This window comes from Lactuca sativa, chromosome 5 (assembly GCF_002870075.4).
Source record: "Lactuca sativa cultivar Salinas chromosome 5, Lsat_Salinas_v11, whole genome shotgun sequence".
Lineage (NCBI taxonomy): Eukaryota > Viridiplantae > Streptophyta > Magnoliopsida > Asterales > Asteraceae > Lactuca > Lactuca sativa.
Window position 1 is genome coordinate 133,568,313 of NC_056627.2, and position 72,089 is coordinate 133,640,401.

General features: G+C 34.4%; 1 protein-coding gene across 3 annotated transcripts; it reads left to right on the top strand.

The window, feature by feature from the left end:
• Positions 1–11,115: 11,115 nt before the first annotated feature.
• Positions 11,116–47,978, top strand: LOC111915569 (pyruvate, phosphate dikinase, chloroplastic). 3 transcript variants are annotated; one of them, XM_052764300.1, is made up of 21 exons: positions 11,116–11,233; positions 11,559–11,839; positions 36,833–36,889; positions 37,839–38,072; positions 38,356–38,493; positions 38,578–38,740; positions 40,037–40,272; positions 41,014–41,142; positions 41,230–41,409; positions 42,624–42,761; positions 42,860–43,024; positions 43,660–43,821; positions 43,932–44,021; positions 44,368–44,506; positions 44,604–44,781; positions 45,537–45,666; positions 45,751–45,879; positions 46,448–46,585; positions 46,952–47,029; positions 47,218–47,309; positions 47,771–47,978. In XM_052764300.1, the coding sequence occupies exons 2-21, from the start codon at positions 11,579–11,581 to the stop codon at positions 47,814–47,816; spliced, it is 2,883 nt and encodes a 960-aa protein (XP_052620260.1). In that variant the 5' UTR covers positions 11,116–11,233; positions 11,559–11,578; the 3' UTR covers positions 47,817–47,978. The 3 variants fall into 3 exon arrangements, with proteins under 3 accessions (XP_052620260.1, XP_023766986.1, XP_023766988.1); XM_023911218.3 differs by lacking the exon at positions 11,116–11,233 and adding an exon at positions 11,259–11,433; XM_023911220.3 differs by lacking the exons at positions 11,116–11,233; positions 11,559–11,839 and adding an exon at positions 36,439–36,559.
• The last annotated feature ends 24,111 nt before the right edge of the window (positions 47,979–72,089 follow it).

Sequence of the window (72,089 nt, forward strand, 5' to 3'; positions counted from 1 at the left end):
TTATTGATTTTCATTTAGTTTAATATCACTGCAATTTTAGTTTTTAGTTTAATTTAAAACCCCCTTCTTTTATATTTATGTATTGACTAGATGTGCCTAATGCAAAAAGGCATTGACCATTAGGCTGTGTCCCTGAGGATTCGACCCTGCTTCCCTGTGCCATATTTTAAGTGCAACCAGTAGTGATAAATTTATTTGTTTAATACGTGTGTGACAGCGTGTTATCAAACTGTAATGCCCCATTTCTGGTATGTGATTTAAATATAATATTTTTCCTTTCTTGAGAGGTACTCGGTGAGTCAGAAGCCCGACTCGTCGAGTAGAGTCGGAACTTGCGCGTGTTTTTAGTTGGCGACTCGATGAGTCCATATTCCGGACTCGGCGAGTCTGCTTGTCTGGATGAAACCCTAAATCCCAGAGTTTGTACCCTATTTAAACGTCATTATAGCCTCCCACCCCAACCTCCAGCACCTTTAGAGCATTCCTTTGTAAAACCCTAGTTCCCTTTTGTTGAGCTTAAGTGTTTTATGATAGTTGGGAGTTGTAGAAGAGAAGGAAGGAAAGAAGGTCCATAGAAGAGGAATGAGATCCAAGAGCTAGCTTCCATCTGTTTCTCATTCAGGTAATAAAGTTATTACCTTGTGTATTCCTCCATTAAACCCCCTTTTATGCTTGTTATGTCTCTTTTGGAGCCTTATATGATTCAAACTCGAGATATGAGCTCTCCTTTGGATAGACACCATAGATCTGGATGTTATTAAGCTCTAGGAACTCAATGTAGCTAACTTTATGTGGAAATAGCCTTGTTCCAAACCCTAAGTGCTTAGTATTGGATGATGTGACATCCCCAAAATCTCGGCCAGAAAAGACCGGTTTCATTTATGTTTTTTAAACATTTTCAGAGTAAATCCTTTTGATTTTAAAAGAGATGCGGAATTTGTTCCCAAAAACAAAACATGATGAAATAGATTTTTATCAAAACATTTCATGAAGAAATATAATTTCATTTCATAATCAAAAACCGGGATGTCATGTTCCGATACAGACCATAAAGCATAAACGATAACATTACAAGTCATTCAACAAATATATACATATACAGACTTGTAAACAAAACAACTTGATGATTATCCATCTTATACCCTCGCGCCACTTCCTATAATACAAAGAAACTGAGTGGGTCAGGCTTAGGAGCCTGGTGAGCATATAGGGTTTTCAAACCACAATAAATAATTATATTTAATTCCACCAACCAACAATAACCCAATTACCCATTCCCGTTATTCTCACTTTACGTCCCTAAAACAACTAACACAAGGGACCTAGTCTTAGAATATTTCATCGGGGCGACAACACATGCATTCGGGGGTTTCCCGGCAATATATGTCAAATAAGGCAACCATGGGGGGATGGAGTACAGCGAATGAACACCCAAGTTCATTAACACCTACAGGTGGCGAGTCTGCTAGTGTTCTACAAGACTGTCTAGAAAAGTTTGTGGTCGTCATCTAAACTCCGCTAGATGACTGAATCAAAACAACATCGAGGCCTCTCATCTGTTTATCACACATCAACTATCTACCCATGTTCTACCCAACATATTAGTAGATAAAAATATACATTTTTATACATAGTTTAAAACCAGTATAGCATGTTCAATCAATACATATTCCACATAACAGATGAGGCACACACACATAACACGTATTTTATAGAGAATAAATCAGATCTATGAGATAGAAGAAAGTGAATATACATTCACACAAATAACAACAAAATATATACACATAGCACGTATTTTATAAAATACTTCATATCTATGTGTAAGACGAAAGTGACTATACACTCACATCCCGTGTTCTTAAATACATTCAATGACTACTTGTATAATATCGTGTATTGAAAGGGACTATACACTCACTTGATCAGAAGATGATCAAACAGCACTACGACTTGCAGAAGCAGTATACTTCGATAGATCTGGAAGATCTTCAGAAAAAATCGGACTCCTCGCGGGCAGAGCTTCGGCTCGGGAATAACGCTCTTTGGGATCCTCGGGGCTTCGGATCTTGCTTCGGGGCTCGGGAATGATACCGGGGCTTCGGGATATGATTAGCACGCAAATCGAGGCAAAAACTAGAGAGAAGAAAGAGTTTGAACAAGAGAAAATGGTTGATCTCAGTTTCTATTTATAGGTTGTTGGGTCTAGGATTACGCTGGGCGTAACTTGGTTACGTTGGGCGTACTTCGACGTCACTGCATGCGTCATTTGGTGGCACTCGAGTATTGGTCAGGCAACTTGCACCCTTCTAAGTACGCTGGGCGTACTCAAATTACGCTCGGCATAATTTGACGCGTCAAACTTCTAAATTGCGTAACTATCGCATACGAGCTCCGTTTTCGACGTTCTTTATATCCACGCATAACCATACTCTTCAACTTTCATTTAGACTCCATCGGTTAATTTTGAATTTTATTTTTATTATTTATTTTTTGTAGGCCCGGACAGGAAAACTTCGTTATAAATTCTTAACTTCTTCGTCCGACGTCCGTTTTCGCCTAACTTTTCATCGTTTCGCTACTAACAACGAGATATTCGATTCTCGTTTAAATTGTTTCGACTAAAAACCGCTTGATCTCAAATCCAGTATTCGGGCTGGATACTGCCAAGTCGAAACTTCAGAAAATCATAACTTCCTCATACGAAGTCAGATTTGGGTGTTCTATATATATTCGGAATCCTCGTTTCGGCCACTACAACCTTATGCAAAGATATCGGGCTTATCTCATACTTTAATTTTGATGTTTATTTTATTCTTAATTCATTAAATTATAATAATTAAGAAAATAAACACATAATTAAAAAATAATACATTTTTTTATTATTTCAAATTGGGTTACATAGGTTAACCTAGACTATAACATCAAGGATAATGCCTAGCCTGGAAACGCGGGCGTTACAATTCTCTCCCCCTTAGGATGATTCCATCCCCGGAATCACACATCAATAAACAAATGCGGATAGCGACTCAACATGTCACTCTCCGTTTCCCAAGTGAGATTTGGCACATTCGTATGTTTCCAACGGACAAGCACTAATTCGACCATCTTGCGTCGAAGCTTCTTAGTCTTTCGGTCAACAATTGCCTCTGGTTCTTCAATTAACCTCTTGTTTTCATCAATTCTCAATTTAGAAATTGGAATTATATCAGAAACCTCTCCCGTGAACTTCCTCAAATAACACACATGGAAAGTGTTATGAGTACCACTCAGTTCTTCTGGTAGTTCTAGCTTGTAAGCTTGGTTCCCAATCCTCTGAAGAACTTTAAACGGTCCAATAAACCTCAGACTTAACTTTCCCCTTTTACCAAACCTTATAAGTCCCTTCCACGACGAGACTTTAAGTAAAACCGAATCTCCAACTTCAAAAGTCATCGGTCTTCGCTTCTTGTCAGCATAGCTCTTTTGACGATCCTGAGCGGCTAACATTCTTTCTCTAATTATTTTCAACTTTTCAGCGGTTTGATGGACCATCTCGGGACCCATAAACTGCTTTTCCCCAGCCTCAAGCCAACAAGACGGCATACGACACTTCTATCCATACAAAGCTTGATGAGGTGCAATCTTTATGCTCGAGTGGAAACTATTATTGTAGGAAAATTCTACCAGTGGTAAATGTTCATCCCAATTACCCTTGAATTCTAGGGTACATGCTCTAAGCATATCTTCAAGCGTTTGTATTGTTCTTTCACTCTGACCATCAGTCTGTGGATGTTAACTTGTACTTAAACACAACTTAGTACCCATTTCCTCTTGTAGACTTTTCCAAAACCTCGAGGTGAAACGGCTGTCACGATCCAATACAATCGTTCACGGAACACCGTGAAGCCTCACAATTTCCTTCACGTAAGAATTTGCAAGCTTTTCCATAGACCATTTCTCATTGGCTGCTTTGAAATGCGCACTCTTAGTGAATCGATCAACGACCACCCAAATCATGTCATGACCATTTTACGTTCTGGGCAGTTTAGTGACAAAATCCATCGCAATGTCTTCCCATTTACCCATAGGCACTGGTAAAGGTTCTAAACTCCCATATGGTTTCTGATGTTGTGTCTTGACTCTCACACAAGTCACACACTCGGCCACATACTTTGCAATATCAAGCTTCATCGTTGGCCACCAGTAGTAGGGTTTCAGGTCCCTATACATTTTAGTGTTGCCGGGATGAATTGAGTACATGGTTTTGTGACCTTCTTCCATCAGAAGATCTCTTATTCCTCCGGACTTAGGTATCCAAATCCAACCTTGGAACACCTTTAGTCCATGACAGTTTGTATTAAACACCAATGTTTTGCCCAAACGTTCCTCTTATCGGTCATTCTTCTCAGAAGCTTCCCCTTGAGCATTCTTTATACTTTCCACAATTGTCGAGACAACTTATATTCTCAACGCTCTTGGCCTTTTTCTTTCAAGATTGACTTTCCGACTGAGAGCATCAGCAACAACATTAGCTTTACCAGGGTGGTAAAGTATCTCACAGTCGTAGTCCTTAAGTAATTCTAGCCAGCGTCATTGCCTCATATTCAATTCTTTCTGACGAAAGAGATATTGGAGACTCTTATGATCAGTGAAAAGTTTGCACTTCGTGCCATAGAGGTAATGCCTCCATATTTTTAGAGCGAAAACTACCGCTGCCAACTCCAAATCATGAGTCGGGTAATTCTTTTCATGCTCCTTCAGCTATCGAGACGCATATGCTATCACCTTTTCTCTTTGGGTCAAAACACAACCCAATCCAACCCCAGACGCATCGCTATAAAAAGCGAAGTCTTCAACTCCATTGGGTAGAGATAGAATCGGTGCCTCACATAGCCTCTTCTTTAGCTTCTCGAATGCTTCTTTATGCTTATCACTCCAAGCATAAGTAGCTCCTTTGTGGGTCAAAGCTATTAATAGACTAGCGATCGAAGAAAATCCCTGGATAAACCTTCGGTAATATCCTGCTAATCCTAAAAAGCTCGGATCTCCGTGGGACTTTTCGGTTGCTCCAACTTTGTTACAGCTTCAATCTTTGCCGAATCAACCATTATCCCTTCTTAGTTGACCACGTGACCCAAGAATTGGACTTCTCGAATCCAAAAATAACATTTGGAGAACTTCGCATATAGCTTCTCCTTCTTCAAGACTTCCAACACTTCTCATAAGTGTCTACCATGCTCCTCTTGGCTTTTTGAGTAAATCAGAATGTCATTTATGAACACTATCACAGATTTATCTAGAAACAGATTACAAGCCCTATTCATCAAATCCATGAACGCTGCTGGAGCATTGGTTAGTCTAAACGACATAACCAAGAACTCGTAGTCTCCATATTTAGTTCTGAATGCAGTCTTCTCGATATCTTGCTCTCTTACTTTTAGCTGATGATATCCTGACCTTAGGTCGATCTTTGAAAAATAACTTGAGCCTTGAAGTTGATCGAACAGTTCATCAAGCCTTGGCAATGGATATCTATTCTTTATTGTTGCCTTATTTAGCTCCCTGTAATCGATGCACATTCTCATACTTCCATCTTTCTTCTTTACGAATAACACCGGAGCTCCCCAGGGTGATGAACTAGGTCTAATGAAACCTTTGTCCAATAACTCCTGAAGTTGCATCATCAGCTCCTTCATCTCCGTCGGTGCTAATCGGTAAGGTGCTTTTGCAATTGGCGTGGTTCCTGGTAACAAGTCAATACGGAATTCAACTTGTCGATCAGGCGGTAATCCAGGAAGATTTTCGGGAAATACTTCCGGATAATCACACACCACTGGAATATTCTGCATCACTTTCTTTTCCTTCTTAGCATCGATCATGAATGCTAAATATGATGTACATCCCTTGGTCAAACACTTTCTGGCTTTCATTAGGGAAATGATTCCAGAATTCACTCTGCGTTTATCTCCATACACCATAAACGATTCCTTCCCAGGCGGGTTTACTTTTACTATCTTCTTCTTGCACAATATTTCGGCATCATTGGCGCTAAGCCAATCCATTCCCAAAACAATGTCGAAACCATTAAGTTCGATAGGCAATAATTCCTCGTGAAACTTATTCCCATTAAGGTTGATTAAGATTTTTTTCATACGATGGCTAACAGGTACAAACTTGCCACTAGCAACTTCGACTAATAAAGCATTATCTAGTCTATCAACAGGCAAAGCTAGTTTTCTACCAAACTCATGCGAAATAAAGGAGTAGTTGGCTCCAGAATCAAACAAAATTTGAGCAGGTAGTTCGTTAACAAGAAAGGTACCTAAAGCGACATCAGCTTCATCTTTTGCAGCCTCAAGTGTCATCTGGAAGGCTCTCGCCTTCGGCTTTGGTGGAATGTTGGGCTTCGCTGCCTCCTTCTTCTTCGGACAGTCTTTCAAAATGTGCCCCTGTTTATTACAACCAAAACACATCCTTTTGTTGGACCGACACTCATTGGCAAAATGCCCAATTTTTCCACACTTGTAGTAGGTTACTTCCTCACTACATTTTCCAAAATGCTTTTTATTGCACTTCTCACACCATTTTGCTTCACTTCCTTTTCCTCCAAACTTTTTCGAATCAGACTTCGAAAATTTTCTTTTCTTGTTGGAACCTGAAGTTCCTTCAAATTTTCCATTTTCGCCAACTTCAACCTTGTCAGCGGTTCTTCCCTTGATCATGTTCTCAACAGACTTGGCAACCCAAATAGCTGCCTCTAGAGTAGGTGTCTGACGCACTGGCACCGTGTACTCCCATGGGAGTCCCTTCGTGTACCGGTCAACCTTTGTCAGCTCATCTAGAACGATGCGCAAATCAAACTCCATATTTTCTGTAAAGTTATTAGTGTATTCATCAACTGACATGCTGCCTTTCGTCAATGTCACAAACTTATTCTCCAATTCCAATAGATTTTGAGCCGAGCAGAACTTGCGCTTGAACTGCACCAAGAACTCTGCCCATGTCAATTGCAGTGGCTCATTAGGGATTAAAGTCCTCCCTAGAGTGTTCCACCAATGAACGGCTCCACCTCGGAACTGACGCACTGCATAGATAGTCTGTAACTTGCCTCTGCAGCCACAAGTCATGAAGGCTAACTCCATTTTGGAGATCCAATCCATCACTCCGATCGGGTCCTCTTTTCCAGTGAAGGTCGATGGTTTGCAAGTTAGAAAGTCCTTGTACTTGCATCCCATTCCATCATTCCTTCCATCATGGTTGTTTTGCCTAACTATCGGTGGGTTGGCTTGACCAACAGATCCACTGAAGTTTCCACCTTCCGAGTGCCCTTCATTTAATTCGGGCTCTTCCACTTGAATTGACAGTTCTTCACGATTCTGTTGAAGCAACCGCCTAGTCTCCTCCATTTGCCAATCCAACATCGTTTGAATCATCAATTGTACACCAGTCATTGTTATCGGCTCAGGTGTTGCTGCTACGACAGGTATTTGCTCAATCACTGGTGGTTGATTCCTGTTTTCATCAACATTTCCAACTCCACTTCTTGTTCTCACCATTTTTGATCTACACACCGAATAAGGTGAAATTAGATCCTCATTCACGATAGATATTCAAATCATCCTTATCACTCCGAAACGTTTACATGCTAGTTCTAATATCGTAGACGTATGCTTAGAATCCTACACACATAAGGTTTCCAGATCCAGTCGGCAACAGACCATAGATTAGAACAAATAATATCATATATGACAAACATATAACATTTAGCACATAAAAGCATTTTAGGCAATTTTCCTAAAATAAACTAGTGCTCGTGTCTAAAATATCACAGACACTCATCTCAAAATTTCACTTAGCATTTCAAGTTTAAGTTTAGAAATCCTACAAATTCCTAGTTCGCTTAAACTAATGCCCTGATACCAACTGTGACATCCCCAAAATCTCGGCCAGAAAAGACCGGTTTCATTTATGTTTTTTAAACATTTTCAGAGTAAATCCTTTTGATTTTAAAAGAGATGCGGAATTTGTTCCCAAAAACAAAACATGATGAAATAGATTTTTATCAAAACATTTCATGAAGAAATATAATTTCATTTCATAATCAAAAACCGGGATGTCATGTTCCGATACAGACCATAAAGCATAAACGATAACATTACAAGTCATTCAACAAATATATACATATACAGACTTGTAAACAAAACAACTTGATGATTATCCATCTTATACCCTCGCGCCACTTCCTATAATACAAAGAAACTGAGTGGGTCAGGCTTAGGAGCCTGGTGAGCATATAGGGTTTTCAAACCACAATAAATAATTATATTTAATTCCACCAACCAACAATAACCCAATTACCCATTCCCGTTATTCTCACTTTACGTCCCTAAAACAACTAACACAAGGGACCTAGTCTTAGAATATTTCATCGGGGCGACAACACATGCATTCGGGGGTTTCCCGGCAATATATGTCAAATAAGGCAACCATGGGGGGATGGAGTACAGCGAATGAACACCCAAGTTCATTAACACCTACAGGTGGCGAGTCTGCTAGTGTTCTACAAGACTGTCTAGAAAAGTTTGTGGTCGTCATCTAAACTCCGCTAGATGACTGAATCAAAACAACATCGAGGCCTCTCATCTGTTTATCACACATCAACTATCTACCCATGTTCTACCCAACATATTAGTAGATAAAAATATACATTTTTATACATAGTTTAAAACCAGTATAGCATGTTCAATCAATACATATTCCACATAACAGATGAGGCACACACACATAACACGTATTTTATAGAGAATAAATCAGATCTATGAGATAGAAGAAAGTGAATATACATTCACACAAATAACAACAAAATATATACACATAGCACGTATTTTATAAAATACTTCATATCTATGTGTAAGATGAAAGTGACTATACACTCACATCCCGTGTTCTTAAATACATTCAATGACTACTTGTATAATATCGTGTATTGAAAGGGACTATACACTCACTTGATCAGAAGATGATCAAACAGCACTACGACTTGCAGAAGCAGTATACTTCGATAGATCTGGAAGATCTTTAGAAAAAATCGGACTCCTCGCGGGCAGAGCTTCCGCTCGGGAATAACGCTCTTTGGGATCCTCGGGGCTTCGGATCTTGCTTCGGGGCTCGGGAATGATACAGTATGCAGTATATCAGTTTATGCTAGTAGTCATGATTATGCCATGCTATGTTCAGTCAGTTTTCAGACTTCGGTCCGATACAGAGGGCAAGGCCCTGGATAGTTCCGGACTTCGGTCCGATGTAGTTTCCGAACTTCAGTCCGATGCAGAGGGCAAGGCCCTGGTTAGTTCTGGACTTCGGTCCGATGCAGTTTCCGGACTTCGGTTCGATGCAGATGGCAAGCCCTGGTCAGTTTCTGGACTTCGGTCTGGTGCAGTTTCCGGACTTCGGTCCGATGCAGTTTTCGGATTTCAGTCCGATGCAGTGGGCAAGGCCCAGTATGTGCTTTTTATGTTATTATATGGTATGTGGTAGTTTGGGGGAGCTCACTAAGCTTCGTGCTTACAGTTTTCAGTTTTTGTTTTAGGTACTTCTGCTAGCAAGGGGAAGAGCTCGGGATGATGGCATGGCACACACCACGGTCACAGTTTTATCCTGGGAGTTTTATTCAGACATTTTGATATGATACTGATTTCAGTTTGATTTGATGCATTTATTATGGTATTTTGAGACACGCAATGCATGGTTTTGTTATATAACATTTGATGTTGTGGCTTTCAGTAATGTTGAAACAAAAATTTTTTGGTTGTATTTTTAGGATGTTTCAAATTTGCCATTGCTTTTTTTCTTTTTTAGTTTTTTTATTATTTAAAAAATTTCTGATTAAAAGAAAATTTTAAAAATAAAATTTTCCTTTTTTATTTTATTTTTATAATTTTTTATAACAGAAAAAATACAAACTCTCTCGCTCTCTCTCTCTCTCTCTCTTTCTCTCTCTTCTTTCTCTCTCTGTCTATCTCTCTCTCTCTCTCTCTCTCTCTCTCTCTCACTCACTCTCGAGCTGAATACTTGGTGCTCTAAATGGTAAGAAATCAACCACCTCCCCCATCATGTCCATCTCTTTCTCTTTCTGTCATCTGTTAATAACCTTAAACGTGCAGAACTCAGCCGACGCCGCCCAACATATCAGGACCGTCGTTGCCCATATTCAACTGACCATCGACGATAACCTATTATCCTCATATACGCCGATTTGAAACTCATTGACTATCTCAACAAATCAGTTGTGTTAGAACCCTAACAACGCCACGATGGAGATTCGCCTTTCTTGATCTGAATATGGCGGTGACCCTAGGGTTTGGTGTGGCTCAGGCGACCTCAACCTTCATCTCTGTCCTTACCCGACGGTAGTGCAGATCTTGTTTCGGCTAAGAGATAGCGACTGTAGTGGGTGGACGATGACTAGGGTTCCATTAATGGTGGTTCCGTCAATGGTGGTTCACAACAGTGGAAGAGGAGGTGACAGGTTGGCGAAAACGAGAATGAAGGTTATTGGGTGGAGTTTTACATCAAGCAGGTGGCAATGACGGGCGTTTGGTAGTATGGAATGGTATCGAGAACAAGAGTAGGAGGAAGAAGATAAGTTGGATGAGTTAATTTTTAGGGGAGAATAGAGAGAGAGAGAGAGAGAGAGAGAGAGTGTGTGTGTGTGTGTGTATGTGTGTGTGTGTGTGAGAGAGTTTGCATTTTATTTTTTATTTTTTTCTGTTATAAAAAATTGTAATAATAAAATAAAAAAGGAAAATTTTCTTTCGTATTTTTCTTTTAATCAGAAAAAATCTTTAAATAATAAAAAAAACTGAAAAAAAAAAGCAAGGGCAAATTCGTCATTATGAAAAAGTTCATAGCAAATTCGACCAAACTCGCAACAAAATCAAAAGTTTGGACCTCTGGTGTTAGTCCAAACTTTTTTGGACCAAAATGTAAATTTTAAGCAAACCACAGAGATCATTCGTGCAGTTTAGTCATTTAAATATAATTTTAAAAAATTTATACGAATTTAAAAGGCTTTACGTTTATTAGTCCTTTTCAATTTGCAGAGTAATATGGTACACTCATTCCCAATCCTTTGGAACGGTCGATCATGTTTCATGGCGGCACTTTTCCTTCACCGGGACAAATTGAGTGGCTCCATTCATCTACTGTTGTCGTCTTCCATGAAAACGAAGGCTTCAACATGATCTCACAGGTAAACCCTTTGAATCCTACGATGGTCAAACCTACAAATTTCAATTATTTCCATTAACCGCCCAAATGCCCATAATGTCTCGTAATTTGGTCCACTCATTGATTCATATCTTCACCGAATAATCGAAAAAAACCCGACTTCGATCCGACAATCTCCCTTCTTTCTCTCTCGTTGCTACTTGCCACTGATCCATTCTGCAGGTATCATGATCGCGTTTTCTGACTAACTGTTTTGACTTCATTTGTTGATTATTTGCTTTATCAAGAACTCGATCTGGGTTATCTACCGATGTTGCGTAATTATAAGTACATCTAAATCTGAGCAGGGGAAGGGGAAGGGAAGAAGATGACTTCATTGTTTGTGAAAGGACTGCTCCTGAAGTCCACCGCCGATGAAGAATACTCGCCAACGAATTTAAAACAACGGCGGAGATGTGAAAACGGTGTTCTTCGTGTATTAGATCACCACCATCAACGTCCTTTTCTCCGGTGGATTCGCCATGGGAACATGAGCATAGCGCGAAGAGCAGAGTCACAGGTCGGTGGATCAGTTCCACTGCGGGCAGTTCTCAATCCGGTGTCTCCGCCGGTGATGACGACCAAAAAGGTATGTATGAATTTACGCTTTAATTATCGGTTTCGAATTTGCAAATTTGAAGTGTTTGAATGCATGTTTGTGGCATCTTTGGTTTTTATGGGTCTTATGCTTTGGGATCATAATTTCGATATATACCATGTTGAATTGAATCGACATGTTGAACGTAGTTATGTTAGCTCAGTTATTGCCCCAAATTGGAAATACAGGGTACACTTGTTAGAGACTGTTTTATAAAAACTATATATATATATATATATATATATATATATATATATATATATATATATATATATATATATATATATATAAATATTTATAAATGACAAAATGAGTCCATGCCACCAATTATTTATAAATTTACTAGGTATGTTTACTATAATTGTTGGTTGATATTAATAAAACAACTTAAATACTATAAAAGTAATAATTATTAATCATGTAAATAAATATTTTTTTCACATAATTTGTACATCTAATCATTTAAAGTATCTAACTTGATCCGGTTTTCGATAAAATATGTAACTTGATTTTATGAGATTATATCATTTTTGAGCCACATTTATTATTGATATATTAAGGACAAATGTAAAATTAAGAAACAATAAAGTGTCACATAACATAATATTAATTTGGATGTGTATTAGAGTGACACACGATAAAAAAAGATTAAAATTATTTTTTTTATTAATATATAAAGATTCCAAATTTATTATATTAAATCATAAAACATTTTTAAGACAAAAATAAATGCAATATTGATCTAACAGGTTTCATTATTGTATAAATATAATATATAATATTTATAATTAAAAAAGGTTAGGTAATTAATCACCTATAAGACACACAAGTTTGATGTTTTTACGGTTTAAGTCTCATTTTTCAATATCATTTTTCAAGAAAAGCCCAAAACTTTCCCTAACTTTTTTCTATGAGACTCGTTTATCTGGTTTGCAAGTAAACTTTTGATAATACGTAATTTCTTTTTCCAAAAAAAAAACACACAAACATTTATCTGACTAGACAAAAGGTTCAGAAAAACGTTTTCTTTTTCTAATATGGTATCATTATATAGCTATATATAATAACAAACATATATTTTTTTATGTAAACTTAATGATGCATACATATTTATAAATGTATATATACACATAAAATATGACACCATATAATTCAGTTACTATGCTTTTATATAATTGGCAAAAATCGAGAAAATATAACTCAATAAAGATATATGATTACCACCACATATTGCTACATGAAGACTTAGACTTTAATTGAGATATTTCTTGCCATGATGGGGATCATGGAGCAGCTTTTTTCCATGTTTTTTTTTTCTAAGGTGGTTGTAGGTCGTGTAGTTGGAGTACAATCTTGAGGCTGCCAAACAACTTGTGTAATTTCATTCGTTAAATGTTTAAATACGCATCATTCTCCCAAAATAAATATTAAATTACTAAGATATCCTTTAAATCAAACAATTCAAGGGTATTAATGTATTACACAAGTTAAAATAGTTTTAAAACAACTTTATCATAGCCCATAAGGTACTTATAGGATTGATGGTGCCACTTAAAACATGATCCAAGTTAAGAACTTAACAACATATTTCAATAGACATGTTAATGCAAGTATGCAACTAGCATAGACAAAATATATTGTCACCACCACTCTATTTGGTGTTGGGTGTAGAAGAATCTTGTCACCCACGACAAGATCCTTCTTATGAGAGGTGTAACGGATGTTCCATTGATGTGAACAATGACTTCTTTAGTGTGGCACAACTTTGAACCTAACTCAACGTCAACGTATCTTAGAAACAGGCTGGTATGTGACTTTATGAAGTAAAGATCAACGTTGACTTTACATGTCTTTGGTGTTATATATAGTTATATAATGACACCAAGCGAGAATTAATATTTTTAAACCTTTAGTCATTCTCGCAAACTCGGGAGCATGAAAGAGTTATTTTGTGAAAAAAAAAAAAAAAAAAAAAAACTATGTATTCCTGGAAGTTTAACTGCAAACAACCTAAATAGAAAAACTTAAGAAAGGTTTAAAGTTTTTGGAAAAAAATTGAAAATATAGGTTTAAACGGTAAAAAAAACATTCAACGCATAGGTATTTTACTTAATTATCCCAAATTAGGTGTAAGACTCATGTATTATATGAATTAATTAAAAAAATTAAATATAAAGTCCTAAATATTTAAGAACTTTGGAATTATAAAAAAATAAGAAAAATAATGATTATTAAATTTTTTTTATCTTTTAAATTTAAATAAATAAACAAAATAAGCTAATGAGCTTTAATTTGTGAATTTTGAAATAAGAATGTAAGTCCATTAATGAAATTGATATTTATTTATTATTATTATTATATTTATTGTAATTATTATATTAAAGTATTATGTGGAATTTATTAAAATAGAAAAAACTCATAAAATGACATGTAGAAAAAATAATTAATTCAAAATAACCACAAAATGACATTTGACAAATTGAATGATAGTATGAAATTTGACAAAAAAAAAATCATTTATTGAAGTAGATACATTTGATAATTGATATTTAATATTTTTGCTGATTTCTAATGTATCCCCGGATCTTTTTAATAGTGTGATTTATTTTATTATGTATTTTTTTTAATAAAGTAAGCTAAATGAAAGGAAGCAATGTATAAATTGTAAATATGATAAAGGATGTATAACATAAATTTAAATTCAAATTGAGTTAGTGATGGGGCATGGCGCATGCTATCAAAGTTTAGAATGTGCCATGGACCGACTCGATCAATCATAGGACTTCACTACGCTAGGGAATTTCTTGGGCCGATTCTTATATTTATGGATCTCCCAATTTTTACCCTTAATGGATGCTCTAGAAAGAAAATGTAAACTTATGTGTAAAGACAATAGGTGTAGGTAATATCTAGAACTTTAATAGACCATAAAAATCTATAAACTTTTTGGGTTTAGATTTTATCTACATGGGTACATCTCTGCTTGGGTACTTGTTCCGTTGTTCATAAATCATAATCTATCAAAAGTAGGGTTAACCTATTTCGCTAATAAGGAGTTCCAAGGTCTTGGATTCTCTATTTCAAACATATACTAAATAAACTATTGTGAGAAACTATAAACTATAAAATTACTATTGTGAGAAACTATAAACTATAAAATTTTACTCCGTTTAAAACGATTGTTACTAGGACCATTTAGATCTTGCAAAAAATAATTTCAAAGAAAGTGATAGTAGAAAGGTTACTCATTTTGAAGCCACAGAGATGTTTTACAACTAGCGGTGAACAAAAACCGAACCGATAAAAGAAAAACAGCAAAAACCAAAATAAATCGTAACCGAAAAACCGAAACCGACACAAAAACTGATGGTGCAGATTTTAAATTTTTTTGGAAAACCGAATTTATTGGTGTCATGCGGTGTTTATCTAGAAACCGGACCACCAAAACCGAACCGCGCCGCAAGCTTATTAACAATAAAATAAATCACTAATTTATATTATACAATTATACATATTATTTAAAAAACTAATAAATTCTAATTTATACATATATTATATATTGAACTTGACGGTAATTAGTAATTAGGTATTAGATTTAATATGTGAATTTGTCACTTTGTGTTTGTGACTTAAAAATTATGTATAAAGTGTAAACACTATGTGGGCTACAACTTGCAAGCTTATAACTTCTAAACACAAATTGAATAAAAAAAAATAAGTTTGGACATATGGGTTGCAAATGAAGTGATTAAGTAAACAACATTAAAAAACTCAAAATTACAGCTTCTAAATGTGATGAAACTAATTGACACCATGTCATACAATCATAAATCTTCACATGAACATCATGGTTAAAAAAATCATATCGGTGAACATAAAAAACCTCACTATATGTTTTACTCGGTTTAAAACCAACACAAAATCGGTACAAACCGAAACCGCACTCAAAAACCGCAAAACCGAACCATTGAAAAACCGCACTCATCGGTTTCTAGAATTCAAAAACCGCACCTTGTGGTTTGCGGTTCGGTTTGGCCCTAAAGTTGCACCATGCTCACCCCTACTTACAACAAAAGATCATCTGCTATAAAGACTCCAAAGAAGGATGATCTTCCTTAAGGTAGCGTTTGGTGAGAGGGACAGAACAAATACATTTTAGATGGCGTTTGGTATGATTGGAACAAGGACAATGTAGAACTTTGACTACGTCAAATGGAACTAAATCACTGACTTTTAGTCCCACCTAAAACCGTAGAACACGGTGGAACAAATGTTACAATAACATAAAACCCCCTGGGTTATTCTTATCTGCCGTCCTCACCTCCTCAATCATCTTCTCAGTTGACATTCTGATGAACCACACTCCTCCTCTTCCTCTCTCTACGCTTCTCTTCCTCACCAATATGTTTTTCTTCCTCTCCTATTCTCTGCTATTTCCTATTTTCGTCATGCTCTGCTATTATTATTTTTTTGTGATTTGGTCTCGTTGTTGTTGATTTGCACCGCACTTGGTAAGAATTTCTTTCAATATGAATTGTTGATCTGTTGCTTCTGCTTTTCATAAAATAGTTTAAATAATTTATTTTTGATTTCCATCCTAATCGGTGTCGATCTGCTCCCTAGGGCTTCAATGTTATTATCATTATTGTAATTAACAATGGAAGAAGACGCTAACCAATGGGGATTAAGATATGTCAAATTCCACCGTAGTTTATTTAACAATTATATCTATAAAAAGATATTAAGAAGAAAATGTAAAAAAGATTAGATAAATTTTAAGGACAATATGGTAATTTAATCATCTTGTTCTATTGTGTTCTTGTTACGCCAAACACTATATTAAAAATCAATTTAAGTTCTGTTCAGCCCACTTTTGTACTGTCCAGTCCAGTTTTATACTGTCCAGTCCAGTCAAACTTTGTCCCATTACTAAACGCTATCTAAAGAGCTAAAGATCGTAAACCAACCATAAAAAATTAAAAAAAAATTAACATGATACGAGTTGGCAACGGTTGATGTCAAGAGGCATCTTGACTAATTTTGGTAAGATTTTGAGGAGATTTATAAAACATGAATTATATAAATGTAAGGGAAAATGTCACATTTCCATGTAAGATTTTGAGGAGATTTATAAAACATGAATGATATAAATGTAAGGAAAAATGTCACATTTCCTAGCAAGTTGCTTAAGAAAATGACATACCCTTAAATTCAAATTGATGGTATGACAATTAGGCTTAAAGAAACTTTACATAGGATTGAATCACAAAACTATTTGACGAAGATGAGCTTGAGTTGAAAGCTTCGAATACATTAGAAATTCATCAACGATACACAATAAAATGGAAATATAATATAACCTAATCTAAATATGGCAAAAACACATGTGTGCATATATGTATGTGCTATACTATCAACATGTTAATATAATTATAAGATATACGTGGAGTCATAGTAACTTCCCAAATGAGCCCTTATAGAGAAAAAGATGACTCCAACATATGTAGATACTTATATGATTGTTTTTTTTATAGATATGTGGTACAATAACACTCTCTCCAAGAGATGGAATTGGAACATACAACATATATATCTACATCTATTTGGAAATCATATCTGATTAGATGGAACTGGAAATTTTGTATTCCTCTTTTGACTACAATAATATCTTTAAACGTGGAGTGATAATTTTATTCGGATGCTTTAAGCATGCCACTTTTGTATCCATAAATGGATCTTTCAGATTTTGAGTTTTCAACAAGTAGCATTGTTGCCTAATATATATTGCTAGTATCAGTCTGAAAGCTTCGAATGGGGAACTTTCAGATTTCGTGTCACAATGGTAATCATAGGAGGCATCATATCAACCTACTTTTTAATTTGTCTAATAGTTGTGCCTCATGGGTTGTTTTGTTGTCCAAGTGGGTGAATTCCTTTTTAGCATGGGGAACATTCAAACAGTGTGAGTTGACAACTTAGGCAACCAATCTAGAATGTAATCAACTGCACTAAAGAATTGAATATATATATATATATATATATATATATATATATATATATATATATATATATATATTGTGAAAGCAGTTCATCTGGCCTTGGCTGGTATATTCCATCTTCTTTTCCGAGAGCTTGATATTGTACATTTGTATCAAGGAATGAAATTTCAATAAAAAAAATTCTATGTGATACTTTTCGTCCTATGAAAATAGTAGGATTTCAACAATGTAGACAAATGTCAAGAATATGTTAGAAAATTTTGATCATTTCCATTTGGAAAGCAAATGGGGTATTTTTAGCCCAAAGCAATAACCTTACATTGTTAATGTTTATTAAGGTTATGAGATTTTGTTTTTAGGTTGCCATCAAAATTAATTCCTATTAGCTAAAATCCTTATTAGAGATCAAACTTGGACATAGTTTTAGCATCAACAAGGAATTAGAACAAAAACTTTTTTTTATTGAACTAGTAATTTATCGTAGTTAAAAATGGTTTGGAGGATGATAATTTATAACCAATCTTAATTTTCTATATTCTTGTTCATTATGTTTATTCACATAGAATAATTTACATCCCCATAGATATGTGGATGATTCAATGATACCATGGTCAACTAATTTAGTATAATCTTAAACAAAAAAGTGATAATGGTTTAGATTCGTTCATATGTACCTTCCTTTGTTGGGGTTAATATCTTCATTTTTCTTAAACGAGAGATAAACATAAAATGGAAGATTTAACAATAAAGGTGAGACGTGCTTTCCTAGGAATTATGCTTGAGAGTACATATACGATGGTTGTATGATCTTATGTTTGAGTATATGTGAGGGTTGCAACAATGCAAATGTGTAGGACATAACCATATGAATTAAAAAAGCTTTAAAAAGGAAATGTGTTAATGGGTATCTTATATCTTGTAACTTGAGAAGAAGATCAAACCCGACAAAAAGGTATTTGGATTTGGAGATTGACCCAAAACCAATGCTGAAATACATACCTAAGAAAAAATGAATAGTTATTAGGATATTTATGTTATCAATTACAAAAGTCTAGTTATTAGCAGAAAACGCTTCTAGTAAGTTTGTTTCCAAAAGCTTTTTTGGGGATCTTAGGGTCTAGGATGGATACTGAAGAATTGGTATCGAAGAAACCTATAACAGGTATAGGTTTCACATAAATATTAGTTAGAATATGGACTTTAGTTAAGGGCATTGGTTGATTTAGTTGGACTATGAGTACTGATGTAATATTTTAGTGAGGTTTGGGAAATTTGGGAATGGGAGGATGAGAGGGTTTGGATTTGGTGTTATATGGTCGATTGGGTAGCGATCACTATGATGGATAGGACTTATTATAAACATTCTTTAATTAATGTAATAATTTGAATTGAATCTGGATATGCAAAAGAGCAAATTATGACATCTTTGGTTGGGTTCATCATCTAGTAAGTAAAGGGACTCAAGGTCAAAGATATCAATTGGTTCAATTTAATTGAGGGTTTGGAATAAAGCTTGAGACCTTTTTTGTTTGAGAAATCTTTTGAAAAGTGAAGTGTTTGTCAAAATTGCAACCATGGATTCATTTTTTTCTTGAGTTATGAGTTTCGATGGGGAAACCTTTGATTTGGAACATAGGCTTCAAACATAGAGAATATCTTTGAAGGGGAACTACTTTTGTATGAGGATAATCACAAGATGATATATTTGACACTTTATCATTAAGTGTTTGTCATTACATGTCAGACTAAGTTATTTACTAAACATTTTAAGTATTTATATTGGGAGGTGATACACAATCAAAATAAGCATTAGTTCCGTACGTTTCATCTAGTTCCTCAACATAGATTTTGAAGATTTTTTTTTGTCAAGAACGAATTTTCAAATGTATAAACAAGATCAAGATGTTCATTATCATGTTAGAAATACTTAAGCAGTAGATGAAGCTTCATGGGGGACATTTACTTGCTAATGATAATTATTATTTTCAAGAAATAAATAATTTCTAATTAATTATAAGAGTGTATTGAATATTTATTAAAATCAATTTCTAACAAATAATCAATTGTATCAGGTTGTTGTTAGTGTAACCCTTTAGGATTATATATTATCTAGCAATATCATTTTATAATAACTCTTGGACATATAGATATTTCAATTACTAGGCGTATACTCACACGCTGCGAAGGATTAAAGATAATATGTTAAAAAATTATATATAATATAGAAACATATACATTTGGATATAATTTTAATATGAAAGTAATTTTAACATGATCATTACAACACATATTACCTAACAATAATAATATTTTCATCAAAAACTCCAACAAAAAAACATAATCTCATGTTCAACACGATAATATTACCAACATGAACCACAGTTTAATAATGTCTATGAACTACTACGGTGAAAATAAAGCATATATAATAGTACATATATCATATGTGAATATCGTATTATTGTGGATCCCTTTTAGTAAATCTCATTTGGTGTAGAAAAATATAATAAAGAGGATTCCACACGGTGTAATAAAAAAAGTAACCATGTTTTTTAATAGAGAAAGTAACTATGTTTTTTTTTCATATCAAGAGTATAAACAAAATTTGTGTATCCCGCTTATATAAATTTGTATCTTCCTCTTTCTCATTCAATATGTATACATGCACCACAACGTAGAGATTTGAGTGTTTTTAAATCATATTTTTTTTTCTCAATTAATGCACCGGAATCTAGCAATCTCATATATATATATATATATATATATATATATATATATATATATATATATATATATATATATATATATATATATATTAACCAAACAAATATAATAATTATCACTTAGTGACTATAAGAAAACTCTTCACTTGTTATTAATTATTTTGAAGTTGAAATGATAAGTACACATAACTAATCACACACACACACACACACATATATATATATATATATATATATATATATATATATATATATATATATATATATATATATATATATATAAAAGTTATAAAAGTCTTGGGTTGTAACTACTGATTTGCACTGAGAGTTTTAATTAAATATGTTGCAAAGAAAATGGTCTCTATTATAGTAAATATGTAGATTATACTTTAGGGTGATGTCATAACTTATGTAATACGAATGAACCTTCATTATTGGTGTGGCAAGATGTATAGTTTTATTTGCAATAAGGTGCGGTTATTATGGAAAGATAAGCCTGTCCTTGAAGTATAAGATAATGCTTTCATTTTACTTGTAAGGCACCAAAGTCTTAAGTTCTCTTTTTAACACAAAAAACTAATTATCTCTTGTTCTTTATGTTCTTATTTCTTGATATTAATCTCTTTACTATATTATAGTTTTTGACTTTCATGTGTCTCCACTATCTTCTTACACATAGTTCTTATATCACATATGTGTTCATCATCTTCTTATATCACATATGTGTTCATCATCTTCTTCCTTATCTTTTATAGATTTGTCACGCTCCCCCGCCTTTTGTCCAAACTATATTAATATCCAATTTAAATCACTCAAATTATAATTAACAATCAAATTTGTTTAATTAAAACTTAATTGTGACAACAGAAAATTAATTTAGTTACATATATTAATTAGAGTAAATTACATAAATTGTGCTAAGGTTTGGAGTAAATTATAGGTTTCACACCTATATCCTTTGTTTCACTCTGACGCTCCCTCAGGTTTGATTTGACTTTGCTTAAATTTTGACTCTGAATCGAGTTAAATTAACTATTTTACCATTACTAATATCTTTGGATAGTTTTTATTATTATTTAATCTATTAAATGACATTCACCTTGTGCCCTTACCGCCTTACCCCTCTTCATCTCTCTCATGTGAACATATTACCTCCCCTTCGTTTCAATTTTCTTTTGAAGGTAATCTGAAAATCGATTTCTATGGAGATTTATATGGTCTTCTTATTTCTCCTTTTCTTTCGACGATTACCATAATTGTCTCGTACCTCCCTTTCTTGTGTGTCTTATTTTTTACCCAACACCATGACACTGCCGCCTCTGATAAGCTCTCTCTCTCCCTCTCATGCTCACTCTTAAATCAAGGTAAGCATTTTCAGGTCCTCTCACCAAATTATGAGTTAAGTGGTTGTGGGTATTATTCCTCCTATGTGTATTTTTGTGTGTTGGTCTACTTCTCTCTCATGTTGATCTTAGTGTATATTTCCAATCAAGGTTGTTGCTACTATGGTTTTTACTATGCATATTTGGTCGATACGTTCTGACATTATTGTTTTTAATTCTATTTTTTTATCAATGTTGTGAAAATTTCGATTAAGTCTCAATTAATCTTCGATTAGTCCCTAGGTCCTACCTGCCTAACTAGAAGGCGTCAAACGATTAATCTTTGCCTACAAAATGAATGCAACAGTAGCAAACAATGAAATTTTAACATTTGAAATAGTTCTATCATAATAGAAACTATTTGATGAATAATTAGTAATGTATTAATCATATTAACATATTTTTTTTATTATATTAGTGGTATTTATGAACTTTATTATGATATTACTCATATTTAATTTTTAAAATTCAACGAATTAACAATTTAGGGTCTCCATTCAATCCCTCAATTAATCCCCATCTAGCCGATTTATCTCTTAACCACAATCTATCGAGTAGCTAACTTCAAACGTTTTTTAAAGCCTTGGTTTTGATTATATAAACAAAATTTTATTAGTCAATTGGTTGCCGCAATTCGGTCTTCCTCTATTCTTTAATTTTCCGCCTAAACTCTGGCCTACCACCACTAGAGCACCATATCATCACAATACCACACATACACATAGAAAGAACAAATGGAACGAAAACATGAGATCGAAAATAGACAAATAGATAGGAAAGAGATCACGTGTTGGGTTGTTTCTTCATTTTTTGGGTTTAGAGATTTTTAGATATGTTTCTTGATCGATTTTCGTTCTTATAAAATCTAATCGATTTCAACGATTTTGGTTTTCATGTTTAGAAATAGATCACTTTTGGTCTTCATTTGTGTTTTAGGTTTTGGCTTGCATTTGTATTTCAAATTTTGGTTTTTCATTTGATTTGGTTCTATGCTTTTACACCACGACCACATTATTTCCACCTTTCTCCATCATCCTTTTCTTTCGGTCCTTCACCCATCACCACACTCTACAATCCTTCCACCCCTTTTCTATTTCCCTCTTTTTTTTTTCTTTCATGACCTCTTCATCATCTTCTCAACTAACACCACCACCCAATGTGTTCATGAAAGAAAAAAAGGGAGGGAAATAGAAGAGAGGTGGAAGGATTGTAGAGTGTGGTGGTGGGATCTAATGATTGTATCCATTGTTTATATATATATATATATATATATATATATATATATATATATATATATATATATATATATATAGAGAGAGAGAGAGAGAGAGAGAGAGAGGTTCCGTTGAGATTAAAATAAAATAGAGATCTTGAGATTCAACCTCAGCCACATATTTCACATTTGCTGCTCTAACCTCCGGCGCGGTAGGCCTGGTATAATCATAAATGATTATACAGCACTGTCCAATTCTTTTTTCTCCTCCACCATAACCGCCACAGCCACCACCATTACCATTATCTCTGACACCAGCCAACCCCACCACTGTCACCTCCGTTACTTATATCACCACCACCTCTTCTCCCACCAACTGTCATAATCATTTATGATTACTCAATCTGTGAACATACATATATGTATAATCATTTATGATTAGGCATACCCCGTTGCCGCCGGTACGTTAGAGCACTAGAGCGGTAAATGAGAAATATGTGGCTGATGTTGAATCTCAAGATCTCTATTTTTTTTTTAATCTCAAGTTATCCGTCTCCTATATATATATATATATATATATATATATATATATATATATATATATATATATATATATATATATGTGTGTGTGTGTGTGTGTGTGTGATAAGCGTAATATAATATTTTTAGGCATGGAAGGAACGAAACTCATAACAAAACGTCAAAACAAAGAATATGGAAGGCCCAAATTAATAAAAAAAAAACATTTAGGTACGAAGTACGCAAGCTATCCAAACCATCGGGACTATTTATGTAATTTACTCTTGTAATTACGATACAAACCCCATAGAATACTAATTTTCAATATCGATATCGGTAATGATTTTATTCTATGTACATATTAGAATGACAACAAATTTATATTTTTTTTCTTATACATTGTACATATTCAATGTATGCAATATATTTTATTCGTTAATATTGTTACTACCAATAAAAAAAATATACATATAGTACTATTATATTAAAAAATTGTTAAATATGTTATTATATATGCAACAAAATTACATAAATATGTTAAGAGTACAAATATACATATATCACAAATGGGTTTCAAAAATGGTAGATATGGTAAAAGTAGGAGTGGTTGGTCAGATGAATAAGACGATGAGATGGGAAAGGATAATGAATGAAGGGTTGGGTAGGGTCAAGTGGGCCCATCTGGAAGTACATATATAATACAATTAATTAAAAAATATATTGAAAAGGGCATAATAGTCGTTTTAGTTTAGACAGGGACTAAACGTGTAAAATAACATATTATAGGGACAGTCCGGGTTAAAAAATAATTTAAAGACTAAACATGCAAATTATTCCAAACCATAAGGACCATTCATGTAATTTACTCTAATTTTATCATTGGCTAGGAATAAGAACAAATATTTTTTCTATTGAAGTGGGAATCAATCGCCAGCCAAAAAAATGGTTTAAAGATTGATAATTAATAAACAATCTTAATTTTCTATGTGCTTATTCTTTACATTTGTTGCATAGAATGATTCACATCCCCATGTAGCTAGATGTGGTTGATTCATTGATACCCTTTTCAACTAATTTGTGACACTCTTAATTAGAAATTTGATAATGGTATGAATTCATTCATGTGGGGCTTCTTTTGGTGGTGTTATTATCTTCATTTTTCAATTCTATGTGTCAATGTAGCAAACCCTTGATATAAGCTTGTTCAGTGACACTCTTAGCTTTTCTTGTGATCCATTTTGTTTCTACAAGTTACCTTTTCTCATGCATGACCTTGGATGCTTCGTCTAAGAAGTATGTGCAATTAAAAACATCATACCATCATTGGTCATTCTTTTAGACCAAAGAAGGAGCGTTTGTTAACTTTTCTCTCATGGATAGTTAGGAATATATTTTGGTTTTGGGATGATTCTTAGAAGAAAATTTGACTTCCATGAGTCCATTTTCATGGCGAACAAAGTATGGGGTTGTTGTTCTTTGTATTGGAGCATGCTATATTTGTTGATAGTTTGTTACCTATTTTTCCAGATGCAACTTAACCAATTATGTATACGATAAGTGTCTTGGAAGATAAGCGTATGTCGGCGTTGCACTAGCTAGAGTCAACATCAAGGAATAAGGTCTTGCTAGAGTTTCCTTGTCCTTGGACTATAATGCCCAAAGAGAGGTTTTGTATCATGTATGCCATATGTTAATGGAACATTGCTTGAAACATATTGAACTTAGGAGTTACACCAATTCAGATGTGGGCTTTTAGCATTGTAAAAAAAGAGGGACGATTGTGTGGTATATTGAAGTTTGGGTAATATGTGACAAAAATGTTGCATGCATTTAAGCTTGTATGGATAGTGCTAATACAAACATGTTTGATATTTAACAAACCTTGTATCTATTAGGGAAATCCAAGAGTAGGTTGGGAGACCTTTTATCCGATGAAAATTTAGGGCTAACGTACTCTTGGATCTCCCTTGTAGATATAAGGTTTATTGAATATCAACATCCTTGTATTAACGCTATCCAACACAACTCTAAATGCATGCATAATTTTTTTTCAATTGTTAACCAAACTTCAACATGCTACTCAATGATCCTTTTTTGTTTACATCCCTAAAAGACCAAATCTAGATTAGTGGAACTCATTGGGTTAATACATTCTTAGTAACATTTGATTACCAAATGGAACACATGGTACAAAACCACTAATTAGACATTATGGTCCCAAGAAAAGAAACTCCAGTAAGGCCTTATTCCTTGATATTGATTCAAGTGAAACAATGAAATATATTTATGTTCCAAGACAGCTATCCAGTGTTGGTTCAGCCCCCCTCAAACCTGTGCAACTAAAATCCCTTATGCCCTCTCATGCCCAATTATCCATATCATCCCTAAAAAGAATCCCTCATTCCCTTTTATATAGTCCAACTAACTTAACCAATTCCTCTAGATAAAGTCCATATTCTAACTAGTTCCTCTAGCTTAATTCTTCATGTGATGAGTCATATTCAAAGTGGACCGAAGCTTTTGATGAATAAAGAAAAACTCATATGAGTCCTCATAATAATACATCACAAGAAGAAAACGACGACTTGGATGATGATGATTCTGTAGATTACATTGATGAATCGCACATCAATCCATATGAAGATGACTAGTCACATGACGACTCTTACTGGAAATGAACTTGGTGAAATAAGGTATGATTGTTATTGAAAAAAAAAAGCTCACCCTTTCGTTATAGAGGCTTTCATTTCAGTTGTAAGGTACCATATATTTAAGTTCTCTCTTTAATACACAAAATTCAAGGTTGTAAAAACGTTCGACGTTAGCTAGTCGGTGGATTGAGGTTAATGGATTGATCTGCTTGGTGGGGATTAATCGGGAGATTAAGCGGAGACCCTAAATTGCTAATTCGTTGAATTTAAAAAAGATAAATATGACTAATATCATAACAAAGTTCGTACGTACCACTAATATCATAACAAAATATGTTAATATGATTAATACTACACTAATCATTCCTCAAATAGTTTCTTTTAAAATAGAATTTCTTCAAAGTGTTATAATTTATAATTTGCTATTGTTTCAGTCATTTTCTAGGCATGTATTAATCTTTAAGGGTCTTCTAGTCGGTTTTGGGTAGAGCCTAGGGACTAATCAGAATTAATTAGGACCTAGTCGGGATTTTCACAACACTGCCAAAACCTTATCAATCTCTCTCTTGTTCTTTATGTTTTTATTTCTTAATAATAATATCTTTTTATTATATTATAGTGTTTGATCCTATATGTATCCTCCATCTTTTTATACATAGTTCTTATATCACATATGTATCTATCGTCTTCTTATATGTCTTTTATAGATTTGCCACAATCCTCCATCTTTTGTCCAAACTATATAAATATCCGATGTGAACCAATTAAATTATAATTTAGTTGGATCGATTTAAACAATTTGATATTTAAGAGTCCAGTCGTTCCAGAAAATATATAATTTTGACCTTAATAAAATTTATTTGTCAAGTGGATGTCTATAGACCATCTATTCAATGTCATCTAAGAGAACTCAAATAAAAAAAATGAAAACAACCAACTAATTTTTGAATTAAAATTACCAATAATTAAGTCATTCTATTTGAAACATGCTTTATATATATATATATATATATATATATATATATATATATATATATATATATATATATTCTAATAAATGAATAATTTTAATCTTCTTTTGCCAAGTCTTACCCTAATACAACTCCTCATTAATATTATGTCATGTGTCATGTATATATTAGGCAACTCATTTCAAAATTCAAATTTATATTTTCTAATTATATATTAAATTTAAAGTTATAATAACTTTAAAAATTTGATATATCTTTTAATTAATAATTTATTTGAAACGACTTATTTAAAATAATTTATTAATAATTATAAACTTTTATTATAAAAGTTTAATTAATTTTATAACCGTGGTTCTCACGGGTTATAAACTAATATATATATATATATATATATATATATATATATATATATATATATATATATATATATATATATATATATATATATATATATATATATTAGAGTAAATTACATAAATCATGCCTATTGTTCAGATTCAGAGTAGAGTAAATTATAGAGTAAAATACAGGTCTTATTCCTATGTTTTTTGTTTCACTTAAACACCCCCTAAGGTTTAGCTTGGTTTTGTTTAGATTTTGGTCAAAGTGACTATTTACCCTTAATTTTTTGTTTCAATGTGATACTCCCTTAGGTTTAGCTTGGTTTTGTTTAAACTTTGGACCTGGTTTAAATGAAAGTGATTATTTTACCCCTTAATGATATGATTTAATAGTTTTTCATTTTTTATTATTTTTATTAGATTATTTAATTCATCACCCCATCATCATTTCTCTCATGTCAACATATCACTTCCCTCTCCTTTCAAAAATTAAATTTTGAAGCTAATATGAAACTCAATTTCTATGGATGTTTTGATGGTCTTCTTCTTTCTCATTTCTTTGTCTTGTACCCACCCTCCCCCTTTTTCTCCATGTCTTCACTTTTACCCACTACCACTCCGACTCCACCTCCAATTAGCTCTATTTCCCTCTAACGCTCACTCTAGAATCAAGGATAAGCCTTCGAGTTTCCCCACCAAATTAGGGGTTGGGTGGTTAGGGGGTATTATTCCCCATATGTATATTTTAGTGTGTTGTTATTACTTATCTTTCATGTTTATCTTAGTGTATATTTCCTGCCAAAGTTATTGCTTCTATGTTTTTGACTATTCATATTTCGTCAATGGGTTGTGACTTTAGTGTTTTAAAAACTATGTTTTTTTATACACACAAAATTATATTACTTAACATGGACACATGGTTGGTGTTGTTGGGTCTTCCCATGTTCTTTAGTTTGCTACCTAAACTCTCTCCTATCACCACTAGACCACCACTATAATCACAACATCAAACATATATACAAATAAAAAGAACAAAGGGAAAGAGAACATCAAATCAAGCAAAGACACATATATAGGAAATAGATCAAGTGTTAGGTTTTTTTTTTTTTTTTTTTTTTTTTTTTTTTTTTTTTTTTTGGGGGGGGGGGGGGGGGGGTTATGGAGGTTTGTAGATTTTTAGTTCCATCATTCATAGCTTTTGGTTCTTATAAAGTTTGGTCAAAATCTGTGACTTTGGCTTTCATTTTCAAAAAATTAATCGATTATGGTCTTCATGTGGGTTTTAGATTTTGGCTTGGATTTTATTTTAGATTTTGGTTTTCATTTGATTTGGTTTTATGATTTTGGTTTTTGGTCTCAATTTTCCAAAAAGGATTATGATAGATTGACTAGTAGCAGTGAGTAAGGATCAAAGTGAAGGGGTATCCTAATTTCTTTTTAGTGTAGACTACTTTTTTTATGAGATACTTGGGTTTTCCGGGTTCGATTTTAAACCCAAAGCTTAATCAAATCCTTAGCTAACCTGAAAAAAAATGTATATATAAACTAATTCTTACAAGTTTAAATTAAATTTTGAAAACCATATGTCAATGATAATTAAACTTGAACCCGCACACTTTAATGAATTAAAATATGTACCCAACTAGAATCTATAATATCAATATATGTTGTGTACGGTATTTATTTAAATAATTTTCTTATATAAAACATAAAATGGAAAGCCATGGTAGAATATGATAAAATCTGAAATGTTTAGGGAAAAAAGATGTAAATTATCATTTGAAATGGAATACAACAATTCTTTCCAAGATATAATGCTTATAAGTTAAAAAAAAAAAACCCTAGCAAGAGTCAAACTTGGGATAAAGGGTTTGGAAAACATGCACGTCTTACCACTTGATCTATAACTATTTTGATTTTAGTCTTTTGCAGTTTATTTATGTGAATACCTACAGAATTAAAATGATAATTTCCTTAAAAAGTACACCATCGAAAAAATTTGAGGAGCATCCCGGACTACCCAAGGATCCCCTTGGATCCGCCTTGGCTAGTAGTGGTGGCGAAGACAACGAAGAGATGAAAGGAAATGGGAAGGGGAAAAAAGAGGGTGGAAGGATAGTAGGGTGTCATGGTGGTTCGTCTAGGTGAAAGAATAGAAGAAGAGGGTGAGTGGAATAGTGAGAATAGGTGGGGTGGTGGGATCCAATGGTTGTATTCATCATTTAATACATCTTTAATTTAATAAAAATATAAAATATATTTGATAAAAGCGACTAATATAGTCTTTTTAGATTTGGAAATGATGAAACTCGTAATGAAACCAAAGGATATGATTCGAGTTAATAATAAAAATGAGTTAGGATTAAACATACAAACTAACTCAAACCATTTAGACCATAGTGTGTGATTTACTCTTTTAATTAAAAGGAAAAATGCACAAAATACTAAAATACTTAATTTTCAATATGGATATGAGTAATGCTTTTATTTTATGTAGATAATATATATATATATATATATATATATATATATATATATATATATATATATATATATATATATATATATATATATATATATTCAAAAATGATAAAAATAGTTTGTTTTTTATGTTTGTTAGTATTTTTGTTTGTTTTTTTTACAATAATAACAATAAGTTTCAACATGCAGCTTATAATTTTTTAACCTAATACAAACATATGTACATTTTGCTATCAATATATGCAATACATTTTATTCGTTACATATTATATATTATTATTATTGGTAAATAAATATACCATTGTATTATTAAATGTAAAATAATTGTTAATATATTGTTATTATGTATAAAACAAGTAGAATTTATAAGAAAAATAAGAAAAAAATTTAAATTATTCTTTGTATGATATTAATGGATCTGAGCTCATCGTATAATGTTCGAACTATATGAGGATCTTTCCCATTAAGAAACTGAGCATGTTAAAATTAATGAGGCTTTAATACATTGAATACATTACATATATATATATATATATATATATATATATATATATATATATATATCATTTTCTAATAAATATCTTACATATTAAATGTGAAATTTTAATTTAATAAAATGAAAAATATAATAAAATGACAAATAAAAAATAGAAAATTCAAAAATTCTAGAAAATATATTGTGTCCAAATGAAAAAGATTAGTACATGTGACGAAAAAAAACATTGATTTATTAAGAAGGATATGTTAACGGTATAAATGTAAATATATTACTACTTTTAGATGAAAATAAAATAAGCTTGTATCGATACAAGAAACCAAAATACATTGCAAATATGCAATTCCTTACCATTGCCTTTAATCAAATTGTCTGATACTACTTTTCTTTTTAGAAGTTGCTAATAAAAGTCGTTATAATTTGGTGAAGGATAATAATTTATAAAAGAGCTTTTCACAAAAATTATCACCTAATTATTTAGCATTTAAAGTAATTACCTAATTTTTATGTGGTTACGAAAATACCACTATATAAAATGGGATCATTTCCGATTTCAGAGTATAATTTATAATTTTATTTTATTTCCACTATACATTTGAAAAAAAAAATCTCTTTTGCCTCTACCTCTGAAATGTTAAACATCAACGGTTTTGTAACATATCTTAAGGCACTTGTATTAGAATGTGAGTAATGTGTAATGAGTCTAGGGTTCTTGTATATTTATTTGACTTCTTCCACTCTCATCATAGATACGATCTTTTTTTTTTTTTTTTTTTTTTTTTTTTTTTTTTTTGTATTTCACTGAAGATCTATTGTCGGATGGATATTGGACGGATGGAGTCACCGGTGAGGAAGAGGGGAAAGTGAGTGGGCACATATAATGAAAAATATATGATAATGAACAAACAAGGGTAAAAAGGTAATTTTATACTATATTAACAGTCGATGACCTTTGTTTAAAGGACCAAAAATGTGAAAATATGGTTTTAGGGATGATTAGGGTTACAATCGAAAACACTGGACTTTATTGAAAATAACAATATGACCACAGAGACCAAATTTGAAATTTACTCTAGAATTTAATTCGGTTTAAGCAAGATTTTATTATTTATTTATTTGGTTAACTTCCAGTCGTTTTGTAGCATTTCCAAGTCCGAAATTCTTCATTTTTAACGTACTCTTTAAAAAAAATTATTGCATGTGTTTTTCTAGCTGATGTTGAAGCATTATGTATGTGTTCTTAGTATTTCATACATGCTCTTATTATTTTCGATATTTACTATGTATTAGATAATGGTTTGTAAAAAGGTAATTTTATACTATATAATATGACATATTCCTAAACTTTATACTATATAATATGACATATTCCTAAACTTTTTATGTCATATCTCACTTGTGTTTAAGAGAAATTCTGAAAACAAATTACGATAGTCGAAATGTAATAATTTGGACATGGTCATTTTGGTTCCTATAAAAAAACATAAGTTATTAACTTAAATGCTCAATAAATATATAGTAATTTTTGTGGCATTCCTTTATAACATTTTCACTGGAACAGAGCCGAGGTAATCAACTAATATACCACAAGTTTTTTTTCTTTTATTTTTATTAAAATCATTTCGAAAATTTGATTATTGGTTAGAAAAACTTATTAGACTTTATATGAAATTAAAAGTTAAATGTTATATATTGCAAGAAATATATCTTGTACATATGATCAGAATTATTTTAACATAGTAAATCTGATATGTAAAATGTTTTATCCACCAGTAATACTATTAAAATGTATGATGTACAATTCACAAGGGTCTTAAAAACCCCTCCAATACTTCACGGATCAAATAGAGACAAACGGGTATCTTTTTTTAGCATTCCAAGATGCTCACGTGTCGCTGTCTGTTGCATGTAAATGTTTACAATGTATGTGCAATTTAAGGATGAGATAGAATAATTGACATAGTATTTATTGATCTTGTCCAAATTCCAAATTAATATATACGACAGTCTTTTTTTTCTTTCTTTCAAACACGGAATAACTCAATTTTGTACTTCTATCTTAATGGCGGTATAAAAAATATATATAAAAATGAAAATAAAATTTTCTTAATAATACAATTTAAAAGATCTTACATGTTCGGTAAAAATAATCTACCTTATAAGTTTAAATTATAGTTTGCTATTTACTAAAACCACTATAAGTTTATTGTAGTTTACTAAAACAACATTAGTAGTTTATTTTATGTTTATGAGCTATTCTATAAGATAACTTTTAATAAACTATTTTGAAATAGCTTTTGATAACTTTATAAAAACTTTTAAAAATATTCTAAATATGCATTTAATTATATCTATTTTTTAGTTATATATAAATATTATTTACTTCGATTTACATTGCAATAACTTATAATCTATTTTTACTTAACAATATTAAGATGGGAGGGTATGGGAGAGATGTTTCTCTCACTTTTTGTGGACAATACCATCATTTCTCTCCCCTTTCTTTCCCCCACCTAAAATCCAAGAAATGCATGAGAAGTTCCCCTCACTATTTTTTTTATTTTTTTTTAAAAAAATATATTTTATACATATATTATATTCATTTTGTAGGGAATTAAAAACCAGAAATTTTGATATATATTTTATATTTTTTTAGTAGGTATATCATTTTATAAATTTTAAAAAAGATATAAAAAAACTGCCAAATAGCATGAGGAGGGAGAGTGCGACACCCCCTCCTAGGGATGAGCAAAAGGACCGAACCGGCCGGAACCAGCCCAAACCGGACCGGACCCGAGAACCGGCTTCAGCCAAAATCAAGAACCGAACTGGCCCGACGGTTCTACAGGTTCTTGTTGTGTCTTTAAATGTTGGAATCGGTCCTTGAAAAATAACATCATACGGTTCCGGTTTTTGCCGGTTCCGGTTATATCGGTTCCGGTTCCTACCGGTTCACGGTTCCAAAAATCCACAAAAATAACGTACCGGTCCCGACCCGACCGGTTCCATCGGGTTCGGGTTCCGGTTCCGGTGCCGGTGTCGGTACCGATTCCGGCCAGTTCCCCGGTCCATATGCTCATCCCTACCCCCTCCCCCCACCTCTTTCCCGCGGGTTGCTCCCCTCACCCAAGGGATGGTGTTCTATAGTGAGAGGGAAGCTTCATTCTCCCCTTTTCCGCTTCCATTCCGTCCGACCTTAATGCACAAGCTACCTTAGCAACTAGAAGCTAGCTTTTCAACTAGTTTGCTAAACGATCAGGGCCTAAATATCTAGACTTTTACTAAGTCGTTTTCTTCTAACAAACATTAACCCATGAAATGGTCTATTCTTAGTTCGAAGATAATAAGATTATGTCATTGCATTCATATCTTTTATAATTTTTGTTCATCCAATTACACAATAAAATCAACCTATGGGTTTTCAACTTAGTCCTACAAAACTTATATAAAATATCTATGTTAAATTGTTTATGGAGACTTCATATGTATTCTTGTAAACTTTATATATATATATATATATATATATATATATATATATATATATATATATATATATATATATATATATCTTTATAAAATTTCAAATTATATATATCCTTATAAAACCTATAAACTCACATATATACCTAAATGTTTAATTTAAGCCTATTTAATATATTAAAGAAAACATCGTCTTCTTTATATAGAGTTTTTGTTATTAAAAAATAATTAACTTGTAACATTATAATATTATCCTTTCCCCACATTGTTATTCTCAAACTATTTATTTGAATTCTTACAAAATATTGATACCGACATTAAAATTAATTTTTCCATGATTTTATCTGTAGTGTAACTTAAATGAAGAACCGAAGGAAGAACAAAATTATTTAGAAGATAATAATCCCATGTCTCCTAAATCGATTGTAGAAGATGTAATTTATTATTTAACAGACGATTAATAACATGCAGTCATAAAAAGAGTCATGTCATGAATAAAAATATATATTATCAGCGGGATTCAAATGAATATTTTAGTAACTTAGTTATAATGGGTTATCTTCAGAAAAGTCCCAATATTTTTGAAATTTTTTTAATAAAGTTCTAAATTTTATTTTTTGAACAAAAAAATCCTGATTTTTTCACGTTTTGAATAGAAAAGCCCAAGAAACCGGCTAATTTATTCACTTTAGTCCTTTTGACCTGTTTTTCAAAAATAATGAGATTTTTTTTTTCTTTCAGATTTAGTCAAAAAATTTATATAATGTATAAACATATTTTTACATATCTATATCTATTTTTACGTATTTGTGTATTTTCTAAGTTTTTATATGTATATATTTACATATTTTTTTTATGTATTTTAACTATATAAACGATTTTTTTTGTACTTATTTATATGTAATTTTAACCATTTTACATATTTTTTTTATATATTTTTATGTGTTATTTTTTATGTATTATGTATTTATACGTATTTTTTTTATGTATTTTTGTATTTTTGAAAGATTTTTATATTAATGTTTATGTATTTTAAATGTATAAACGTATTTTTATGTATTTATATCTATTTTTAAGTATTTTACATATTTTTTATGTATTACGTATTTATGTATTTTTTAAGTTTTTTATATAGATGTTTTTGTATATTTATGTATTTTAAATGTATAAACATATTGTTTTACGTATTTGTATGTATTTTTTAAAAGTATTTTACATATTTTTTGTGTGTTTTTCCATATAAATACATAATACATAAAAAACATAAATACGCAAAATTCCATATAAATACGTAATACATAAAAAATATGTAAAATACTTAAAAATAGATAAAAATATATTTATACATTTAAAATACATAAACATCTATATCAAAAGCTTAAAAAAATACATAAATACATAAAAATACATAAAAATACATAATACATAAAAAATAACACATAAAAATATGTAAAATGGTTAAAATTACATATAAATAAGTAAAAAAAATATGTTTATACATTTAAAATACATAAAAATACGTAAATATATACATATAAAAACTTAGAAAATACACAAATACGTAAAATAGATATACATATGTAAAAAATATGTTTATATATTATATAAAAATTTTGACAAAATCTGCAAAAAAAAGTCCCATTATTTTTGAAAAATTAACAATTTAGTCCCATGAACTGCTGAACAGGTCAAAAATGATTAAAGTGAATAAATTAGCCAGTTTCTTGGGCTTTTTTTATTCAAAAAGTGAAAAAGCCAGGATTTTTTGTTCAAAAATAAAATTTAAGACTTTATTAAAAATTTTCCAAATATATTAGGAGTTTTCCGGAGATATCCCTAGTTATAATCTAAATTAAAGATATTGTTTTTATTTTTTAAATATATTAAATATGTTTAAATCAAATATTTGGGTATATATGTGAATTTGTAGGCTTATAAGGACATACATGTTATTTAAAGTTTTATAACGATATACACATAATTATGAAAGTTTTTAACCACATAGACAAGATTCTTCCAATTTTTTAAAAGATAAGTTGAAATTTAATCATCACAAATATAAAATTATCTATGGAGTTCGTTATTCAAAATATATAAATAGGATATATGTTCAAAAGTATATAAATAGGATATATGTAAGCCATATTGAAAACTAGTTAAACCTTGAAACATAAATTTATGTTGACAAATTACAATATAACAAAACAATCATTTTCCCAAAACGGTATGTTGGTAAATAGTTGAAGGACCATTTCTGTAGTTTTCTATTTTTGAAAAGGCGGCCTATTGTTTTAGAAGTGGGTGACTTGACAATTTTAGCTGCTGTCAAATCCATGCATACTCTATAAATAGCAACAATGACTTAACTGGTGTCTATCCATCAATCTACTTACATACAGAAAAGCCTACACAATTCCTTCTTGTTCCTTTTCAATCGCATTACACCATGGCTCAGGTCCATTATCTATTTCTTCTTTTATATAGTCCAAATCACCAATTATCTCTTATTATTTGTACATATCATTTAAGTTAATTGATCAAAATATAATACTTACCAACTTTTGTTGATTTTGGCTTGTTGGACGTTGGTATCATACTTTTGAAGACTTAAGAAAGATTATAATTTCGTATTGAATTGGTTGATATTTAGTAACAGTTTGGTGACTTGGTATAAACTTATTTTTTCAGAGAAACTAACACTTAAATTTGTGTTTGGTTGCATACACAGAGGGTTTTCACTTTCGGTAAAGGAAGGAGTGAAGGCAACAAGGGCATGAAATCCTTGGTAAGCAATTAAAAGGTTTTATGTCAAATTGATATGTGCCTTTGAATCTTACTCATTCATATAAGTTCATTTGACAAAATTAATTGATATCTTTTATAGCAAGTTACGTAAAAACCATCTTATTTTGGATAATTTCAAGGTTTAATTGCCTCTACTTAATATTTTTTCCAATTAAACCATAAAAGTTTTAAAAACTTTGACAAGGTGATCATTTTTGATTGTGATATGACATGTCAAAATGGTTAATTGTTAAATTTCTTTGATATATATATATATATATATATATATATATATATATATATATATATATATATATATATATATATATATATAATACAAAGGTCAAAATGCTTAACTTGGACAAGTGTCCGAAACATTTATGGTTGGATTGAAAAAAAAAAAAATTGTTAGTGGTTAAACCACAAAATTGCTCAAAATAGAATGATGTTTTTGTACATTGTCCATCATAAAATGATTCAAACCACCATCAATGTTCCATAACGGTGATCATTTGGGATTTAAACACTTCAAAATGAAGTTTCACCGGTTTCGAATCCCATGGCTTTCCATTAAAAGATGATTCATAAGTTTTTTGGTTGAGATATACAACTAAAAAACCGTTAAAATAAAATGATATTTTTGTCTATTTTGAACTTAGAACATCCTAAAAATGCCCCATAGCATAGCACAGTTGGTCTGAGTATGGTATCTTTGAATAAACAAACCATGGTTCGAGTTTTAGCAACCACAATGTAGGAGTTCACTTCCAATGTGGATCGGGCTCCTTGGGGTTGCTCGACTCTTATATCAACCACCTAGCAGACCACTGTGTACCTCATTACTTTTGGCCAGTGTGAGCCATTCAGAGGTTGCTGGAAAAATAACTTTTTACAGGAACATCCCAAAAATGGGTGTGATCTCATTGATTAAACATTTGGATTGATTGCAGTTGGGAGGAAAGGGAGCAAATCTTGCGGAGATGGCAAGCATAGGTCTATCAGTCCCTCCGGGGCTCACTATTTCAACTGAAGCATGTAATGAATATCAACAAAATGGGAAAAAACTGCCTCCTGGTTTATGGGATGAAATATTGGAAGGATTGCAATATGTCCAGAATGAAATGGGCGCGTCTTTGGGTGACCCCTCCAAGCCTCTCCTCCTTTCAGTCCGCTCTGGTGCTGCGGTACATATATATTTTTTTTGCAATCCTTTCATAACATATTGCATATATCCTTTATGTACGTATTTATGTATTAAGTAAAAATGAAACACTCCTATATATCTTACCGAATTAGGTCATGTCTTTATTAAGTCCATTAATTCAAAAATAAATCGTGCACCAAGGCATTTTTTAGCAACTAAAGTTGTTAAAAAGGTTCAAGGAAAGCAGCACTTTGCAAGTTCAAACACCTCTTATGTTTATAGTGTTTTGCGTATTTCTTTACATTGTGTTGGTTAATATTCAGATATCGATGCCCGGTATGATGGACACTGTATTGAACCTTGGACTTAATGATGAGGTCGTGGCTGGGTTAGCTGGGAAAAGTGGAGCACGGTTTGCATATGATTCATATAGAAGGTTTTTAGACATGTTTGGCAATGTTGTAAGTATTTCTTTCATTTCTTGATCGATTACTAACTTGATTATTATTATTATTTTTTTAACTTTGTTTATATTGGTTTTCAAGGTAATGGGTATCCCACACTCTTTATTTGATGAAAGACTAGAACAACTGAAAGCTGAAAAAGGGGTTGAGCTTGACACCGATCTCACTGCTGCTGATCTTAAAGATCTTGTTGAGCAATACAAGAATGTTTATGTTGAATCGAAGGGTGAAAAGTTTCCCGAAGGTATAAAATCCCCTTGTCATGAGAATAGAGAATTATTTGGTTTTCAGTGGTATAATTGCAAAAATGTTCAACGGTTTGAGTCTTATGCCAACCACCTAGCAGGATACTGTGTACCTGATTTAGATCCCACATCACCCTATTGGGATGGTGTAGGCCTGGGTTGTTAGGAAAATAACACTTTTACAAAAACATTTTGAATTCCGAATCATCTTAGATTTGTAATAACTCCAAACACATTTGGTTTGGTAGCAATATGCATATATTTGTATCTTGGTTTAAAAAAGCGCCGCCTAGGCGCACTTAATGTGCTAGGCGCCCAAGCGATGACTGAAAGCGCTTCAAGTAATGAGATCCGATGTGATTCCCTTAAGCGGTCGCCTTTTCCGCTTTTTCCCGCTTTTTACTGCATTGCGCTTCAGCGCTTAATAGCGCTTAGGGTAAATAATAGAAAATGGGCTTTTAATTAAGTTAGACGGGCCAATAGGTTTATATAAATAAAGGAAAGGGATGGAAATGTAGAATCAATATTGACAGAGGCGGTAAAAACGATTACACAAACAGAGCAAATCGTATCATCGCTCCAACTCATCTTCTCCAAGTAATCGGAAATCAACTATGCTAATGTTTTCTACTTCCATTCCATTATACTAATCTACAACCTACATATTCTATTCTCTTCTCAAGTCTGAAACTCTAAACTTTGATAGTCTGAAGTATGAAATTTGGTCATTATTTTTATACATTTTCTGTTAAGTTGTTTGCTATTAACTTGTGTTACTTTACTGTTAAGTCATACACATAATTCATAAGTTATTTGTTATCATGCATGATAGTTTAGACGATTTCTAGTTATAACTTATCAATACTTGGGATTTAATATGATACTACTATGATATTATGAGATTTCTAGGTATTTATAAGTATTTCCATATATTTTATATTTTTTTCAATTTGGGGCGCATCGTGTTCTCTAGGCAAGCGCTTTTGCTTAGCGCTTACCGCATCGGTCCCTAGAGGCTTAAGCGCTTTAGGGCGCTTTACGCTTTTTAAAACCAAGATTTGTATAGTGTGCTGGCTCTTCTGGAGAGCAAATCAAGAACAGCACATATTTAACATGGTATCAGAGCCACAGTCTAGCACCTCTAGGCACTAAACACACGTCTATACAATCTCCATTAAAGAGAATTTAGGAATTCACATCTTACTCTATATATGTTGAGAGTGTATCCTTTAGGGCTCTTTTGGAAAGAAAATCTAGGACTCCACATATCTAACATGGTTTCTGTTCTTCTGTAGATCCGAAGAAACAACTAGAGTTGGCAGTGAACGCGGTTTTCGATTCATGGGACAGTCCAAGGGCCAACAAGTACAGGAGTATTAACCAGATAACTGGACTTAAAGGGACAGCAGTTAACATTCAATGCATGGTGTTTGGGAACATGGGGAACACTTCAGGAACTGGAGTTCTCTTCACCAGAAACCCAAGCACAGGCGAGAAGAAGCTATATGGGGAGTTCTTAATCAATGCACAGGTAAAAACCGATTTTTTTTCCATTTATAGAAAGTGCCGAAAGTTGTCCCAGAGAATTCATAAGTAAGCTCTTAGGTTTATAGGCTAAATACAAAACATAGGAATGTACTTTCAATTATTTGTTTATTGTAGCATAATAGTCTCATCTCAACATTGTATTTTCATTTTTTATTCGTATTGAAGCATTTTACTATGAAAAATCTACCCGGTTATAACATTGTACTTTCAAAAAAGTACCCAGTTATAGCAATGAAAAATATGTCACATTTGGATGAAAAATACATCACGTTCGGATGACATTGCTATAATTGCAAAAGATAGCAATATAGTTTCAATCGTTTGTTTATTATAGCATCACACTGTTATTTTTTTTCTATTACAACATTGTATTTTCACTTTTTCTATTATCCAAACATTTTTATTTAAAAAAAATACCTAATTATAGCATAGCTTGTTCTAATTTTTCTCTTATTGGGAATTATGTTTTGAAGAAGCTACCATATAATAGCAATAAAAACTATGTTCCATTGTGTAGGTTTTTCAAAATACAATGTTGTAACAAGACAAAATAAATATAAGATGCCCTAATAAAGAAATATATCAAAGTATGTTGCTATTTTTTGCATTTAACCCTAGAAAATTCAATACCCAATCACCTACTTTTAGATGTGAGGTGGTCTAGGGATCGTGTTTACCTTTAATCAGACTGCTGAAAGTTAACCGATTATGCGATTCTAAACAGGGAGAAGACGTAGTTGCTGGAATCAGAACGCCACAGGATTTGAACACCATGAAGGATTGCATGCCGGAAGCGTACACAGAGCTTGTGGAGAACTGTGACATCTTAGAGCGACATTACAAAGATATGATGGTAATAATGATCAAAATCTCTTATATATTTGACGTTTATGTTTTGAATTTGCGAAAAATTACAAGAATTGTGGTGCTATGAACACAGGATATTGAATTCACAGTTCAAGAAAACAGACTTTGGATGTTGCAATGTCGATCAGGGAAACGTACTGGTAAAGGCGCAGTGAGAATTGCAGTAGAAATGGTGAAGGAAGAGTTAATTGATACTCGAACAGCAATTATGAGGGTCGAGCCTCAACATCTAGACCAACTTCTTCATCCACAGGTATCGTATTATAATTTGTGCTAAAAAAGTAAAAAACTCAGACGCATTTTTATACCATGTTTCACAGTTTATATAAGTGCTTTTGATATAAAAGTCCTTTTAAGTTTATGAGGTTTTGTTTTGTTGGTTAATGTCCAAAATTTGCCAAGTTTTTTTCATTTTTGTCCTTTCTATAAATCTTTTATGTTTTTACCCTAATTATGTTTTTCAAATTTGCAAAAAAACAAGTTTACAAATCTTATATGTTTTTATCCTAATTATGTTTTCCAAGTTTGACATGAAAGTCCTTAATTTTGTTAAATTTTGTTGGTTTTGTCCCTGGACACCTACTATATACGTAGCAAGGGCAAAAATGAAAAAAAAACCTTGCAAATTTTGGACATTAACGAACAAAAAATCGCTACAGGGACAAAACCAACAAAACCTGACAAACTTAAGGACTTTTATGTCAAAAGCCCTTTATATAAAGGGTATGTTTCTAAAGAGTAACCAAGTTTCATATTTGTTTCATTTAGGAATTTTTGTAGGAGATATCCGATTATAAAATTTTGTTTTTTTTTTCGACATAAATAATTTTTTAATGATATGGATGAAACATTTTCATTAAATGATAACCAAGTTCCACAGTTGTTCTACAATTCAACTTTCAATTTTGTTCCATTATTATGATTTTTGCTATCAGATTTTGTCCCTTTTCATTGACATGACTCAACTTTTTGCTGATGTAAATGAAACAATTTCATTAAATGGTAATCAGGTTTCGGTGTTTTTTTTTTTTTTTTTTTTTTTTTTTTGCATTGTTATGATACTGAAACTTACATAAATATAATTAAAATGTTAACTTTTATTAATAAAAATGAAGATGAAAAATAGTTCTGAAAACTTAGAAAATGAAATTGTAATTTTCTAGTTGGTTACTATTTAATGAAATTGCTTCAATAAGGTTGCCACTTCATATGTCCACATCACTAAAAACAAAAATAATAGAAAATTTCATATCATCACTAAAAACAAAAATAATAGAAAATTTCATATCAGTGGAATAAGCAGGGCAAAAGGTTTTACAACAATGAAACAAAATTGAAAGTCTAGTGGTTAAACTTGGATTCTATTTTATTAACATTGTCTCTTTCTATAACTAGTAGCAATTTGTTCAATTTATGTTATGTTTATGTGCGTGTCTATGTATCACTAATTATGAATCTCCTGTTTAGTTTGAGAATGCATCTGGTTACAAAGACCAAGTGGTGGCAACAGGTTTGCCAGCATCCCCTGGAGCAGCCGTGGGGCAGGTTGTATTTAGTGCTGAAGATGCTGAAACATGGCATGCACAAGGAAAGAATGCCATCTTGGTATACATGAATGATCATATATGCTCATTGATTACTTTCTTTTGCAAAATCAGAGTGGATAATTATTAATTTAGGAATTTGAATTTTTATGAATTAAGGTAAGGACAGAAACAAGCCCAGAAGATGTTGGTGGTATGCACGCAGCGGCCGGTATATTGACAGCAAGAGGAGGAATGACATCACATGCGGCGGTGGTAGCTCGTGGATGGGGGAAATGTTGTGTTTCTGGTTGTGCTGATATTCGTGTCAATGATGATATGAAGGTTAATCTCTATGAAATATTACCAACACTTTGAGTGGTTAATATTATTAGTGATTAGGGTTTAGCCATTAGGATCTTCTATATATTCCTAAATCCTAAGTGCTTGGACCTAAACCCTAATCACTGATAAATATATTACTCACATAAGATTTGATGCTATCACAAACAATTTTTGTACATTATTTTAGACCCCATTTGTCATGCCGGACATGACATGGTAACGTTTTGCATTTGGTGTGCATTGGATTGGAACAAGGAAGGAATGGGACAAAAATTTCAATTTTTGTTCCACCCAAAATGGTGGGACTGGGACTGGGACTAACTTGTAATCGCTCGTTTCTGCAAAAGATGTAAATGTCCTCCTTATCCTCATGAGACGTGTCATGTGTAGAAGACGCAACATTAGGCTATTTTTACTAGGCTACCTTTCTAGGACTATTTTTGTTGATGAGGATGAGGTGGGCATTCAAGTCTTTTTCACAAACAAAAGATGGAGAGCGAGACTATGTCCCACCTTTTTTTGGTAGGACAAAAAATTAAAATTTTTGTTTGATGAGTCAAAATGCCTACCAAACACAATACAAGGTTGTCTTCTCCTGCAAAAAAACAAGGTCTTATGAAGTTATTTTCATATAGGTTCTTTTGATTGGAGACAAGGTGATAAAAGAAGGTGAATGGATTTCACTTAATGGTTCCACGGGTGAAGTTATAATGGGTAAACAGCCACTGGCTCCACCGGCTATGAGCAGTGATCTAGAAACATTCATGGCATGGGCAGATCAAGTAAGACGGCTCAAGGTATCAACTATAACTAAAACTCTTGTAGATCATAAGAATCTTTGAATGGGTTATTTGATGGGCATAAAGTCTTTCAACTTATCATCCATCTTTTTTGGGTAATATAATAGGTCATGGCAAATGCAGACACACCTAATGATGCCTTAACCGCAAGGAATAATGGTGCTCAAGGAATCGGACTTTGTAGGACTGAACATATGGTAATCTTTTCTCTTTCTTATTGTTAAGATCCCATAATCTATATTTATGTTTATTGTCTCTTTAAGACATGTAAAGTCCTTGATTTTCTCTCCAAAAGAACCCTTAAAGAGAAAGAGAGCGAGACTATAACATATTTAGAGGTAGATTAGAGTATTTCTAAATGTTGGCTCTGATACCATGTTAGATATGTTGAGTCCTTGATTTGTTTCTCTAAACTGCCCTTAATGAGAGAGATATATAAAAGTGATGAGACCATGTCTAGCAGATGTAGGACTCCAACTGCTTTTTGCTTAAGTTTTATGGAAATTTTGCTAGATAATAATCATCGACATATATTATTTTCAGTTCTTTGCATCCGATGAGAGGATAAAAGCTGTAAGGAAGATGATTATGGCTGTCACTGTTGAGCAAAGAAAAACAGCACTAGACCTGTTACTGCCTTACCAAAGATCCGACTTTGAGGGAATTTTCCGAGCAATGGATGGTGGATTTATGATCTTTTAGTATTCTAATAATCATTTCATATATAGTTCATTTTAAAAGCCCTTGGTTTATACTTGGATTACATCAAAATATTTCAGGACTTCCAGTGACAATCCGCCTTTTGGACCCTCCACTCCATGAATTTTTACCCGAAGGTGATCTTCAACAAATTGTGAGTGAACTCACTGAGGATACTGGCATGACAGAGGATCAAATTTATTCAAGGATCGAGAATTTATCTGAAGTGAACCCAATGCTTGGTTTCAGAGGCTGCAGGTGTGCTTTCTATTCATCACATTACTTTAATCCCAACCCAATTCCCATTTTTTTTTGCTTCATTAGCGACCTAACCCAGCCCAAGATGTCATTAAAAAATCTATAAAAAGCTATTTCACAGTCTAAATAGATATAAAAAATACCATACATTAAAACAAACAACGAGTTCAATAACAAAAATAAAATTTTGCCACGATACAAGTATTAAATTACGATTTTTTAAAAGCAAACTAAAAGGAAAATATAAATATATGGATTCGTTAGGAATCCATAGTCGTTGGCTGGACATACCGGCTGGGAAATTACCAATTTTGGTATCACATATGAAATTATATGAAAGTATAATTCTCTATTTATAGATAAAAGAATTACCAATTTTGGTGTAATATGTTTTTCTTTTCTAAATAATATAAAGTTTAATTTAAAACAAAGTAACTTTCAATATAAATTATAACTAACGAATGAGAATACGACACTTGTAATGTGAAAAAGGGTACGTAAAATATTGGTTGGCCACCAAACCATTCACAACATGTCATTTCTCTTTTCTTTGTTTTAATATTTATCTATCTTTTCTCACATGTGCATGTTTGTGAAAGATTAACATTAAGCATAGTCTTATGCAAGCCCGCGTACATGAGTTACATCTCACATGTTGCTATTGTGGGAGGGCACTCAGTAGTTGCTCGAAAAATAACATTTTTGTTGAAATTTATGCTTGTTTACATGTATAATATTTGGTTGTACTATTTCAGGCTTGGAATTTCATATCCGGAGCTAACCGAGATGCAAGTGCGTGCAATCTTTCAAGCTGGGGTGACTATGAGCAACCAAGGCGTCACAGTTCTCCCAGAGATCATGGTTCCATTAGTTGGAACCCCTGAGGCATGATAATCTTCACAACTCATCAATCAATCATATAACCACACATGCGATGATTAGCTTTTTACTTGGTGTTTTGTATGCCAGGAACTCAGACATCAAATCAGTGTCATTCGTGGCGTAGCAAGCAAGGTTTTTTCTGAAATGGGATTGTCATTGAAGTATAAAGTTGGCACCATGATCGAGATCCCTCGAGCTGCTCTAATTGCAGATGAGGTATGATTAGTATATAAGATCAATCATACTTTTTAAGGTGTATGCAAAAATAAACCAAAACCAAACCAAAATCCGGAAACAAAAAGAAAATTTTAATTGAAAAACTACCGTTTTGAAATGCCTAGGGTTTGGTTCTTTGTTGTAAGACCCAAAATAACACCGAACCAAATTGAATTGTAAAACCTAAAATGATGTCATTTTGTGTATAAGTATATTTGATTACGGGTTAAATAGATAAAATAGCTACATACTTCCACATATTCGTCTAATACAACATCCTACTATCGTTTCTTTCTATTATAACACTGTATATTTACATTTTTTTTCTTAATAATGCAATTTGTTTCATAAAATATACACACTTATAGCATTGTAGTTTCAATTCTTTTACTTACTGCAACGGTTGTTTGGTTATTAATTATTAGGGGACATTGCTTTAATTTGGTATATTTTTCAAAGTACAATGTTGTAATAGGCAAAACCAACTTTGTTTTAGCGTGTTGGTTTTAGACAAAAACCAAGCTAAACCAAATTGGGCTCAACCTTATCTTATACTTTGAACATGCAGATTGCCAAGGAAGCTGAGTTTTTCTCTTTTGGAACCAACGATCTCACCCAAATGACATTCGGCTACAGTAGAGATGATGTTGGCAAGTTTCTCCCAGTTTATCTATCCAAGGGCATTCTACAAAATGATCCCTTTGAGGTTAGCAACATGAATCTTAGTATATTAAGGCTACATTTGTTACACGAGATTGGAATTTAGTGGTACGGGTTGGACAAACTTTATAAGGCTATTCCCAGTGATGAGGATGAGGAGGGAGTTTGTGTCTTTGGCATTGAAGATAGATCCACAGCGAGTCCCTATCCCATTTTTGTGGGTGGACCAAAAAGTTGCACATTTTTTTTATCTTATTGATATCGGTCTCAATTGCAGTCCACTTCATGTCAAACACAGTACAACTTGTTTTCATATGTCATGTCATATGTAACTACTCGGTCTTAAACATAGATTAGGACCAATTTGTTGGATAAATATTATTCACGCAATGCTCATATGTGTTATTCATAGGTTCTTGATCAAAAGGGGGTGGGTCAGTTGATCAAGATGGCCACCGATAAGGGCCGTGCAGCGAATCCTAACTTAAAGGTAAGTATAGGTTCCTAAGTAACAAATTATATATATATATATATATATATATATATATATATATATATATATATATATATATATATATATATACACACACACACACGCACACATACACACACTCTAATACCAATGTGTGGTGTTATCAGTTATGATGGAAATTAGCTTTACTAACAATGGATACACAGGTTGGCATATGTGGAGAGCATGGTGGAGAGCCTTCTTCTGTTGCATTTTTCGATGGGGTTGGACTAGATTATGTCTCTTGCTCTCCATTCAGGTTTGTCTGTGTATGTGTGTGTGTGCTTGTGCGTGTGTGTTTGTCACCACATACTTACCCTAGCAATACAAAAGTGAGAATGCATAAGTAAGGTCTAAGGTTAAAAATTGAATATCATGCACCTTTCTTGGATTAGAGACAATTTGATCTATCTTCTCTTGTTGACTATGGGTCCAGTTGGTGGGGATACCCGTAGCTATATGATTTTGAAAAAAGGTTATCTTCCACCAATTCAACCCCTAAGTGTCTCACAATTTTCATCCAAAGAGAATCATATGAAATGGAAATAAGGTACAAAACTGTCCATTAGGTGGTTGGCTCAATCCACATGGAAAATGCTATGGTTACGGAGACATGAACACTATTTTTGCTAATTAAGATGTCACTCGAGAACCAATAATGTAATGTTATCATTGGTTGTTACTGAAAAAGGTTTTGTTCTTTATGTGTTGTCGTGGCAGGGTCCCTATCGCAAGGCTGGCAGCTGCACAAGTCGTTGTTAATTAAGCTTCAGAATGAGGGAAAATAGTTTGTGTATTCCCCATTTCCCGTTGTTGTATATAAATAAGTAATCATGGTTCCATCATTCTTGTAATGGCAAACACAAAATAATTGATTATATCATGTTTGGCATACATGGGTATAATTATCAAACGACCATCTATCCAATCCAAATGGTTAACATGTAGATAGAAAGTTAACTGCAACGGGCCAGCCCAACAAATACACGTTGAAGGATTAATGTGTATGATAAGTCATTGCAAAGTATCAAGCTCGATAATTGCAAAGTATCAAGCTCCTTAATTCCTTTACTGTGTCTATACACATAAATGAGGTGATCATGTGGTAATTGCAATTGTGATGTGAAAAAACGTCTATGTTATGCATTATTTATTTATTATTTTTTTTGCAAGTTAAGTGAAATAAAAAGTACATGTCTTATAATAGAGACAATCAAATTAATGTGATTAATGTGGTTCAAAATAAATGATCTTATTTTAACATATTAAATTGATTTTAGGAATGTTGAAGTTGGTACCATAATCATAACGTTTGTGAAATACTTATTTTAAATATCAATTAAATTTTGAACTAGTTTATATTAAATATTTAAAATAAAACACCCCTCATTTGATTTAATTAGTTAAAATCTTTTCAAAAGTTTTAATTAATTTTAAAATATCATTTGCGGAAATAAGGTCTCATTGTCTTAGAATTACAAGTTTACTAAATCAATCGTATAAATTAAGAGGGCGAAACAATCATTTACATCATACATAAATTCAAACAACTAAACAACTAAGAGCCTTCTAATATCCAATGCATCTTCTAAGAATTCATTTTATACTATCACATAATACATGTCAAAATATATGTTAGGTATTAGGAATTCATAGTGAATAATACAAGGAATCCCTACCTTTGGAGTCAAAAGAATTTGCACAATACTTTGACTAATGAGATATCCCCAAAATTATTTGAAAACATTTCTTTAATATGAAAATAATTCCCAATCAAACTTGTAACTCTTTAGTCTTAAAATCATAAGTCTTTAAGTCTTTACTTATACACATAATTAAATAGTCTTTACCCATTGAAACCTCATAAATCTTTGTCCATTGATAAACTAAAAGTCATTTCGATATAAATCATTATCCATCATTTAATCAAAATCAAAATTTCATTATTGTAGTCATAATCAAATGTCATCATTAAAGTCATAATCAAATACCATTATTAAAGTCATATAATCAAATATCATTATTAGACTCATAATCAAAATATGATCATTAGAGTCATAATCAAAATATCATCATAAGAGTCATAAAAAGAGTAGATGTAATGTGAATTGCTTCTAACACTTTTCCACGTCAATCTCATATGTCCAACCTCACAAGTCATAAAGGCATAAAGTCAAAAGTCTGACATAGTCATGGGAGAGTATCCAAACAAGAAGTTCATATTATCAAACATTGCAAGGAACCCCTAAGTCATGGTTAGGATAATGTTCCTACTCATGAAATCTACGTACAAGGTAGCTAGTCTTACATGCAAGTGATACATTGTCTAGATTACCAACATTTAGTCATTTGACAAGTTTGGTCATACCTCATTAATGTAGTCCTTTACCGTTGATTTTTAGGTTGGACAAACTTAAGTCATTTCCATCCTAGCATGAATGTTCAAAATTCATGAGGAAAAGTCAGTTGATATCATCATAAATACCTATTTAGTCTTCCAAAACATAGTCTTAGAAAATATAGTGTAACATCCTAAAAATCATGTCCAAAAAAATTTATTTTTAAATCATTAAATAAACAATAGTTAAGAAAATCGTATTATCAAAACAGAACCGTAGTATCTCAAAACATCGAAATCAGTATATCCATAACAAAACACATGTCAAATATATCAGAGTAACATCCCAGGCTAAACATCATGGTGTGTGCAATGCAGTCATCCCGAGCCATTCCCATGCTACCGGAAGTACCTGAAACCAAAACCGAAAACTATAAGCACGAAGTTTAGTGAATCTCCCCAAACTACCACATATCATACACATAATCATATAATCACATAATCACATATAAACATATCGTGGGCCCTAACCCTCCATCGGGCCCCGCCTGACATCAGATAGAGTCCAGCGTCGGGCCCCGCCCGACATCGAGCCCTACCTGGCATCGGACAGTTTTCAGCATTGGGCCGTAATTCGAAAACATACAATACAGACACATGAAAAAATCACGAAGACATCAAGCATACAAACATTCTTTGTGCATCGCCCGACATCGGATCGAAATTCGGAAAACATATAAACCTACATCGGGCAATGCCCAACATCAGACCTTAGTCCGGAGCAAACTAGCATACATATACAGGCTGACATTGGTTCCTTCGACCCGTTCATACAGGAGGAAAACTCACCTCCAACATCGAATGATAGCTGAAACATCTCTGTCCCGGAATCAACTTTACAAACTCCCTGAATAAAAACAACCCCCTTAGATACCATTTATACTCATAAACCTTTTAGGGTCAACCATGGTCAAAGTCAACGTCAAGTCAAAGTCAAAGTCAACGCTCCGAGTTGACTCAACTCGTCGAGTTCACATAAATAATAGAATCGTGAAATCACGATGCAACTCATCGAGTTTTCCACCAACTCACCAAGTTTCCCCCTTTAATAGAATTGGGACATTTCGACCCGACTCGTCGAGTTTCTCTATTAACTCGTTGAGTTCTTCAGTCAGTCAGCTTTTCTTAATGCTTTAAGTCACCATTCTTCAAACCAGGCCCCTATCTTCTGGATCTAAGCTGGAAATACGTATAGACGGGTAAAGTTTCCAACTTTACCTGTTAAGAACCCCTCCACGAGGCAAAAACTCAAACCCTAACCCAAAATGGTTTAGATCCTAATTCAAAAGCCTTCAAAACTTTGAGATAGACTATGAGGTCATAGATCTGGACTCTAGGGACTAAAGGATCATGTAAAGCCTTAACCTTTACCCACATGCATGGAGATAAAAGCTTCAAAAGACCAAAATGATGGTCTAAAGGTTGCGTGGGACTTCCATGGCCATAAAGTTGGCACCTTTATGCCATAAAGTCCCCTCAAGACCCTAGATTTGAAGGGTTTACCAAGATGGGACGTCCAAATCCCAACCATCATATTACTTGGACCAAAACATGAATCAAAACATCCTAATACTAGACCTAAGCATATCATGGATAAGGTTGAAGCTTTATACCTTAGATGAATCAGAAATGAAGCTTAACTTCTGGATCTATAACTCCTTCTTATGTTCTCAAGATTTTCCTTCTTCCAATGGCTTCAATGTACACACTAAAACACTTAGAATAGCTCGCAAATACTCAAAATAGCATTAGGGTTTCGAGATGTAGGGTTTGGGACTTGGAGGCTGGATATGAGGTCAACATGAAAGGTTTAAGGTGCCTAAATAGGGTGCAAATCCCAGAAATTAGGGTTTCATCCCTGCCAGCCTACTCATCGATTTGAGGCCTCCCAACTTGTTGTAATGTCCGGTTCCTGGTATGTATTTAAATAAAAATGATTCATATTTGTTAATGGTCTCGATGAGTTGGAGTCCCCAAACTCGTCGAGTAGGGATTGAATATGTTGGACGCGGGACTTGAAGCCTACTCGATGAGTCGAGGAGCCTCGACTCGACGAGTTGGTCTGCCAGAGTGAACCCCTAATTTTCAGGGTTTGCACCCTATTTAAACACCTTATATGGCCTCCACTCCAGCCTCAATCACCTCTAAACCCTATTCACGAAACCCTAATCGACCTTTGAGTGTTCTTGAGCTATTTTGTGCCATTTTTGTGATTTGAAGCTTGGAGAAGGAAGGAGAGGCTTGGAGATTCAAGAAGAAGGCAGTAAATCTAGATCTTGGGTTGCATTTCCAGCTTGTTTGAGGTATAAAGCTTATACCTTGGCTTTCCATCACTTAGATCTTCTTTAGGACTTGTATATTGTCATTTTTGGGCCATTCCAAAGTCACTTCCGGGATTTGAGTTCATATTAGAGTGATGACTTCAGATCTGGGAACATTTGAGCTCAGGAAGCTTAAAGTTGCCACCTTTATTGAGATATGGCCCTATACCATGCATTAGAACTCCTTTATGTCCTAGTTTTGGTGTTCTAGCTTCATAACACCAATGCATGCACATAAATTTTGTCACTTTACGTGTTATATCGAGCCTAGGAGGTCAGATCTATGCTTTGGATGCAATAAGCCTGACTGAAATCGACTGGATAGACTTGGACTTTGGGGGACTCGATGAGTCGTTTATAGGAATCGACGATTCGGGTCGTGGTTCCCCAATCTTTTCTGTTTCTGAGCAATTTGGTTGAGATAGAAAAGGACTAGGCAAGATGGAAGTGATTATGGACTTGAAGATCAAAGAACTCGACGAGTTTAAGGATGGACTCGGCGAGTTGAAAGCAAATGTCCCGACTGATATGAAGAAGAGCTCAACGAGTTCAAGAAAGAACTCAGTGAGTCAAGGGATAAACGTCCCAACTCGTATGAAGCAGGACTCGATGAGTTCAAGGATGAACTCGGCGAGTCATGAGCAAAAGGTCCTGATTCCGTATGAAGAAGAACTCGACAAGTTCAAGGAGAACTTTTTTGTTTCTGAGCAATTTGGTTGAGATAGAAAAGGACTAGGCAAGATGGAAGTGATTATGGAATTGAAGATCAAAAAACTCGACGAGTTGAAAGCAAATGTCCCGACTGATATGAAGAAGAGCTCAACGAGTTCAAGAAAGAACTCGGTGAGTCAAGGGCTAAACGTCCCAACTCATATGAAGCAGGACTCGATGAGTTCAAGGATGAACTCGACGAGTCATGAGCAAAAGGTCCTTATTCCGTATGAAGAAGAACTCGACGAGTTCAAGGAGAACTCGACAAGTTAGGAGTAAAAGTCCCGACTATGTAGGAGGGAACTCGACGAGTTCTTTAAAGACTCAACGATTAGGATCAAAGTTCTAGAATTTTGTGGATTATGGAACTCAATGAGTTGGTGGACCAACTCGATGAGTTGAGTCAACTAGATGTTGACTTTGACCAGGGTGTTGACCTTAACTTTGACCTAAGTTGACCCTTGAAAGGGTTATGAGTATGAAAGGGTAATTAAGGAAGATTGTTATGTGTAGGGTTTTGAGAGGAGTTGATCCCAACACCAAGGACAGTTCAACTACTACACAACATTGAGGTGAGTTACCTTCCAGTAGAAGTGGGTCTAATGCACCAAGGCCAGCCCACTAGTAAGAGTTATAGTAGAGATCATTGTCTATGTGATAATTATCCGGTATGTTGATATCTGTTATGATTATATACTAGTATGCTATGATGTTATGTGATATGTGATAGGAGGGGTAGGGTAGACCCTAGTACAGGTCGATAGGGCCGAAGAGGTATGCCATCGCCCTGATAAGCTAGGCAATATATGACTTATATGTTTATGCACTAGGATGCTATGTGGTAGAGTAGGGGTGAAATAGTCCTCGGTACCGGTCGAAAGGACCGAAGGGGTATGCCAGCACCCTAATATGCTAGGCAAGTTTACCGGTCGATAGGACTGAGGGGTAGGCCAGCACCCTGATATGCTAGGAAAGGTTACCGGTCGACAGGACCGAAGTGGTAGGCCAGCACCCGGATATGCTAGGCAAGGTACTGGTCGACAGGACCGAAGGGGTAGTTAGTACCCAGATATGTTAGACATTATGTGTTATGTATAGTATGTGGTATGTTAGGGGAACTCACTAAGCTTTGTGCTTACAGTTTTCCGTTTTGTTTTCAGGTACCTCTTCATCAAAAAGGAAGGAGTCAGCACGGTAGCAACGCATCACACACACATGACTTCCGCATAATGAGATTCTTGGGATTGCACTCTTACATTGTTACTATTTTATGATATGGTTTTGAGACATGTGACTATGGTTTTATGAAAAGAAATGACTTGATGACATTTTCTTATAATTTTTTTTATAAATCGTTATATCAAAATGAAATTTTTGGTCTTGAAAATTGGGATGTTACACTCGTCGAGTAGGTTTCTTAAATTATGCGGCCCTTAATCTCTACTCAACGAGTTTGGGGCTTCCAACTCGTCGAGTTGCACTTATAAATTGAATAATTAAATAAATTAAATACTTACCAGGAACCAGGCGTTACAATTCTCACCCATTTGTCTCAGACTTCGTCCTTGAAGTCTACTGGCTCAAATAACTCTGGGTAATTCTCTCTCATCTCCTCCGCTGGCTCCCAAGTCCACTATGAGCCCTTACGGTGTTGCCACTACACATTCACCAACTCTGCCCTCTTTTTCCTCAGCTCCTTCGTCTTCCGGTCGAGAATGGCTACTGGTCTCTCGATGTAGTTCAGACTGTCACCCACCTGAATATGCTCTAAAGGCACAACTACGGAGTCATCTGCTAAGCACTTCCATAGCTGGGATACATGAAAAGTACTGTAGATCTGACTAAGGTTGGTTGGCAGATCCAGGTGATAGGCCACACGGCCCACCCGATCCAAAACCCTGAATGGACCAATATACCTGGGGTCCAACTTGCCCCGCTTCTTGAACCAGATGACACCTTTCCAAGGTGACACCTTCAGGAGGACCATATCCCCTACCTGAAACTCTAAGTCTGATCGGCGCTTATCGGCATAGCTTTTCTGCCCACTCTGAGCAGTCTAAAGCCTGCTCCGGGCCTGCTGGATCTTCTCTGTGGTCTTGAGTACCACCACAGTACTCCCCATGACTCTCTAACCGACCTCGCCCCAACAGATTGGGGTACCTCCTACACTTCCTCCCATAGAGCATCTTGAAGGGAGGTCGATCTATGTTAGCGTGCTAGCTGTTGTTATATGAAAATTCCGCTAACGGAAGATACATATCCTAACTCCCACCAAAATCTAATATGCACGCTCGCAACATGTCCTCTAGAGTCTGAATCGTCCTCTCACTCTGCCCATCATTCTGAGGGTGAAAAGCTTTACTGAAGTGAAGACGAGTACCCATCTCGTCGTGAAACCGATCCAAAATCTGGAAGTGAAACGAACATCTCGGTCTGACACAACCAACACCGACACTCCATGACGTGCCACCACCTCATGCACATAGATCTCGGCTAGCTTCTTAGCTGATTTACTCTCCTAGATCCGGATGAAATGAGCACTCTTGGTCAACCGATCCACGATGACCCAAATCGAATACATTCCTCATGCAGTCCTGGGAAGATTAGTGATGAAATTCATAGTGATGTCTTCCTATTTCCACATAAGAATCTCCAATAGATGCGTCTTGCCATGAATTCCTAGTGCTCGGCCTTGACTTTCCTGCAAGTCAAGCACCGCTCCACATCCCATGCTCTATCCCGCTTCAAGCAGGGCCACCAATAATCAGGGTGAAGATCTTGATACATCTTCGTAACCCCGGGATGGATGGAGAATCTCAACTTGTGAGCCTCCTTCATCGGAACCTGGCATACACCACCCCAGTAAGGAACCCAAACCCTCTGATGCAGGGTCAACAACCCACGACTTTCATAATCGAATGAAGCTACCTGGCCTATGATCCGCTCATACTTTCGGCGCTCTTCCTTCATACCCTCGACTTGCGCCTCACGAATCCATTCCAGCTGTGACAGCCTTGCGGCTAAGAGCATCGGCCACCATGTTGGCCTTCCCTAGGTGGTAAAAGATCTCACAGTCATAATCTTTCACCACGTCTAACCAATGATATTGCCTCATGTTCAGATTCAGCTGATCCATAATGTACCTCAAGCGCTTGTGGTCCATGTGAATGGTACAATAAAACCCATAGAGGTGGTGTCGCTAAATCTCGAGGGCGAAAACCACAGCCCCCAGCTCCAAATCGTGCGTTGGGTAATTCGCCTCATGAGGCTTCAACTGCCTCGAAGCGTACGCTATCACGCGACCCCATTGCACCAGCACTGCACCTATACCCATGATCGAAGCGTCACAGTAAACCACGAAATCGTCGACGCCCTCCGGTAAAGTCAGAATTGGTGCCTCGCACAATCCCTATCTTAGCGTCTCGAAAGTTGCATGCTGTTCAGGCCCCCAACAGAATGTCACCGACTTCTTGGTCTGCCGGGTGAATAGAATACCAATCTTAGAGAAATCATGGATGAATCTCCGATAGTAACCCACCAGACCAAGAAAACTCCAAATCTCAGATGGAGACCTCGGAACCTCCCACTGCATCACGACCTCTACCTTGGCCGGATCAACCAGAATACCATTCTGGTTAACAAGGTGCCCCAGAAACCTCACCTCGTGCAACCAGAACTCGCACTTGGAGAACCTTGCAAAAAGTCTCTCCCTCCTCAGTGTCTCCAGCACCTCCCTAAGGTGCTCCTCATGCTGCTCCTGAGTCTTGGATTAAACCAATATATCATCGATAAAGACTATCACAGACCAGCCCAACATCGGTCTGAACATGCGGTTCATGAGATCCATTAACGCGACAAGGGAATGGTGAGACCAAACGGCATCACCACGAACTTATAATGACCATAGGGCTGCTAAAAGGCTGTCTTCTGCACATGTCATCCCTGACTCGCATCTGGTGATAACCCGATCACAGATCAATCTTGGAGAACCAAGAGGCACCCTGAAATTGGTCAAATAAGTCATTAATCCTCGGGAGGGGATAACAGTTCTTCGCCGTTACCTTATTCAACTCCCGATAGTCTATACACATCCGATGTGACCCGTCCTTCTTTTTCACAAACAGAATCGGGGCTCCTTAAGGCGAACTGCTCGGCCTGATAAATCCCTCGTCTAACAGCTCCCGCAGCTGTGTAGACAACTCTTGTATCTCGGGAGGAGCCAACTGATATGGTGCCTTGGCTATCAGAGCTGCATCAGGAACTAGGTCAATCCAGAACTCTACTTGCCTCTCCGGGGGGTACCCTAGGAAAATCCTATGGGAGTACGTTCGGGTACTCCCATACGATCAGTACATCATCCACAGTCGCCTTACCCTTATCCTGGGTATCCATGACATAGGCAACATAACCTATTTAACCCTGCTGAAGGTAGTGTCTTGCCCTCGTTCCTGAACACAGCATCGGTCCACACTGTAGCCTCTCACCCTTAATTACTAATCCTCCCTCACTTGGGGTCCGAACTGGTACCATCTGCTACTCACAGTCGATCACTGCCTCATTGGGGCTCAACCACTCCATACCCATGATAATCTTATTCCCTCGCAGGGGAATAGGGACTAAATCCACAGAAAATTGCTCATCGAACAACTGCAATGTACATCCTCGATGAACCCTCACAACCCGTACTGTCCTATCATCCGCGATCTCTCCATCAAGAGGACAGTCCATCTCCCTCGGAGCTCCAACAAATCATTTGCTAAGCGTGAGCGATACAAAAGATCGGATAGCCCCCGAATTGAATAATACCAGAGCAGATATGTCGTTCACTAAGAACGATCCTATAGTGAAATACATAAACATAAGCGAAAAATCAATATAAATAAAGAAATAAGGAGAAGATACATACCTGTCACAACCTCTGTTGTTAACTGGAAGGCTTTGCTCATCGCCACAGGCGCCTCTGTCTGGCCCTGATGGCTATCGGTAATCCTTAATGTAGTAGGAGTGGGTGCCGCCAGCTGCCCTACTGTTGCTAAACTCGGGCACTGGGACCTTTTTTGGCCCCTCTGACTGCACTGGAAGGAAATCAGATATGATACTATGGTGGTGGTGGTGGTAGCAGGACAGTCCCTGTTGACATGACCATTTCGGCTGCATTTAAAGCAACCTAAACTACCCGCCCTGCTCGCCCCCTCGTGCATCTTACTGCAGTTGCTAAAATGGTTGCGACCCTGCTAGCTCCTCGATCTGTAATTAAATACCTTGGGCTTTTCTCCCAAACTCCATGTCTGAAGCCCCTCTAGTTTCCTCTTCCTCTCCATCTCCAAATCCAGCTCCCTCTCTTGAGCCCTTGCTATCATATCCTCCAGCGTCTTGCAGCTGGAGCGGCTAACAAACTGTCCAATATCACTTCGCATCATCTCATGGTACCGAGCCTTTTTCATCTCCTCGTCTGCCACATACTGCGGAACAAGAAGGTCCCTTTCCTTGAACATGGTGGTGATCTCAGTCATCGTCTCAATTGTCTACTAGAGATCCTGAAACTCCCACGCAAGCTGCTACCCCTCAATCACAGGTGCAAACTCGGCCCTGAACTTGGACATAAAGTCACTCCAAGTCATAGCATCAAGAGAAGCATCACTAATAGCATGTATAATCTCCTCCCACCAATCCCGCGCCCTATCCTTCATGAGACAGGAAGCAAGTCCGACCTTGTCCCCCTTGGGACAGTGACTAGTGCGAAAGGCGTTGGCGACATCTGCCAACCACCTGCTGCTAGCAACGGGGTCCCTAGCCCCATGGTAGTCTAGAGCTCCATAAGCTTGAAACTCACTGAAAATCATCGTGCGTGCCCCTAACATGACCGCCACCTCAGTACGGAATGCACCCAGCCTCTCGTCAAGAATCTCCAAAATTCCCTCCTTGACTATCCTGAAGATCACAGGAGTCTGGTTAATGATACTACGTGTAATCTCAGATAAAATGAACTCCCTCATCTGATCATCGAGCTGCCCGACTCCAGAGCCCGATCCTGATCCCTCGTCGACGCCAGAACTGCCAACCGGTCTTGTGTGTAAGTTATGACTCTAACTAGCTTCTTGAAGTGATCTTCGAATCTTGATGAGGTCTAGGGAGCATGGTCATGAATTTGAGGTGGCAAGAGGAGTGATTAAGTGTAGAAAGAAAATATATCACTTGGTCTTATGAGATCTTACCACTATAATGTATCTTGGACTGATTTTTAGATGAAAAGCTTCCTTGGAATGTTTCTAATTCTTGAAATTTTTGATGAAAGGGAAGAGGTGTTCTTGAATGTGCATTTAGAGAGATTTTGGTAATGGTTTGTGTGTGTGTTCTTGCCTTCGGCCAAGGATAAGAAAGGAGAAAGAAATAGAAGCTTTTGGTCTTTAGTTAATGGTTAATAATGCACTAATCTAGATATTCGGTGGACATTTTGCATGGGTATCCTCCATGCAAAAAGTATGTGGCACCATTATAATAATCCCATAAATTTCTGTTTTTTGTAGTTAGGCCAAAGGTGAGAAAGGAAAGGAGAAGGAGAAGAAGATTTGGGCCATTCATGCTTAATTATATTCCTATGAGGCCCAAGAAGGATGGTTCTCTGCCCATTGGGCTCTTAAGGAGGCTCACGACCCAAAATGGTAAAAACAATGGGTTTAGGGCCCATTAGGAGTAATTCAATCCTTTACGGCCCATCATGGCCCAAACTGTTATAGATTTATGAATTGGGTCCAATTAGAACCTAATTAGGGTTTTTAGGCCCAAAGTAGTCAAGTTTAAGATCTATTGGTCCATCAGGCCCAATAAGAGCATCCTAGTCCATAATGAACTTGAACCGGGATTTCTAGGGTTTCCAATCCTTATTTGAACACATGAGATGTATTTGAATGAGCATAGAGCATGATATTCACTTAGATTACAAGCCTTACAATAGATGATGGTTTCATGAGAATAGAATTTCCTAGCAAAAATGCCAGTTGTGACACTAACATGGACTAGTAAGAGTGGCAAAGGGTGACTTAATGTTTATCATAGATCGGTGGAGCGCGTGTGGGTAACTGGCACATTAATTAGGTGATAAATATTAAGGGTACCAAGTCAATTTGTATGGTTATTCACACCTTGTTTTGTGATCCTCGGCATCCCAATCATAAAATTTGAGAGGGTACAATCGAGATTGAAACATGCCATTGAAAAGTTTAATTAATCTCAAAAGATCTAGGAGTTTTAAATCCAATTAAAACCTAATAAATTATTTCGTTTTTCATGGTGGAAATTGGTGAATTGTCATTCACCTACCTTCAAATATTTTATAGCTTGGATTATGGCATCCCTTTTCCAAGTTATAAAATATTGTGTTGGGTCCTAGCCTTAATATTTCATATTGGGTGTTATATTAAGGACTTAATCAACTAACTTGAATATCTCCCCACTACAAGAAAAAGACCCTTTTACGACGTGCAAACCACGACACTCATTGATTTATGTTACGCAAAAGAGAGTGACGTTAAAAAAGTATCATCTCTTCAAAAAATTTAAGGATTTAAGTCACGCATAATTGTGTGCCCTTTAATTAGTGTCTAATGTAAAAAAAAAATTAAAAACACGAAGGGCACATGCGCATCCTCCATAACTGTCGCTTTATAATTTTTATTGAAACGCGCATTTAGTAGACAAGGGGGAAACGAAATCCCCAAAATTTTGAAAACCCGCCTTGTTCTTTTCTAGCTTCTTTCTATCTTTCATCTTTGCAATCGACTCTCCCTCTTTTTTCTCTATTGTGAGAAGTGATGGAAAGAAGGGAGACTGGGATGGATCTGTTGGTGATGATGAACGGAGGTGCTTTCCGGTCAATTTCGGAGATGGCGTTGTTAATTTCGATGGTGGTGTCGACATACATGCGTAAATCCTTAGCAACAAGGAATCAAATCCACCCTTTTTATTCTTGGTATCAAAAATTAGGTTTAAAGGGGTGAAATCTATATCTTTGATACTTATGTTTACGTCTTGATTTCAGACTGCTTAGATAAGAACAATTAGAGAGATAACGATGGGAATCATCGGAAATCTAAGTTTTGACCCGCTTCAGTTCTTTAATTATCGAGGTAATGAGCTTTTTCTTCCTTTCTTCCCCCAAACCCTAACTTCTTCTCCCTTGATGAATTATAACTTCAATATAGCCTAATATCATAGTCACAGGGATAAAGAACACTAACTTCTTCTCCACCCTTTTTATTCTTGGATCATTAGCTTCTTCTTCTTTTCTTCCCCCAAACCCTAACTTCTTCTCCCTTGATGAATTATAACTTCAATATGCGCTAACTTCTTCTCCCTCTATTAGCCACGATCCATGTTCTGAACGTTTCGTTCCGAATAACGATACGTTATCGTTCTGATCCTTGGCGGAAACGTACTTTGGTACGGAAACTCCACGATCCCACTGGATGGCAAAATTGATTGCTGGAACGTGTTTTTAGAGATCAGAATTGGTTCAATATGTGATTAGGATTGCCAATTTTGGTGTTTGGGTCGCCAATTTTGTGTTTTTGGAATGCCGATTTGGTACCCTATTGCCACCGTTTTGTCTAACTGGTCTCGGAATCTACCAGTTTTGCTATTGATTTTTTTTCCTTGTATATTAGGATTCGATTGAAGCAACTGGTATGATTGAATTTATTGATTCGGTGGTTACACGTGGTTACACGTGGAAATTCTCTCAACATGGCAACTGTTCTGCTGGTAGCTTTCAATGCACCGTGATACGCTTCTTTCAAAGTAGATTAAGGTAATGTTTTTTTTATCTTACAATTGTCGGTTCTTTATTTCTCCTCCCATGCTTCAAATAAAAAAACAGTTTAAAAATTGTACCCCGTTTACATCTTTCCGGTCGGCTGTCGTCGCCTCCAACTGGGCCATCTAACGTCGCCGCCTGTCGGGACAGCTGACTTTATTTGGATTGTTCTAATTTGATACCGTTGACATGATGGTCTTCATTGTTACTCCTCTTCTATCGATGCTTAATGGAGGTACTCATAATGAGAATGAAGGAGAACAACTTCCCCTTTCGATCTGCCATGGTTATCATCCAGGTCAGCTGATAACTCTTGTTTCCCTTCTCATAACAACTCCTTGCCATCAACTTCTATACCAGAACTCGATTCCAACTTCGGTTCCTTCTTCTACACATATACCTACTATTTGATTTGGTGAACCCTAAGTTCTTGTATATCAACCTCTAATTATATGAAGTTTTCCCTTTTCCGTTGAGGTAATTTGAAGATAGTCATTCATACATACTTTTCTTGAATTCTTTTGTGCTTTTAATTAAGTATAATATTATATGTAGCTTTTAATCTTTCAGAAGACATAGGTTGTTGTACATCCGTGAATTCTTTATCACTATGAGGGCAACTTCACTTAAGAGGGTAATTTTAGACATTGGATTCATAAAGTTTGGCCAGATAGATGTTGCAGAGAAGATGTTTGATGAAAAGCCTAAGATGGAAGTTATCTAATTGGGCTCATTGATAACAGGTTACATCAATAATTGATACTTAGAACAAGCATTAGAATCTATTAAACGTGTGAAGATTGTTGGAGTGCAACCTAATGATCCCTTTTAGGTGATCGTTGTTTTGCCATGTGCTTACTTAATATGTCATTTGTTCTTTAAACTAACATCACTTTTAACCCTTATGCATCCAGTTATGAATCTTCAAAATCGGATTCGTGACCTTCTAATCAAATGGGATGGTCATTTTACCCCTCCTTTTTTTTACAAAAGTTCTTGTTTCTTTTATATGTAGGGCCCATATGGTGGTATAGGGGCATCAAGATATTGCTACAAATAACAATGTAGAATTGTAGCTTATATATATATATATATATATATATATATATATATATATATATATATATATATATATATATATATTATTGTGAAATGTTAGGAATTGTGCAGCTGGAAAAATATTTGGAATACCACTTCGTGGAACACATTCCCATGCTTTTGTTAGCTCATTCATGGTTAGTATTATAAATAACCTTTTTTTTATTCAATTAAAAAGTTCTTATTACATTTTTTTTTATTTTTTGATGTAGGGAACTGATGTGATTATAGATAAGTCTCTAAAAAGTCATGATGGATCTCAAGTATGTGAGGATTTTGTTGGTGCATCTCAGACCTGGTTAAGCAAAATAAAGGTAAGAAATTTTCATTTTTCATTATTTATATAATTATATGTCATATTTTTAATAATTCTACTTTTTTATATGTTTCAAAGGCTAAGTATATTGATGGGTGTTTTTGGTGAAACTAATAAGAGTGAATTAGCTGCTTTTATTTTATATGCTTTAGCCTTTCCTGACAATTTTCTAGCTCTTGTAGACACATGTGATGTAAGTTATTAATATTATTATTATTATTTTTATCATTATTTGCTTACATTACCAATTATAATTTGGTTGGATTCAGGAACAGCAGGTAAACAAACTTTGGAAAACATATTATTATTATTATTATTATTTTTATCATTGTTTTTATCATAATTCAGTTATTAATTCTGGATGTGCTGTAAAAATGACCAAAACTCCCCTGTAGAAAAAGTTTGCCTCCTCAGTTGTGGAACAGCAGCAGGTAAACAAAGTTTGTAAAACATAAATTTGCATAATTGATCCCTCAAGTTTCAAAGTTGCAAATTTGGTCCTTTTTTGTGGTTTTTGTCCCTTCTCAAAAGGAAAAAGACTATTTTTCCCTTGTGATATATATATATATATATATATATATATATATATATATATATATATATATATATAATTGCAAATTTGGTCCTTTTGGCATACTTTTGTTGTGATTTTGGTCCCTCCTCAACTTGAAAAAGACTATTTTGCTCTTCTGATCTCTTTTCTAGATAATTTTAAATATAGGACCCCTCTTTTTAGTCATTTGAAAAGAAAATCCAAAAGAAATTACGTAAGGGCAAAATAGTCTTTTCAAGTTGGAACAGGATCAAAAACCGCAACAAAAGTACACCAAATTTGAAAATTTGAAACTTGAGGGACAAAAACCAAAGAAAAAGGCAAACCACAGGGACCAATTTTGCATTTTTGATAAATAAGAAAATTTTGAAAAGAAATATTGTAAATAGAATTGTTTTTATTGGTTTGGGTGCAACTTGGAGTGTTTCTGATGTTTCTAAAGGATCAACAGTTGCGATTTTTGGTTTGGGAACTGTCTGTAAGTATCTAAACCTGTTTTTATATCATTTTTATTAGTTAATTGAAATGTCAATTGATTAGGCTGCACAAGGTGCTAAAATAAGGGGCGCATCTACGATAATTGGGGTGGACACTAATCCTGAAAAGAAAGAGAAAGGTAATAACACACGATTTATTTTCATAACAAGTGCTAAATCTAACAAGTCTTTCTTGGTGTGATTAGTATAAAAATTGTTCATTAATAATGATTTTTGTTATTTGTGCAGCAAAAGCTTTTGGAGTAACAGATTTCATCAACCCAAATGACATTGATGAGACAGTTCAACAGGTACACTAGTACTATGTTTATGTTAATAAATACTCCAATAATAAGATTAATAAGGATAATATAGTTGATTTCTTATATTTATGATTTCAGGGTATCAAGCGACTTACAGACGGTGGTGTAGAATATTCATTTGAATGCATTGGAGACACTGAGATGATAAATACAACTTTGCATTCTTGTTGTGATGTAACCTAACTAACTCCTTTCTTAATCTCTTAATCTTTAAAAGGTAAAAAAGATAATTATTTTTGTCATTAATTATTAGGGGTGGGGTGTGACAGTTACTCTTGGGGTTCCTAAGACAAACCCAAATGTAGCATGTCATTATGGATTATTTATTACTGGAAGAACACTAAAAGGGTCTCTTTTTAGAGGATGGAAACCAAAATTAGATATTCCCAGGTAATAAGTACACTTATTTCAAACGATGTAAGTCTCCTACGTTGCAATTTATATAAAATTAATAGTTTCAACGTTTTATCATAATTTTATAATTAAAAATGTTTATAATACGTGTGTCCACCTTATCAGAACCATGCACCACCATGCTTCAAGAAAGAAGTTACAAACTTTTCATCTAATTTAAAGGTATGGTAGAATCACACGGTTAACAAAGCCGTATACTATTAAAATATACATATAATGCTAAAATATACATATTTCATTTGGTGTCTGTTAGGTTTATTCGTACCGCAAGGTACTACCATACTACCACAGCTATCCCAGGATTATCATACCATAGCTTGCTATAGGTTGGAAGTAGTATTACATCTTATTTTGCTAAAATTACTTATTTTCCCTTAGCCTTGATCTTATCTTTTTTGTTGTTACAAGCTTTGGATATTTAGAGAAGCCTTGACCCAAATATGGATATTGAGATAAGCCTTGATGTTATCTTTTTTGTTGTTACAGGCTTTGGTGCCACTATTGTTGAAAATTCTTGTGTCTGCCCCTCAAGTTATACTTGGATGCTATCTTATTTAGCATATATAGATGTAACCGTTGTCCTTTTAATGTGTTAAGAAACAAGTTTTATTCAGTTAAGTTATCTATAGCACCAACCAATATTGTTCCTCTGTTTTTTCTTGTTTCTGCTGTTCTAATCCCTCTTTTCTTCTCCCCTAGTTCTTCTGTTTTTGTTTGGTGAACAAGGTATAGTTACAACTGCGAATATCACTGATTACATATTCAACATAAGTACTGCTATTAAAATTGAGAAACTTTTTACAAATGCTGAAAAGAGTCATAAAATCTTGATACTCCTTATAAACTCGTTATTGAAGAATAGTTGTTAATAATCGAGGGTAAACTTCATCGCCTCTAGTACATATAGTAGCAGGTAGGTGTGGGCTTCTTTCTCTTTAATTTTGTTGGTCTTTGTCAAATACCAATTTCATTCTAGTTAAACAACATATGTGTTACTTTTTCAACATGTTTATAGTTTATATGAATCTATTGTAGGGTTTGGAAGACGTCTCTGTTGAACCAATAAGCTCTTTGCAATGCTGGTGAGATGAAGCTTCCAATACAATTCCATTTGTTATTACTGTTGGAGTATAATCTAGACTTAAGGGTATTTTGGTAATTATGTTAGAATTCTGGAAATTATATCACTATTTAATAAGTTAGCGATTAAATATAAGCAACTGTTATAGAAGTTAAGGTTTTAGGAAGTCAACGATTGAACTGTGGTCATTGAAGAGTTGCAATGTTAGGAATAAAAGTCATAATGGTTTGACTTGTATTTGTATGTCTTATGTAACTTTGTAACTGATCTTCCTTGAAGTCTATAATTAAATTTTGGTTTTGTGTTTTACAATTCTTCTTCTCTCCCCTTCGTGTAATCATGTTCTTTAATGCTCTTTTGTGATTATGAGACATTAAATGCAAATTTAATTTAAAAATTAGTAAATCTATAAATAATATTTTTTTTTAAACATTTAAAATCATGATACGCAAAAATGTGTGTCATCTTCATTTATGACATGGTCTTTCTTGACAGGGGCTTTCTTGATACGCATTGCGTGTCATTAACACGCGCGTCGTAAGGTTACGACACGTGAATGAGTGTCGTCTTCCTTTATGACAGGGCCTTTCTTGATACGCATTGCATGTCGTAAACACGCATTGTAATTGTGCGTCGTAAATGAGCATCGTAAATGCGTGTCGTCTCTCTTTATGACACGGCCTTCCTTGACGTGCATTTGCGCGTCGTCTAAGCCTTTTACGACGCGCAATGAGCGTCGTAAAAGGCTGTTTTTCTAGTAGTGCCCATTGTAGATGTCTGGCTCAGACAACTATGATCTTCCCAAATCCCTTAAAACAAGCTTTCCTAATGAAGATGATGTCCCATGGTTGGTTCATGGAAATAATACTTCTCTTCCTCCAATTATTCTCCCTAACCCACAAGTTCTTGAAAATTTTAAGGTCACTCAAGCCCTATTGGCAAGCAAAGTCTATGTGTGCTCACATCTTGGAGATAAAGTCACATATTGAAAACCGGGAGAGTTGGGTGTCAAAGTATTGAGGAAGTTGGTTGTTGAATAGGTTCTTCAATCACTTTCTAAGTCACACAGTGAGTGCCTTTAGGACTACTATGTGACATACATGACCCTTAATAATCTTGTCTATTTGTTGGGTGCTACTGAATCAGCAATGATTTAGGGCACTAGTAAAGCAAATTTGAGTGAAAGATCAACTTCTCAAACTTCCATGGACATTGACAATGGTGACACTGGAAATCCAGAAAGGCTTTCTCTTCCCAATGTAAAGGGGTCGGCCATAGTCAACCCGGTTGACCAAATGGTAAAGAGAAAGGCTAAGTCTGAGATAGTCCTGTGTACCATTCCCAAATAGTCCATATGTTTCTGTTGCCAGAGGAAGGGGCATTGGTTGCGAAACTGCCATACTTACCTGAAGGATCATAAGAATGGTAAAGTCAAAAGTTTGACTCTACTTCAGGTAAAGTCCACTGTCTAACTCTATTAAGTTCCTATTTGGAGATTCTTATTACATGATGTGACTGGATCGCATGTTGATGTTTTAAGAATCAAAGAAAAAATAGGAAGCTTAAAGGAAGTATATATGTTGATTCTGATCGCGAAGATGGATTTCGATCGCATGGTTCGGTGATCAGAATTTTGAGCTATTACTTAAGAGTTATGACAGATTGCTTAGGAATGCATAATAACATAATTTTCATTTGTATTCGCATTGTAAGTACAAGTTTTCCGCAATTTTAAAATAAAAGGGAAAATTTTTGATTTTATTTATTTTAAATATCCTTACAATGGAATATGTGAAAATTATTGTTGACAGCAATGGATTTGATTCTTTCGTTTGTGGTAGTGTCATTATTTACCAAATAAGGAAAGATTCTCATCACCTAAGTTTCAGTTGGATAGAGACTTGGAATCATGCAAGTTATAGTGTATGATGAATGAGAATTTTCATCTTTGGGAAATTAAGACTAACTCCTTGTTCACATGTATATGTGCGTCAAGTGAATGACTAAGGGATCGAGTACACATTCTTGTGCACTAATCAAGTCCACCACAAAAGATCTATAAGACTATTCGTCATGATTTTACTAAAGTTTAGTAAATATGGTTATACTTACAAGTTTGAGTATAATTCTAAAACATTGAAAAAGTTTTAGTGTATGGCAGAACGAATGAGAAGAATCAAATTAGGCAGAAAGATAAAAGTTTCTCAAATCTGAAAAGATGGGAGAGTACTTTAGTATCATGTTTTATGATTATCCTAATGATTATGAAACCATATCACGATTCATCCTCTAAGGACATCTTAGTGCATTCTTATGGCTAAGAAGAGGAGTCATGAATTGTTGAAATTTTTAAATCAAGAAGATGAGTCATAATTCGTTCCAAAACAAGTCTTAGATTCATACTCTAAGATTGTAACTTGAGTGGCATATCTTAAAGAAGGTTTATTAACACTATTCAAATGTAAGAGTAAAATGTGTTCTACTCTTGTACATTTGAAATTGGTAAGTTGTGATGTTTTGGATAAAACAAAGACCAACTAAGGTCAATTATGTGAAGTGTTTGTCTTGCTAAGAATTTGCACCATCTCTTGAATATTTGTTTGTCAAGGAATGGTTCTTGGCAAGAGAATCTTATATGTCAAGAGGATAGTGGGAGTCTAAAAGATTCTGAAAGAGTTTCAAGATCTAATCAAGAATAAAACCTGTAGTTTATCGCTAGCTCACAACTTGAGGTTTATAACCTATCATGTTGACATTTATGTGCCCATTCCAATTAAAGTTGGAGTTGCATATGAGTTCTGAGAGTTCTCAATTGGTTACATAACAACTTGGAAGCAATGGCAAGCCCTTGTGCTGCCAGGTGGCAAGAATTTAAGACTGCACAAGTTCAATCTTTGTGAGTTTGGATTTGTCACTAACCTTGTCTTGTGATTATGGTCTTGACAAATTCACATGGATAGGAACTCATATACCATAAAATCTAAGTATCATAAGGTTTCTCTCCGATTCATGAAAATGATCGTGAGCAAACGCTTTCACTAAGTAGATTTTAAGTAGATAGCAATTTTGATATTTGCATTCTCAAAGTCGTTAGTGGAGCGTGTGTGGTTAACTGGCACACTAACATGGACTTGTGAGAAATGGCAAAGGTCTAAACATTTGAGACTATGATTACCACATCCCTTTTCATAGTTCTGAAATTGTTTAGACACACATGTGTGCTATCTAAGGAAAGGTGTATGATTTTGATAAAGTTTTGAGTAAATTACACGGATGGTCCCTATGGTTTAGGGTAATTTGCATGTTTGGTCCCTAACTTATTTTTTTTTAACTCGGAACGTCCCTACTGTTTGTTTTTGTTACACGTATGGTCCCTGTCTTACCTAAAAAGACTATTTTGCCATTGATTTTTTAATTTATTTAAATAAACACACCCCTAACCCCACCCCTCTCATCTTACCTTACCTACCCTATCATTTTTTCCTATTTAAATAATAGTCTTTGTTGGTAAGACAGGGACCAAACGTGTAACAAAAGAAAACAGTAGGGACCATGCATGTAACAAAAACAAATAGTAGGAACCGTTCGAGTTAAAAAAAATAAGTTAGGGACCAAGCGTGCAAATTACCCCAAACTATAGGGACTATTCGTGTAATTTACACTAAAGTTTTATCAAAGCATCTCGTATCAGAAGTCTGAACTTTGGTTTGGAAGTCAATAAAGTATTGATTTCTAGAACTCCAGCTGATTTCTGAGTACATGTCAAAGCTAGTGGGAGTATAAGTGTTATGCTAATAATCATCACGTTAGTGGGAGCATGATAATTATGATAAGTGTTGCAAGTTAGCAATGTTAATTATAAAAAACAAAAGTTCAATTGGGAAAAGTTATTTTGCTATAATTAAGGGAGAGGAAATTGTACTTCATTTCAAATCTAAAAGCTTAGATCGTGAGATTTTAATCATCTTTAGACAAGGATATATATATATATATATATATATATATGTATATATATGTATATATATATATATATATATGTTATGTTGGAATGGCTCAACATAACGAAATTCTATATATGGGTCCATTATTTGCATTCTAAAATTCGATTATGATTACAACATCCCTTTTCATAATTTGAATTATGAGAACTTGGCAAATAGAAATAGAAATAGAAATATTATAGCAAAAAGACTGGTCTAGTATCATGTCTTTATGTGAGACATCATGAATCGTGTCCCGTATGCTTCGGATATAGGATCGATTGCATGTGCTATAATATTCATCCTTTCTAAATTTTCCAAATGCTCAGGGCATTAAGAGGGGAAAAGTCTAGAAGTGGATATGACTAAAACGATTAAGCAATTGTCGAGGACAATCTAAGGTTTACCAAAGGTTGGTTGCTAATGGACAGTTGGAAGTATAGTGTTAATTTTGGAAGGACTATATTGACATATTCTAAAAAGAGGCAACTCTTGTTTAGAAGTGATAGTCAAAATGAGAATATGGAAATATTCCCATAGGTGGAAGTTATTCGTTATATCTATGTAGGATTAGGAAAATTAATGCAAGAAGGATGTTCGAAGCAATGTACTTTGAATATGAGACTTCATTTCCATGGAATGCTCTCCGTTGGAATACTCTGTAATGACTGTTGACAAGTCTTTGTGACTTTTTGCATAATCACTACAAGAGGATCAGTGTATATAAGTTTAAAATCTAACAGGTTTCAGAATTTGGAATTCTTACATTTACGGTAAAGATTTGGGATTGTGAAATGAGAAACATTGGAATTATGTTCGATCGATCTATTCCACAAAGTAAAGATCATAGACAAACATAGTGTGCATACTTGGTGTATGGCATGACTAGTGTTCAGGAACAAACATAGTGTACATGCTTGGAGCGTGTGACAACTATTGTTTTAATTCAAGTTTAAAGTTGATAAATTGAAACAGTGTACAATGAATAATGTGTAATCATTATGGTGATAAATAAAAGTTGTTCTATTTATATTCATAAGTTCTGAGACCATATTGGATTCAATTATTCTTGTGTTTCACTTTTCATGTTTTGACTTCCAAAATAACTAGGTTATTGTTTCCAAATGACTAAGTTATTTAAACTCTCCACAATCAGCCATATGTTGGAAGTAGGTATGAATTAAAACTTTCATGAATCGGGTTTGTAGTTGCCTAAGATGTTAGACATAGTAAGAGTTGCTACAACATTCATGAGTACTTATAAGTTCTGAGTATTGAATTCAACCCACGATCATTTCACTCACTTCATGGATTTTATCACGAGTGATCATGAGGCGATAATATCTTATATTCTTCAAACCTAGAGATATGAGTTGTTGCCTATGAGTTGGTTATACAGATTGTACGAAAACACATTGGTAACTCAATGTTATAAAACGTGCCTTTGTGTATGATTCAACAAGTAGTAGAACAAGCATATGAGTCGAAGTTTATCCATTCCTTTTACCCTTAAATGGATAAAAGCGATAGTTGTGGTCCCCTCGATGATTTAGTGATGACACCCCGAAGTACTTGGCCAAACCTGGACTGATTTGATTTGTTCAATTGGTTGGTCATCATAAATCAGAAATCGGGAAACAACAGATGGACAGAGAGAATGATTATAATCCATGTCTCAGTCCATATGATATCTGGAATGGAGGAATATATGATCCCTTATCTAATGGATGTGTCATTGATTTGTTCAGAGTTCGACAACAACTTTTAAGAGCTACGATTGCTGGTCAGGTTGGAGTTGTACTTGCAATAATAGTTATTAGACTTATCCAAGTGGGAGATTGTTGGATTAGTGTCTATGTCCATAACTATAATTGGTATATACTGGACTCGACCCGGCATGGTCCATTTGGGTTGTATGGCATCGGAACATTTGGGTAGACCTTTTGTGAGAAGAGAATATTTTTGACATATTAATATATTATAAGTTATAATATATTAATATGAAATCATATTATTTAATTAGTATTGATCAAAAATTAATTTGGAATTAATTTAGTGATCAAAAGAGACTAATTAAATATATGGGGATTAATTGTGTAAATCGTTCATTCTTATATATGTGGGCTTATGATCCATGATTCCTTATGTTGGGTTTAACCCATGTGGTGACCCATGGATACTCCATGGAGGTTAAAATCCATGGAGCATAAGGAATGGGTAAAGTCATGAGTTACATGGTGTAACCCTAATAGCCACACTATATAAAGACCCTATTGGTTGGTGAAATTGGCACTAGAGTGTACACACAAGAGGGCAAGCTGATTTCTAGAGTCCATGTATCTCTTCTCATGGTTATTCCAAATGTTGGTGATGTTGTGTGAACCATTTGAGGCATCACACTTGGGACAGTAGGCTCTTGAGCTCCATGGAATCAAGCTACAACAAAAAGGTATGTCTTCTAACTTGTTTATATTACCCAAGTATCAATGGTTGTATGCTAGTTAGGGGAATACCTTGGAAAGTTCAAGTTTGCATGTATAATAGAGAAAACGTAGA

Coding starts and splice junctions, on each gene's coding strand:
- LOC111915569 (XM_052764300.1), top strand. CDS start 11,579: ATGACTTCATTGTTTGTGAAAGGACTGCTCCTGAAGTCCACCGCCGAT. Junction 38,741..40,036: donor GGGTGAAAAGTTTCCCGAAG/GTATAAAATCCC, acceptor GTTCTTCTGTAG/ATCCGAAGAAACAACTAGAG. Junction 43,822..43,931: donor ATCAAGTAAGACGGCTCAAG/GTATCAACTATA, acceptor GTAATATAATAG/GTCATGGCAAATGCAGACAC.